This window comes from Onychomys torridus, chromosome 6, assembly GCF_903995425.1.
Source record: "Onychomys torridus chromosome 6, mOncTor1.1, whole genome shotgun sequence".
Classification (NCBI taxonomy): domain Eukaryota; kingdom Metazoa; phylum Chordata; class Mammalia; order Rodentia; family Cricetidae; genus Onychomys; species Onychomys torridus.
The window spans coordinates 34313402-34374349 of record NC_050448.1 but is presented as its reverse complement, the minus strand read 5'-3'; the positions used below and the strand labels follow the sequence as shown (position 1 = coordinate 34374349).

Genomic DNA, 60948 nt, shown 5'->3' with positions numbered 1-60948 from the left:
GAAGCTGAAGACCCAGGATGAGAGGAGAGGTCTCTCTTGGTTCTGGGACCGTGGACGCTGGAGGTAGACTGAGCAGAGTTCTCCATACCTTTCCCAGACCCTGCAACCTATCCCTTCATTTGTAAGTTACCCCACAAAATAAACCTCCCTTTTAACTACGTGGAGTGGCCTTAATAATTTCACCAATAACTTTCATTTAAAGATCTGTAAAGAATTGTGTTGGAATTTGATGGAGATTGCATTGAATCTATAGATTGCTTTTGGTAAGATGGCCATTTTTATTGTGTTCCTACCAATCCAAGAGCATGGGGGAATCTTTCCTTCCTCTGATATCTTCTTTCAATTCTTTCTTCCAAGACTTTTTATCATAGTTTATCCAAGACTTTTTAATCACAGTTTATCCAAATTTTTATCATAGAAGTCTTTCAATTGCTCAGTTAGTTACCCCAAGGTATTTTATATTATTTAAGGCTATAGTGAAAGGTGTTGTTTCCCTAATTTCTTTCTTAGTCCATTTATCATTTGTATATCAGAAGGCTATTGATTTTTGTGAGTTAATTTTGTATCCAACTACTTTGCCAAAAGTGTTTATCAGCTCTAGGAGTTTCTTGGTGGAATTTTTTAGGATCACTTATGTGTACTATCATATCATCTGCAAATAAAGATACTTAAACTTCTTCCATTTGCATCTCCTTGGTCTCCTTCAGTTGTCTTACTGCTCTAGCTAGAACTTCAAGTGCTATATTGCATAGATATGGAGAGAGTGGACAACCTATCTTTTTCTTGATTTTAGTGGAATTAATTTGAGTTTGTCTCCCTTTAAGTTGATGTTAGTCCCGGGCTTGCTGTGAACTGCTCTGATTATGTTGAGGTATGTACCTTTTGTCCATATCTCTCAAGAACTTTTATCATGCAGGACTGCTGGATTTTGTCAAAGGTCTTTTCTTCGTCTAATGAGATGATCATGTGATTTTTTTAACCTTCAGTTTTTTTATATGGTAGATAACATTTATTGTTTTTCATATATGAACTGTCCCTGCATCTCTGGGATGAAGCCTATGTTCTTGGATTTTATTGACTATTTTTGCATCTATGTTCATGAGGGAAATTGGTCTGTAATTCTCTTTCTTTGTTGAATCTTTGTGTGGTTTGGAGATCAGGGTAACTGTGGCAATGAATTGGGCACTGTTCCTTCTGTTTCTATTTTGTAGGACAATTGAGGCGTATTGGCCTTAACTCTTCTTTGAAAGTCTGAATTTTATTCTAAAGCCATCTGGCCCTGGGTTTTTTTTTTTTTTTTTCGGTTTGGAGATTTTAATTGCTGCTTCTATTTCACTGGGAGATATAGGTCTGTTTAAGTCATTTATCTGATCTTGATTTAATTTGGTAAATTGGTCCCTATTGAGAAAATTGTCCATTTCGCTTAGGTTTTCAAATTTAGTGGAATATAGATTTTTAAAGCATGTCCTTATGATTTTTCTGGATTTCCTTTGTGTCTGTTGTTATGTACCCCTTTTCAATTCTGATTTTGTTAATTTGGATATCCTCTGTCTTGTTAATTTGGATAAGTGTTTGTCAATCTTACTGATTTTTAAAAGAACCAACTCTTTGTTTCATTGATTCTTTGTATAGTTCTTTTTGATTCTAAGTTGTTGATTTCAGCTCTAAGTTTGATAGTTTCTTGCCATCTACTCCTTTTGGGTGTGATTTCTTCCTTTTGTTCTAGAGCTTTCAGGTGTGTTGTTAACTGCTAGTATGAGGTCTCTCCAGTTTTTCACACATGCGCTTAGTGCTATGACCTTGCCTCTTAGTATCAGCTTCACTGTGTCCCATAAGTTTGGGAATGTTGTATATTCATTTTCACTGAACTATAGGAAGTCTTTCATTTCTGTCTTGACCCACATTTTATTCAGTAGAGAGTTGCTCAGTTTCCATGAGTTTGTAAGCTTTCTGTTGTTTCTTTTGTTGATATCCAGCTTTAATCCATGGTGGTCTGAAAGGATTCAGAGACATTTCAATTTTCTTGTATCTGTTGAGATTTAATTTGTATCTGAGCATATTGTCATTTTTTTTTTTTACAAAGTTCCTTGAGGTGCAGAGAAGAGGGTATATTCTTTTGTGTTTGGGTGAAATGTTCTGTAAATGTCTCTTAGGCCCACTTAGTTTATAATGTCTGTTAGCTCCAGTATTTCTCTGTTTAGTTTTCATTTACATGACCTGTCCACTGATGAGATTGGGGTATTGAAGTCCCCCACTATCAGTGTGTGAGGGTCAATATGTAGTGTTTCTTTTGTCATCTTGGGTACCTTTGTGTTTGGGGCATAGATGTTAAGAATTGAAATGGCATCTTGTTGGATTTTTCCTTTGATGAGTATGTAATATCCTTCCCTGTCTCTTCTGATTAGTTTTGGTTTGACATCTATTATTTCCAGATATTAAAATGGCTATACTAGCTTGCTTCTTAGTTCCATTTGCTTGGAATATCCTTTTGCACCCTTTTCCCCTGTGGTGATGTCTATTCTCGATGTTAAGGTGCATTTCTTGGATGCAACAGAAGTATGTATCCTGTTTTCCCATCCATTCTGTTAGTCTGTGTCTTTTTATTGGTGAACTAAGACCATCGATGCGGAGAAAAATCAATGACCAGTGATTGCTGATTCATGTAATTTTGTTGTTGTTGTTGTTGTTGTTGTTGCTGTTGTTGTTGTTGGTGGTGGTGGTGTTGGTGGTGGTGGTGGTGTGTGTGTGTGTGTCTGTGTGTCTGTGTGTGTCTGTGTGTCTGTCTGTGTTTCCTTTCTTTTAATTTAGCTAGACTGAGATTATTTAGTCCCCATGTTTTCATCATTGAAGTTGAGCTCTTTAGGCTGGAGTTTTCCTTCTAGCATCTTCTGTAGAGCTAGATTTGTAGACAGATGTTGCTTAAATTTGGTTTTATTATGGAATGTCTTATTTTCTCCGTATGCAGTGATTGAAAGCTTTGTTGGCATGGCATCTGTGGTCTCTTAGAGTCTGCAGCACATCTGTCCACGCCCATCTTGCTTTTAGAGTCTCCATGGAGAAGTCAGGTGTAACTCTGTCTTCATATGTTTCTTACTCTTTTTCCCTTGCAGCTTTTGAAAGTCTTGCTTTCTTCTGTCTGTTTAGTGTTTGGATAATTATGTGTACAGGGGACTTCCCTTTCTGGTCCAATCTATCTGGTATTATGTATGCTTCTTATACCTGGATAGGCATCTCTTTCTTTAGGTTAGGGAAATTTTCTTCTATGATTTTGTTGAAAATATTTTCTAGGCCTTTGATCTGGCTTTCTTCCCTTTCTTCTATTCCTATTATTCTTAGATTTGGTTTTTTCATCATGTTCCAGAATTCCTGAGTGTTTTATGTCAGCAGTTGGTTTTTTTTGTTTGTTTGTTTTTGTTTTTGTTTTTTTAGATTTACTATGTTCCTTGACCAATGTATCCATTGCTCCTATCATATCTTCAACACCCAAGGTTCTCTCTTGCATTTTGTGTTTGCCTTTGTAGTTCCTGTTCAAGTTCCTAAATTTTTCATTTCTAGAATTTCCCCCTGTTTGGGTTTTCTTTATTGATTCTATTTCCACTTTCAGGTCTTCAACAGTTTTATTAATTTCCTTCCACTGTTTGTGTTTTCTTAGATTTAAGGGAACCATTCATTTTCTCTTTAAGGACCTCTCTCCTCTTCATACAAGCTGTTTTACCATCTTCTTCTCGTGCTTCAGCTCTGTTGGAATATTCAGGACTTGCTGTGGCAGGGTTGCTGGGCTCTATTGGAGACATGCTGTCTTGACTGTCACTGTGTTTTTATGCCAGCATCTAAGCATGTGGGACTGGGAAGTTTAGAGTTCTAGGTGCTCATATCTGGTTTTGTCTTTGTCAGGTGTTTATTTCTTGGTTTCTGTTTCATCTCTGGGTTTTAGGAGAATGAGGTGACTGTGTATAGTCTGGTAGGACATTTTCTGTGGACCTGATAGGTGTGGCCATGAAGGTTCCAGGTAAAATGTGCTTCTGCATATTGGAAATACCCGCTTAGGACTAGGGATAGGTTAGGGGTCTTGAAGGTGTTCACAGGCAAAAATATGTGTCTAGGTATTGGGAATACCCACTTCGGAACAAGGATAGGCTAGGGGTTTAAAGGGGTTCACAGGAGGGAGGAGAACAGAAGTTTCTACAAAGATCAGCTTTATGTAGGCTCCTGGGAATGGGGGTAGAGAGTGAAGAGAGGTCACCCCAGCAGGTCTGCTATAGTGCCTGTTAGAGTTGGGGGTTGGGGTAAAGCAACAAGTGGAGGGAGGAGGGTTGGAGAGTGTAGTGGTTTAAATAGGTATGGCCACCTATAGACCCATGTGTTTGAATGCTTGGCCCATAGGGAGTGGCACTATTAGGAGGTGTGACCTTGTTGGAGGAAATGTGTCACTGTTGAGGCAGGCTTTCAGGACATATATGCTCAAGCTAGGCCTTGAGTTAGTTACTTTCTGCTGTATGCAGATCAGGATGTAGAACTCTCAGCTCCTTCTCCAGCACCAAGTCTGCCTGTGCACTATCATGCTTCCCATCATGATGAGAATGGGCTAAACCTCTGGAACTGTAAGTCAGCCCTAATTAAATGTTTTCCTTCCTTTATAAGAGTTGCCATGGCCATGGTGTCTCTTTACAGCAATAAAACCCTAACCAGGACAGGGTGTGGTGGTTTGAAAGAACCCCCAAAGGAAGTGACACTATTAGGAGGTGTGGCTTTGCTGGAGTAGGTGTGGTCTTATTAGAGGAAGTGTGTCATTGTGGAGGCAGGCTTTGAGGTCTCATACATGCTCAAGCCATACCCAGTGAGACAGTTACTTCCTGTAGTCTGCATACTAACTTTTAGCAGCTACTTCTCATACGGTGTCTGCTTGCACACTGCCATGCCCTCATGATGATAATGGGCTGAACCTCTGAACTGTAAGCAAGCCACCACAATTAAATGGTTGTTTATTTGGTTTTGTAAGAGTTTCCTGGCCATGGTGTCTCTTCACCACAGTAGAAACCCTAAGACAGAGGAGAAGATCTGTGGGCTCGATAGCAGATGAGGACAGGGGCAGCAGGGAAGGCTGCAGTGGGTGTTCAGGTGCAGAGCTGGGGATGAGCCTGGGGATTGATCTGGAGGAACAGAGGAAGAGGGGAAGATCTGCAGTCAGCCTACCTGCCTCCCTGCCTGGAGCAGTCTGTGGGTTAGTGAGGAGAGGAGTGCCTGTTGGGAGCTGGGGCCTGGGATAAAACAAGTAGAAGAAGAGAAGATCTGTGATCCACGGGAGATAGGGTGGAGTGGGGATGAGCCTGGGGGATTGGATTTGGAGGAGAGGAGGGAGTAGTGAGGTCTTCGGTTAGCTAACCTATTTCCCTGGCCTGCACAGCTGGTATGTTCTTCTGGAATCCTGGTGGTGTTTTCAATAGCCACCAGTCTTGGCTAGTGCTGTCTTGGGGTTTGTAAATGTGCTTGGAAATTTAAAGCACAAATTTGGTTCATTGCACAAATTTGTTAGTTATATATGGAGGCCAAAGATTATTTTGCATCTGACTTCATAGATCATTTTGTAGATTATTTTCATCTGATGTAGTTTATATGAAAGTAATTGTTGTTCTACTGACTGAACACTATTCTATAATTTTAAAAACAGAATGCAGCTATTTTGTTAGCATTCTGAATCCTAAAATTGAAAAGTAAATACAATTTTAAAAGCCAGACAGTTCTTAGTAATGCTCCTACTTATTATATATACGCAAACATACAATGAATTTTGTTTCTTCAGTTATAAGACCTGCAAAGGTAACAGGAAGTGATGGTCCCTCCCTCAAAAGAACATAATCAAACTACTGAGCAATTTCATTTTTAAACTATTCATAAAAATATAGATCATAAGCCGGGCGGTGGTGGTGCATGCCTTTAATCCCAGCACTTGGGAGTCAGAGGCAGGCAGATCTCTGTGAGTTCGAGGCCAGCCTGGTCTCCAAAGTGAGTTCCAGGAAAGGCGCAAAGCTACACAGAGAAACCCTGTCTCGAAAAAACAAAAACAAAAACAAATTATATATATATATCATAGAGGAAATAATGAAGGATGATATGTGGCTTAAAATATTTCCAATTAATGATCTAAATCAAAATTTAAGTGGGTAAGTTTTAATTCTCTGCTGAGACCTATGAGATAAGACATCACTGCAGATGATGAACTCATTTGCATGAGTTGGAAGCTAATTTTTACTCATCACACAGAAATCAGAGATATTGTTGAACTGGTATGGTTAATCTCAACATATGGCACTTACCCATGTTAGAGAGACTACCTGTGGCCATATCACTCTGAGTGCACTCAGTCTTGCCTGGTGTTGTAGACTAAGCAGGGTTGGGCCTGGTTGGTACTGAAGGGAGAGCTGGGCACTGAGTCACAGGGTGTTTGGGAAGAGAAGCCCTGGAGCTCTCCAAGTGGGACCCCAAAGTGTTTCTTTCTCTTTATGTTCTGTTCTTAGTTTGAAATCAATAGAGATGTGAATGTGGATTTCCTGTTTTTTCCATATTGGCTTTTCCTCCCACTTTATCCACAAATCAAATTTCTATTTTGATTGTGCGTTTGTGTGTGTGTGTGTGTGTGTGTGTGTGTGTGTGTGCGCGCGCGCGCGCGCGTGCACGCACTTTTTCCCCCCTCAGTGAAAAGATCAAAAGTCATCTTCCTGTGAAACAAAGACAAGGAAACATGGTTCAATATCTGCTTCTGGCGGGGTAAGATTTGATGTGTTCAAAGCCAGTGAAGAGGAAGTAATAAAAATATTATTTTAATTATCTCAGATGCAGCTCCAAGTTTCTCTCTGATTTGGAACTCTTATTCATACACACTGTGACCTTGCTTTCACTGACTTGGTAAACAAATCTTCTGCCTATTTTCCCCGAGGACTGGAACAGCAAGAGGCTGGCAAAGTCTTCTCGAGCTCACTAGCCTCCGTTGTGGGTCGCTGCAACAGTAATTGTTTCCCAAAGAAACTACATTGAGCAGGTGGTTTATTTCACACGTTTGTCATAAGTTACAGAAGAATAATTTAGGAGAAAACAAGTCCCCGAACGTTTGCATTCACCTTCATAATAATAGTCTTAATGTGCTTCGACTGTGCTCAGCCAGAAATATCCAACCCTGCCCTAGCATGGTGGCCACTAGCTATATATCCCAAGATACCACATGCAGAGATACATACTACATACTACATATGTAGCTACTAGATAAGTTAAATAAAATAACCAGCTCTTCATTGACACTGGCATTTCATGCTCCGTAGTCCCATATGGCCAGTCATCATTGTATCGGACAATGTAAACTCAAAATGTTTTTATCCTTCCAGAGAGTCCTATTGGATAATGTGATTCATACTACAACTGGCTATGATAACTTACTTTTTTAATTAAAGATGCATGTCTCTCTCTCTCTCTCTCTCTGTGTGTGTGTGTGTGTGTGTGTGTGTGTGTGTGTGTGTGTGCTTTGTGTGGGTTTGTGCACATGTGTGCTGGTGTCCCCAGAGGCCAGAAGAGGGCATCAGATCCACTGGAGCTAGAGTTACAGGTGGTTGTGAGCCTCCTGTCCAGGGTACTGGGAAGTGAAATCAGGCCCACTACAAGAGCATTACAGGCTTTTAGCCACTAGGTTACCTCTTCAGGCCCCACAACTTACTTCTTAAATAATGACTTTTCTTATTAAGCAATTCACATTTTTTTATTAGAGGAGGTTTAGAAATTACAGATAAGCCAAACAAATTTCACTCTTATTAGCTAATACTCAGATGCATATATAACTATTTAATATTTCATGTTCACTTTTATTTCTTCTTATATAAATGCAATACATTTTATCATTTATCCTGCAAAATATTAGGAATATTTCTATGCCATTTTTCTATACATCATTTTATATGGACAAATTATAAAAATTCATGATTAACAAAAAAGACGCCTACAATACTAAACTCTAACAATTTTTGTGAATAATTTGTGTGTGGGCACATATGCATGTGTGTATGTGGGTGCCTGTGGAGGGCAGAGGTTCCTGTTGGGTGTCTTCCTTGATGGCTTCTCCACAGTAGTTTTCTGCTGACTTAAACTCTGTATCTCAAGCTATGAAGCCCCCAAGCAGCTGGGATTAGTAGGATATAATTGATAGATGTCTGAACCCATGTTTTCTCACCTCTATAGGGCATGGTTTAATGAAATGACTTCTGAGTATCCTCCTAGATTTCTGGCTTCAGAATTTTTTTTGATGAGTGACAACATTTGCATGTATTTAAAAAAAAATAACAAAAGGAGAATGTCGGGGGTGGTATACAGGCTTGAGAAAGCGACACAAACAACTGGATTGTTTCTCTTGCAGACACGGGGCATGGCAGTGAGGTCAGCAGACAGAGCTAGGACAATAAGGTGTGACCACTAGGTGGCAGTAGTACACAGTAGGTGGTATCCTGACCAGACTGCATCCTGGGGCAGGAAATCCTTTCAGCTGTGAGACTTTCTGGAGAAAATGGACTGGGGACCCTAGTCCAAAGGAAAAGGGTCATCAAAGAAAGGGGTCTCTGGCTTGGTGATATAGCTTTGGATGTGACTGGGCCAGGGAATTATTGTAGACAGAAGTTTTCCTGTCTTGCAGCCCTCTCAAATAAGCATACAGAGACTTATATTAATTATAAATGTTTGGTCAATAGCTCAGGCTTGTTATTAGCTAACTCTTACATGTAAATTAACCCATATTCTATCTATACTTTGCCATGATTTTTCACATGTCCTGTGCTCAGGGGCTAGCTGGTTTTGCTTGCTCAGGGGCTGGCTAGCTTCTCCTATGATTCTCCTGACTCCACTCTTTCTTCTCCTATCATTCTCTCTGTGTCAGGTTGACTCACCCAATCTCTTCTAGCCATGCTATTGGCCAATCAGTGTTTTTTTTTTTTTTAATTAACAATGAGCAAATCACCTAGGGCAGCAGTATGAGAGGGCTTAATATAGTCCCAGAGTTATGTTTATCTAAGGATAAACAGACATTGGTTGCCATTCTTGGATTAATCAAAGCAGACAGGCTTTGAATTATTTAAAAGTGTACTTAAGAGCTGGCCATGATGGTGCATGACTGTAAATCACAGCATGGGAATGGAGATGGGGGGCTGAGGCAGGAGGATCCAAGTTCAAGGGCAGCCTGAGCCTCACAGTAAGTTCCAGGCCAGCCTCAACTACTTAAGACCTTGAAAAAGAAGAAAGGGGGCAGGGGTGGGTGGGTAAGCAAACAAGAAGAACTTCAAATAAATGATTTATATTGGCAAATAAATAAGCTATTCAGGGACCATTTGGGGCTCATTTTTATACCAAGAATAATTTACATTTTGTTTTTCATTCCTTCAATTAATGAACATTAATGAGTGCCTACTATGTCCTGTATTCTATGCCAGAAAATGAACTTGGGGGTGGAGGAAGATTCTGCCCTTGATTTAAAGAAACATATCTAAGAGAAGACTCTTTGAACAGCAGGATGGACCCCAAAATTTACACAGGAAGCTGTTGATTGCTTTTTTTGTTTGGTTTTCCTAAAATGTCATCTAACAGCTAATAATTACTTTATAGTAGCAGCTCTGGGCAAACATACATTACAATTGATCTGTTTTTACCTCTGTGATGGTTAATGTTGGTTGTCAACTTGGCAGACTCTAGAATCCCCTGGGAGACGGGCCTCTGGGTATGCGATGGGAATACATTTTGGTTGTATTAACCGAGGTGGGAAGACTCCTCCAACTGTGTGCTGTGCCAGGCCCTGGCTGAGATCCTGGACTGTATAATGGAGAAGGGGAGCCTAGAGGCAGCGTGTGTCCATCCCTCCCTGACGCCTCACTGTGGGTGTAATGGGACAGCTGCTCCAAGGCCCTGCTAATTTGATTTCCCACCATGGTGGACATACAGACATCTGGGCAAAACACTCATACATATAAAATGAAAACAAAGAAACTTTAAAAATAGTAAAAGTGAGTCTGGCACTATGGAGAACCATTCCCAAATCCAAGAGATAATTAAGGAGTATTTTGAAAACTTACATTCCAAAAAGCTAGAAACCAAGAAGAAGTGAACAAATGTTCAAATGCATATGACCTATCAAAAGTAAATCCAGGAGATATAAATAATTTGAGCAAATCTGTAACAGGCAATGAGATTGAAGCAGCAATTCAAAGTCTCTCCATAAATAAAAATCCAATAGGCCAGATGGGTTCATTTATAAGTTCTACAAAAATGTAAAGGAAAATGTAACACTGATAATTCTGAAACTGTTTCACAAAAGGGAAAGGGAAGGAACATTACCAAACTCATTCTGTGAAATCGTATTACCCTGATATTGAAAATGGGATAAATGTCACAACAAGAAAACTATAGGCCTGAACACACTAAGAAGGACATATACCATGGCTAAGTTGATTTCAACCCACAGGTACATAGCTGTTTCAACACACACAAATTAGTAAGTATGCCACATGAATAGCCTTAACTAAATAAATCATATAGTTTCTTAATAGATTAAGGAAAAGCATCTGACAAAGTTCAATGTATTTTCATGATAGAAGTTTTGAGGAAATTAAGAATAGATGGAACATACCTCAAAATAATAAAGTCTACTTATAACAAAATGATAGCTAACATTCTACTAAATGGTGGGAAATCAAGAGAAGCTCCTATAAAATCAGGAACAAGACAAGAGTGTCCACTCACCACTCTTATGAACTACAGTGCTCAAAGTCTTAGCTAGAGCAGTGGGACAAGCGAAAGACACAAAAGGAGAAAAATAGTGTAAGGAAGAAGTAAAACCATCTCTGTTTGCACATGGTATGATTGTATAGTTAAGAGACCCATAGACTCCACCAGAAAAGTGTAGATGAGAAAGCACCATTCAGTAAAGTGGCAGGGTGCATCAGCATGCAAAAATCAGCAGCCTTTCTACATGTCAACAGCAAGCTTATTGGGGAAGTAGTCAGGAAAAGTAACTCAGTTGTAATACCTTTGAATATTAAAAAATTACCTAAGAATAAACCTAGGCAAGGAAGTGGGAACTCTGTACAACAAAACTCAAGACACTTAAAATAAATTGAAACGGACAGTAGATTATGGAAATTATTATGGAGAAAGCTCTTCCTTTCTCCTGGATTGGCAGACTATTGTGAAATGGCTTTATGACTAAAGCAATCTGCAGATTCAGTGCAATCTCCATCAAAATTTCAATGACCTTCTTCATAGAACCTGGGGGAAAAAAAATCCTAAAACTTGCAAGAAAATACAAAAGACCATGGAAAGCTGAGGCAACCCTAAGTAGAAATAGGAAATAATAAATAAATAATGAATAAGGTTAAGTTATCAAAACATCTGACCTCAAATTATACCACAGAGCCATAGTGACAAGGGTATTAAGTACAAGTACACACACACACACACACACACACACACACACACACAATGACATATAGACCAATAAAACAGAATACAGGACCTAGAAATAAACATACACAGCAGCTGTGGCCACCAAATATTTGGCAAAGGTGTAAAAAACATACCTGAGATAAAAGATAGGCTATCCAACAGGGCTGGCAAAATTATATATCTACCTGCAAAAGAGTGAATATATATTGATATCTCTCAAACTGCACAAAGGTAAACTGAAAATTGATCAAAGACCTTAACATCAGACAGGGGATTATTATCTAGATTATTTGAAGGACTGTGAAAATTATACACACACAAAACAAAAATATCAATCAATAAATGGGCAAATAAACTGAACAGACAGTTCTCAGAAGAAGAAACAAGAATGCACATTTTAAAAAAGTGTTCAACTTGACACAAACATGTCACTATAAGACTAAACCCTTTCCTTTCTCGATTGTACCAAGGATCTCACATTAATATCATAAAAGAAAACACTGGATGGGCGGTGGTGGCAATGCCTTTAATTCCAGCATTCGGGAGGCAGAGACAGGTGGAACTCTGTGAGTTCGAGGCCATCTGGGGCTACAGAGTGAGTTCCAGGAAAGGCACAAAGCTACACAGAGAAACTCTGTCTCAAAAAAAAAAAAAAAAAAAAAAAAAAGGAAGGAAGAAAGAAAGAAAGAAAAGACTGTACATTTTTTAATTTCCAAATGATTTAAAATTTCAATGACTCATTTGAAATTCAAGTCTCTTAACTATGGGTGTCTCCAAATCAAGCCAAATACTTTCTTACTCTGAGAGAAGAACCAGTACAATCACAACCAGTTCAAAGCAAAATCAAAATCCAACAGTGAAAGTAACTCAGTAATCAGGGACTCACTCATGATCTTCCGGTTCCAAAGGGCTTGGGCATCTCTACTTCCCTGCCTCTGCCATGCACAGTGCACAGCTTGTCCAGTAGGCTAAGGCTAGCTCCCCTCTGCACCTGCCTTGATGGTCATCGCATGGTTCTGGTGTCTCTAATACGTGGGGCCTTCACTGAGGCTACACCTTCACCAATGGCCTCTTTGGACCTCTTTGGGGATTCCAACCCTGGCTCATGGTGACAAGAGTCAACCTCTCTCCTTGACCCCTTCAGTCTTGCAGCCTTCATGATGCTAAAGCCACTACCACATGGGGCACATCATTTTCCAAACTCTGCTGCCAGCTTCAGGTGCAGCCTTGCCTCCGACACTTGACTGGACCACAGCTGACCCTGAGGAAGTGTCTTCCTCTCAACGATGCTGGTCTCTTGGTCATCATAGCTGACTTCTCAACCACAGCTGACTAGTGTCTATTGTCCTGGTAAAACAAAGCCTTCACTTCCAGACTCTTAAATATATTACATGCTTTGCTCTGATGGTGTCTTTGAGGGACACAACCTGGTTGTGTCTTTGAGTCCTTCCAAGCCAGGACTCCATCCTCTTCAGTTCCCTCAGCATTATTTTCCAAACTCCCACAGACTTGGAGAAGCTGAGAGCACCCTATGGCTTTTCAAGACAAAACCTCTGAAAGCTCCCTGCAATCCTCAAAACAATAAGGTCAGACCTGTCATAGAAAGATCCCACTCTCTGGTACCAATTTGTGTCCTGGTTGGCCTTCTGTGACTGTGATCAAACACCCACCAAATCCAGCTTCGGAAGGAAAGGGTTTATTATATCTTATACTTCCATGTCATGGTTCATCACTGAGCAAAGTCAGGGCAGGAACATGGAGGCAGGGAGTGAAGCAGAGGCCATGGAGTAAAGCTACTTGCAGGCTTGCTCCCAGGCTTAGAGTCAGCTACCTTTATTATACTTCCCAGGACCACGTGTCTGGGGTAGTACTGCCCAGTGGGCTGAGCCCGCTACCATCAACTAGCTTCAAGAAAATGCCACACAGATGTGCCCACAGGCCAATTTGATAGAGGAAACACCTCGGTTGAGGTTTCCTCTTTCCAGGTTTCTAGTTTGTATGTAGTTACCAAATGTGACCAGCAGAACATCCTTCACTACCAGAGAAATGCAAATTAAAACTCTTTGAGAGACTGGATCTTACCTCAGGTAAAGTGGCTGTTACCCAGGAAACAAATGACAACACATGCAGTTGTGGGTTTGTGGAGAGGAGACTCTTATTCAGTGCTGGTGGGTTCGTAAGTGGTGCAGCCACCATGGAAATCAGGATGGAGGTGTATGAGAACAAACTGAAAATCCAGTTACCATGTGACTCAGCTATCGTGATCCTGGTTGTATACCCGAAGGGCTCTACAGCCCAGCACGGAGAAGCTCCCAGTTCACTGCGGCTCTGTTCAAGGAGGGAAATGAGTCAGCCTATGTGTCCATCAACCGGTGAATGAATAATGGGAATGTGGCACCACATCTGGATTTGATTTATCTGTTTGAAAAGAGAAATTAGAAAAAAGGGTGGATCTGGAAATCCAAGTGAGGCAACATAGACTCAGAAAAACATTGCAATTCTCCCTTGTATGTGAATGTGTGTGTGTGTGTGTGTGTGTGTGTGTGTGTGTGCGTGCGTGCGTGCGTGCGTGTGTGTGTGTGTACTTGAGGGAGGGGAGGAGAGATGGCTCAGTGGTTAAGAGCATTGGATAGTATTCTAGAGGCCCCAAGTTTTATTCCCAACACCCACGTGATGGCTCACAACTGCCTGTAACCTAGTGGGTTTGATGACCTCTTTTGACCTCTGTGGGCATCAGGCATGCACTGGGTACACAGATACAGATACAATACATGCAGGCAAAACGCTCACACATGAAAAAATAAAATCTCTCCCTTAGAGACAAAAGGGGGATAAAAAGGATGAGAAAAGTTTTTGAGGGAGCAGAGAGAGAATACGTGTGACATGGACAGAGAAAGGAGGCTTCTTCGGTGGAGAAGCAAAAGACGAAATGGGGAACTATGGAGAGAGGAGGGAAGAGGAGGCCAAAAGACCGACAAAAAGAACTTACTGTGAAACTGCCAGGATGAAACCTATTGCTTTGCAAGATAAAGAGGTTATAGTTAGTATTTAAATAGTGCTAAATGCCATAGAAATCAAATAAAGTGGTATTTGTAATTAAATACCTCTTTGTTCTTCCCATATTACTAAATGCACAAAGCATGTAAAGCATGGAGGATTTTCAGAGCTATTTGAGTTCTAGTGCTAATCTTGCTACAGGCATTCCCTACAGAGGAACAGGACAAACAGAATGGATATATATTATAAAAGGAGTTTACTAGAATGGCTTACATAGTAGGGCTGAGACATCCAACAGAGGCTCCCTGCACCCCGAGAGTGGAGAACCCTGCTCTGTCCACGAAGCTGGATGCCTCCACAGTTCCACCCCCACACTGCAGGCCTGGAAGAATCCTGCAAAATCACTGCTTTTCAGTCCACATTAGGTCCAGGGAGCTGGGTCCTGATGTAGGGAGGAAAGCCCAGCAACGGCAGGAGCAGCAATGGGGGAAACACACAGGTCATCATCTGGAAGCCAGTCTGGCAGGCCTGCTTCCTCCTGGGGTTTTTACATTTCTTATGTACTGTGTGTGTGTTCCAGCTTGTGGAGGCCAAAGTGTCCACGTGGTTCCCAGGAATCCAGCTCAGGCTGGTCAAGCTTATGGGTAAGCCCCTTTACCCAATGAACCATCTCTCTAGCCTCTTGGGACTTCTTTGTATCTGGGCTAACTTCTGGAAGGGTCCACCTATGTGTGTGGGGGTCTTCTTCCCTCAGTTAGCACTTCCTGGAAATGCCCTCACTGTTACGGGTACAACTAACTACTCTCTAATTGGACTTAGTTCACCCCACAGACCGGAACATTTACAGAGCTGTGAAGAAGGGATGGATCATCATCGAGGGGACTCCATCTGGGTAGCTGGCAGGATGTCATCTTCCAGGCTGGAGTGACAGTTCAATGATGTGGCTGGTTGGGGATCACTCACGGCCCTGTAAAGCAGATGAATAAACTCACTGTCTCACCCAGCTACACTGGTCTGCCATTGGAGCTCTACCTGGGGTAAGCTGACTTGCTCACGACTCCCTAGAAAAGAGTTCACACAATCAAACTTTAAGTATTGTATAAGCTACCAAGCATTTGGTTTTTCTGTTTGACACACACAATCAGTTCACCTGGTTAGTTTAAAATATGGCCAGAGGATTCTAATTTTGTGGGAAACTGAAACAGCACAGAAAGAAATCAGAAAATACAAAATCATGTCCTTTGTTAAGCATGGCAAAGTGCGTGGAGAGGAAAGGAGTATTAACATAATGCTAAAATTGTGTTTGAATTAAGGCTTGAAGAATTAAGGCTTGATCAGCTACTCAAAAGAGTGATTTTAAAACAAAAGGCATATTTTATCTGAGGACCCATTTCATTCTTTCAATTATTTTCTTTTTCACTCATTCTTTGAGGATTTCAATAAATTTTAGGTCGTGTTCAATCTCCCCCAGTATCTCGGCGATCTCCCCTCCCCAACATCATCTCTCATCTGTCTATGTGAAGACAGCCTAACGACCATAGACTTGTCTGTAGGTTCTGACTAGATTCTCAAGCTCCAGTCCTAGGAATTGAGTGGATTGAAAAGAAGGCTCCCAGAACCAACCTCCCTCAGTGTTTGGCATCAGATCAAAAAGGACACAGAACGTTCAAGCCTCCAGAACAAATCTTGTTCCCTCCCAAGCCACCCTGCCTCTTGTTAGGACTTGCTGCCAGGCTTCAGAGGGAGTTAGCTGCAACCTTCAGCCGCCCCAGGAATTACAACAGTGATTTTGCTTTCTGGAAGATTTCCAGGAAGTCACAGAGGATGTTTGCCTTCACCAAGCAGAGCACCTTGCAAAGCAACTCCTTTGGCCCTGGCTGGCTTTGGAACATCTGTCCCAGCAGTCAAGACGTTTCTGGATCCAGTATGTTGTCTTCATATTCAAAGGCACAGGAACTAGAGGATGCAACAACGTATAGGAATTACTGTCATACTGAACAAAGAATTTTTGCATTTCTGTGAGGATTGCTGGAATCCTTTGCAAAGTCATCTTCACTTGAGTCCACACTTTTCCTGGGATCTACTTTGATTGAGACAGTTCCCATCGGCTAACCCTTTCTCTGGTGAACACATCAATTACTATACTTAGGAAGGCTGATGACCTTTGCTTAAAGTTTGAATGGTCTTTGGGTCTGCTTTGAGAGTTCAGGGGCGGATTTTTGTTTTTAAGGAAAAGCAGGATCAGGATGTATATGTGTACACGCACACATACAGATATCCTGATATATGTTTATATCCTGTACACACGTAGGTGTGTGTATACATTCATTAAAAAGCTAACCAATTATGTAACTCAGTTTGCTGGTTGCCTGACGCCTCTGCAGGTGCCAGAGTTTCCAAGATTCAAGAACTGCCTTAATGCTCAGACCTCTCTTTGTGGTTGTGGCCCCACCCCTACCCCCAGTCCTGGGACTTTCCCTTCACACATGGCCAGGTCACTGGCCCAATGACCCCAGCTCGGAATCTGTCCTTGTGCCCCCTCAATACCCAAGCCCCAGCACCTCTCCGCGTTCCTTCCTCTTCCCGGGGCCACTGGGTGCCCACAGGGAAGATCTCTCCCGGTTACCTGGGGCACCAGGAGTTACCCTATAGCCCCCAAATCTCTCCCAGCTCTCCTTGCCACACTTGGGGCGCCTGGCCATCCTGATGCGTAGAGATGTGGCCCAGTCCATAGCCGCCCAGGGCCTGGAGCCCCCGGGGCAGGCGCCTTGGAGAAGGAGGTGGGGAAGGAGAGCGAGCCGCGCCCTCGGGCCGATCTGGAGGGCGCCGCGGCCGCAGCCCGAGGGCCCCGCGTCGCTCTCCCGAGCCAGGGTTCTCGGGAGCAGGCCGCGCAGGAGACGTTGGCGGGAGGGGTTCGTAGCTGTTGGGGGAACCGGCTCCTGGGGAACAGTCCTTTCCAGGGTGGCCACCGTGGGCAGGCCGCCGTCCGCCCTCCCTGCGGACGCCGGCCAGAGGGGCGCGAGTGGCGACGTGCAGCGCGGTGCTCCCGGCACGCCCAGCTTTGTGGCTCAGGAGCCCGGGGCTGCGCGGTTAACCGCGCCCGGTAGCGCCCCGGGGGCCGAGCATCAGCCGGCGGCGCTGCAGGTGAGCGGTCGCCAGGGCGATAAGGACCTAGGCGCACGCCGGTCGCGGTTGGCATGGAAGCCGCTGGGAGGGGCCCGGGCTGGTCTCTGATTGGCTGATTCAACAGACGCGGCTGGGTCGAAAGTGCTCAGTGGCGAGCGCCGCAGCCTTAGCCGCTGGAGCCGGCGCCCCTGGAATCTCTCCACTCCGGGTCCCCTCCCTCCGCGCCAGGCCCCGCCCGCCCCGCCCCGCCCCGGGTGCGCTTGCTAATCAACTCAGACGGAGAAGAACCTGAGAATCAGGGCCGGCTGGGGTTCCCAAACAGGTTTGGGGGCCTTCCTCTGGTGAGAGAAGCACCTGTTTGTCACTTGGGAAGGAGAATCACTTGTTCGCAGCCAGAGAGATCCTGGATTTAGTCCGAGGTCAGGGAAGGTGGGGAGAAAAATCAGGGATCCTAGACTTAGCTTCTCCCGTGCCAACAACCCCCGCTCCCCGCAAATCAATGTGGGCTGAGAATCCCGACGTGGAGTTTGGGCAGGCTCTCTCTTCTCTCACTGCAACTTTCAGCCTGGGGTCAGATTAAAGCCTTTTCAACCATTGTTTGGTTCTGAGTTGGTTGCTCTGATGCCTGAGGCTGTCACTTGCTAGGGAACACTGACCTTAATGTTTGTTGGGAAACTGAGAAATTGGTGGTGACTCCGGTCGGTATTCTTCCTTCCAGAGTTCCCTGCATTCTTGGATTCCCAGGTTGAGAGGGTTGACTAACTGTGTCTCCTTCTCTTTCCTGGATAGCAGCAGGTTGTGGCTTGCTAGGCGATGCGTCGCCACAGTTCCAAGAGTGGAGTCGCTCTGCCTCCAGTGGGCCAAGGTCCTGAGGCTTGTCAGATGCTCACTCGAGCTCAGCTCGGCCAGGATCCCCCGCAGAGAACCGTGCTAGGGGTGTTGACTGAAAATAAGCAGTACAGGAGGACCTGTGGCCAGGTAATGACCCAGGAGCACAAGGAAAGATGCTGCGGAGAAGGCCTGCCCCTGGCAGTGTGCGTGTGCGTGCGTGCGTGCGTGCGTGCGTGCGTGCGTGCGTGCGTGTGTGTGTGTGTGTGTGTGTGTGTGTGTGTGTGTGTTCTCCCCAATATCAAGGAAATAATCTTAGGGATTCTTTGGGTTAAGCATATGTTAAGTGACTTAAGGGTTATTCAGGAAGGAGATGCGGTTACACCAGACTGTAGTACTGGAGAACATCTGGGCAGGAAAGGTGTGCAGTATGAGCCAGGCCACCAGAAATCAATCAAGGAGGCTGGTGCTGCATGCAATGGAGACAGTGTATGTACCAGGATACACTAGTTTACTTTATAATAGACAGGTTGCATCCAGAGCAGACATCTCTACCACTACAGACAACGGGCACTGAGATGCTACTTATCTGTTGTCAACTGACCGTAGCATCAGCTACTGAAGACTAAACAAATTCAGACACTTAAATGTAGAGGAGAGATTTGAACCTGCCACAGTGAATTTTGAGATAGAAAACAAGCCTGTTATTAGAATAAACCCTCATAAGGATGCCTCAGTTCTGTATTACAAGTCTGTGGAACCCAATGGTCACAAGAGTCTCGTCCAGCAGGTGGGTGGGTTTTAGGGGGGGGGTTAGAGATGCTTCTGCCCCTCCCACAGGTTACTAGAGGCTCATTCAGAGCCCCCTCATCTGCTGCCTCTTCAAGTCCTCTGCTCTTTAGTAGGATTGGATCTGTTGATAGTGGGGATCTCCCAAATGAGCCTCTTAATGCTCTGGGTCAGGCTGAGTGAAAACGGTTTTAACAGAACTTGCTTAGGCATGTCCCTTCTGTAAGCTTACAGTCTGAGACCTGAATTTATAAATTGGAAGTGGTGTCTACGCTTGACATTCACGCTCAGCTCTTGTGCCCCCTGGAGTCACTGCTCGGTGCCTCCTCTACACTCTACTCCCCTACACCGTCCTTAGAAACCCACCTCCTGCCTGTTTCTCCATTCTTTTCTTTGTTTGTTGTTTTTTGTTTGCATTTTATTTTAAAACAATTTAATTCCCTCATTACTATGTATGTACATGTGTTCAAGTATAATGTGTGTCTGTAAGCATGCAAGCCACAGCATTCATCTGGAGGTTGGAGGACAAGTTTGGACACTCCTCTCCTTCAGGGTTTGAACTCGGGTCATGGGGCTTGGTAGCAAGTGTCTTGACCCCTGGTGCCATCTTGTTGCCTAATCTTCCATAGCTTCTGCTCCTTCAGAATAAGGAATAAGATGACTGTACCCTGCTTTCCCAAAAGAATGCCAGGGCCAGAACCTTCACTCTCTCTTCCCACTCCAGGCAGTAGGCAGAGTCTAGCCCAAGCTGGCTTTGACCTGTTATGCAGCTCTAAATGACCTCAAATTCAGGACCCTCCTTCCTCATTCTCCCTGGGACTACAATTACATGTCTGCTCACTTTAGGCCAGTAGCTAGAATGCTTCCTGCTCCCCTGTGCCCTTCTCATCCTGTTCTGTGACTGATGTGTCCAGGTCTTGAACCTGTGTGCAGCATCTCATGCATGGTCTCCTGGCTCTCAAGGTACCTCTCCATACCTCTTCTCTTTCTCCAATTTCTCTTTCCTCTGGATCAAACCCAGACATGGACAGATGTGTGGTGATCACTTCCCATCTGCACACACATTCAGCCGCACAGCTAGCCCTGTGCCGCTACTGTCCTAGTTATAGCAAGATTTCTTGGAAACGATCTCAGCAGTATGAATATTCCACCAAGGTGACAGTGTGGGATGACACCTTCTCGGTGGTATTCCTTGTGTCTTGAAGAGTGATGAGTCTGGCCAGGCAAGCCTAGTGGGTTTATTGACCAGATGCTTCTGTTTCGGGGTCTTCTCTCACTTGGTTTTTTTTCTTCCTTGATATATTGACACCTTTCACATAAGTAGCCATTCCTCCTTCTTTGAAATAATTTTTTCTTGATCAGCTTGGGGGAACAGTGCTCTTTCTAGATGTGTTATGCTACATATTGTCTCTCCTCAGTCTCTTGTTGGTCATACACACACACACACACACACACACACACACACACACACACACACACACAGCAGAACTCAAACCCAGCAGTAACATGAGTCACAGCTGTTGTACCTTGATTTTTGAGATTTTTTTCCCTAACATTTTATTAGAAATTGTTTTCCTTACTAAACAAAATGGAAAGTAAATTTGTGGAGTGACTTATGACCTGGGAAATGCTATCCAACAATAAGTACCAAGATTAAGTACAAGCAAAACATTCGCAGATTAAGTACAAGCAAAATGTTCACAGTTAATGGTGTCGGCATCTACAGAACTAGAAATCTAGTTCCTAGGCCTGCCCTGGCTTCCACGCCCGACTCCCCTTAGGCCACTGGTTACGGGGGTTCACTATGACAGGGCCACCATTGATTGTTCCTGTTGTTCTCACTGTAAGAATTTAAAAAAAGAAATGATTTGAGAAAATACCCAAAGAGTAAAGATGTTGCTATACAAAAATATTTTCATACCATTTTCAAGCATTTAGTAGCACAGAGTTCCAAAGTCACAATGGTTTTCCTGAATAACTGGGCAGCAAATGGAAGCTTATTGGCACCTGTAATACAAAGCTGGGTCTTTAAGCAGAGGGCTAGAGAGACGAAATAACTGAGGACCGAGGGTGATACTGAGTTCCTGTGAAATAGCGTAATGCTCTAAATGTAAAGGGCACTTTGCAATTTTCCTCTCGAATATCATAAAGAATCAGATTTTTAGGTGAGTGGCAGCTCTTCTTGTTTCTATAGTCATGAATTCTCTTTAGCACATATGTAAGGAGATGGTGAATTTTAAACAGAACTCTTCCCATTGGACAAATGTAAACAAAATGAGAAGGGAAGTCATTTTTTCAGAGATTCAGTGTTTGGAATTAGATGGCCAGCTTAGCTATTTCTACTTAGAATTTGCTCTGACTTTCCCAAGCTGCTGGTTTGAGTGACATTGGCTCACATTGTTCACAGTGGATGGTGACCAACAAGAGATGTAACTGTTTTTTTGTTTTGTTTTGTTTTGAAGGAGATCACAACAATCAGATGTTTTTCTGGATCAGAAAATGTCTTCCCTGGGGCTGGAAAGAAAGTGCTCCCTGACCATGGGGTCAATGAGCCAGCCAAGCATGGATTTGATATCTACATGGATGAGCCTGAACAGGGGGACAGCTGCCCAGCGAGAGAGGGGATAGTATTTGAAGATGTGTATGAAGTAGACACAAGCATGCTCAAGTCAGACCTCCACTTCCTGCTGGATTTCAACACAGGTAACCCCACTCCCCTAGGGCTGCCAGTGCCCCATGCTCACAGGCCTCTGCCGACAGCAGCTAGCATGCTCACAGCAGCTGGCGACAGAGAAACGAAGTCATGGCAGTGTTCCCAGCTTCCTGTGTGGGTGAGTGGCTATGATAAGCCTCTAATGAAATTACTTACATGACCATGTCACACTCTGCAGTTTCTCCAATGCTGGTCGACTCCAATGCCCATGCCCAGTCAGAGGAAGCGACAGATTTTGGCTCAGATGTGATTAATGTCACGGAATATGCTGAAGAGATTCATCGTTATCTGCGAGAAGCTGAAGTGAGTTTCCTAAACTTGGGTTCAATCTCTAGACACTAAGCTCTTTCTTCATATTGCCAGCTCTTGGCCATGGCCACTAGCAAACAGAACCAATATGAGATCTTTAAAACATAAGAAATCTATAAAAGAAAAGAAAGGAAGGAAGAAGGAACAGAGTCTGAGCCCAAGTACTTAGGCTAAGGGACATCCAACCTGATGTCATAATGCCGAGTATCAAATACATACATGTTCTCTATATGGTTTAAAGTATTTGTGTTAAGTACACAGGAATCACACACACAATATTTTCCCTCCTGCCTTATATCAGCTTATGCTTTATATCATTATATTATTTCCTCACGCTTTATATCATACATGACAAAACCAGACCTCACATTTCCTTATTGTGTGATAAAGATTTTTTTAATTTTATGTTTATTTATTTATTTATTTTTGCCTGGGAATCAGAGTCCTCCTGGTCTGGTCTCGGTTCCTGAAATTTCTTTACAAAATAGGAATACTAGGGAGTGGTGTCTTTGCTAGTGCACCCATTTGAAGAACCACACTCTTTCCTCCACCAGGTAAGACACAGACCCAAGGCTCACTACATGAGGAAGCAGCCGGACATCACGGAGGGCATGCGCGCCATCCTGGTGGACTGGCTGGTGGAGGTCGGGGAAGAGTATAAACTTCGCACAGAGACCCTGTACTTGGCTGTCAACTTCCTGGACAGGTTTCTTTCCTGCATGTCTGTTCTGAGAGGGAAATTGCAGCTTGTCGGGACAGCAGCTGTTCTCCTGGCTTCGTAAGTATTCTCTCAGCTGGTGAAATGCCACCCGTCGTTGAAATACTTTATCCCCCTCCGTTTATTGAAGGAATGTAATGCTTGCAATGAAAATGATTCATACTCTTTTTGATAAGAGACCATAATCTTTGCAGATTAACTGAGGGAATGAGTCTTGCCCACATGCTCACTCTTCAGTTCAGATGTTAGAAACTTGTAGAAAGGGGTTCACTATCATGATTGGCACAGCCACCAGCTCAAGATCTAACTTGGCTGTTCCGCACTGTAGTCTCTTGGCTGAATTTTGGTGAGAGCGAAAGTCCTCTTTGGGGAGGTTTTGGTTTCATAAGCGCTATGGTACTGATCTGGCAAACAGCACTGAGTAGTAACACAGCTCATTCATTTCGTTCAGTGAGTGAATGGTTTACCTGGTTTCTGTCCCGGTCAGTGACCCCTAACGACACCTCGTTGAGTGGAGAAGGAGAGCTGGGTTGTGGCTAAACAGGCTTAAGTGATCTGCGCTGAATGGTAGTTTCTACTCTTCTGACCTCCCTCGGATTGTTCATGTGCTAAAAACAAAACAAAACACAGGCTCTCATTTCCCTTCAAGAAAGCAGAACAAATGCAGAAGGAAAGAATGAGAATAATGAAATTATATCGTTATTTTTCTCTTGACTCTTCAGCATGATTTGCTTATTAATGAAGCTGAATATGATCTTCAAACAAACAAGCAAACGCAGAGCTATGGGATTATTTTTTTCTGTTGCTGAGTTTAATACTAACATTCTTTATCATAAAGTGACTCGATATCTATTCAATCAACAGAGATCCACCAGCTGAAGTTTCTGTCTTTTAGACTCACTCTGTTTCCCAGGTCCCAACCCGCCAGGACTCCCAGCAGTTAGTGTAACATGTTCTTGTAATACTCTCTTGGGCTGAGAAAAAGCTCCCAGTATGTTTATAGCCCCACACAGCTCTGTGACAGTTCTGTGGCAATGGGAGTGTAAGGCCATCCAAGAGGACGGGAACTAGCACTGTGTGCTCCCAACTTTCTCCCTGGTGATTCTTTACTTTCCCCAGGAAATATGAAGAGATATACCCGCCCGACGTGGACGAGTTTGTCTACATCACTGATGACACATACACAAAGCGACAGCTCCTGAGGATGGAGCATCTGCTACTGAAGGTTCTAGCATTTGACTTGACTGTTCCCACTACCAACCAGTTCCTCCTTCAGTACTTAAGGCGGCAAGGAGTGTGCATCAGAACTGAGAACCTGGCCAAGGTATGCCATGGGACTTCCAGGGACATCTGGTGCTGAGGAGGCTGAACAACCACTTCTCTTGGCCGCCCTCCGCTTCTGCCTCCCAGCTTTCCACCTCCATAGAGATGAAAAGCAATTAACTTTAAGAACATGATAGCTGCTCCCAAGACATTACTGTTGACGTTTGGCAGGCCACATTCACCCAACTCTCCCAAGTACTGAAGATATTCAAGCTTGGTAACTGCTCCCTTGAGTAATACAGACAATAGGCAAGCAGTGTCTTTTAATTTGGGAGCTGAGTGAATGTGGCTGAGTTTTGTTTGAATCTTATTCTAACTATTAAGTACTGAAGCACTGTGGAGTTTGCAGCCTTTTTGACTTAGAGACAGTTAGTTGAAATTATTAACATTCTGGTTTGGCCAAGGAGCTTGCCAGTCACTTGGCATAGGATATCTGTGATATATAGTGCTATGCAAAGAGTAATAAGGATGACCACATGGGCTCCCCAGCATTCTTCTTCTGACATGTCTTCCCCAGTGGCATTGCTGGGGCTTGAGAACTCTATCAGCTCTCCTAATAATTACTAGCTGTAATGTGCCATGTCTTTATCTTCTGACTGACAGCTCTTCCTAATCTAGGTGCAAGGTTAACACTCCCTTATCTGACCACCATAAAGCCTCATCTCCTAGTCTAAGGAGAGAAAACTAACCTATCATCTATACCATGTGGGTGAGCCAGAGGATTGGAACATCACCACTACACAAACGTTAATCTGTGGAAGGGCAGTCAGAGCAAGTACTAAGCTAGAAAATAGGCCTGGCTTGGGTTCTGGGCTCATCACTAGGTTCTGGTGGAATGTAAATAAGGCACCGATTGATGACTCTGGCAATTCCAGGTTTAGTGACAATTTTAGTCAGATTTGTCCTTGCACAAATTCCCGGCTCTACTGACTTTCTCTCTCTTGTGCTTAGTATGTTGCAGAACTGAGCCTTCTCGAAGCCGATCCATTCTTGAAATATCTTCCTTCATTGGTAGCTGCAGCAGCTTACTGCCTGGCAAACTATATTGTGAACAGGCACTTCTGGGTAATGTTCTTTCTTCCTCCCAGGTGGGATAACTTCACGCCTCATACAGAATCTCTTCAAGGTTCAGAATGGGCACACCTCTTACAAAAACAAGTTAGTTTCATGATAGCTGGTTGCCAAGACAACAGGCCTCAGACCACAGCTAGTTTCTGAGTATTCCAGACCAGTTGTCATGGCTCTGACTCCATGGCTTTGCTCTGTGGGAAGCAGAGAAAGCATATCATCAAGGAGATGTCAAGAAAGGCCTGGAAATCTCTGCCCACCAATATGCACAGAGGGCCCTCAAGGGTTTAGCCATTGACCATATCAATCAAAAGTTGATCCTAGGCAGTTGAGGTGGTGAACACTTATAATACCAAGCACCTTTGAGATGGAGGCAGGAGGATTGTGAGTTCAAGGCCAGTCAGGGCCACACAGGGAGAGCATCTCAATAAAATAAACATTATGAGCATTCATCTTCTGTAACAGCAAACTCCAAGTTCTTACTAAGGACAGCCTGTTAGAAGCTCTCAGAGAACATGGCTGTTAGTATTTCTCACCTCAGAAGGTGGCGAGATCAGAAACAGACCCCTACATTTTTGTTCTGAATTCTCTCTGGAGTGCTAAAAGAAGTGAGGTATCTACTTTTATTTCATATGCTACTAAATAAATATTTAAAAAAATAAATTAGTGTGTGTGAGAGAGAGAGGGGGTAGGGAGGGAGGGAGATAAGCTGAAAGAGAGAGAGAGAGAGAGAGAGAGAGAGAGAGAGAGAGAGAGAGAGAGAGAGAGAGAGAGGTCAGGGAGAACTTTCAGGAGGTCAGTCCTCTCCTCCCCACAGGGGTCATCTGTTGACTAGGACTCTCTCATATTCTATGTAAATTACGTAAGGGCCAGTGGAAGTCCCACCCACGAAGGAACAAGAGTGGTCTGCCCCACCCTGAGGGTTGCAGCTATAGACCGGAGCAAACTTGGCTGTTCTGTTACTAGCCTCCGGTTTGTAAAGAGGTTAGAGACGCTTTTAGATGTGTGAGCACACTCAGAGAGGCCTCAACTCCCTTCACTTCCTAATCAGTATGTTCAGGTGTCTAACCTCTCATAAAGTCACGTGGAACCAAATTTTCCCCTTGTTTCAACTAGCCAGAAACCCTTGCCGCATTTACGGGCTACTCCTTAAGTGAGATCGTGCCTTGCCTGAGTGAGCTGCATAAAGCATGCCTCAGTGTACCCCATCGTCCTCAGCAAGCCATCAGGGAGAAGTACAAGACTTCAAAGTAAGTTGTCCCCCCCCCCCTTCCCGGCTTTCTGGGCTGTTGTGGAGTCAGAACTAAGAACAGAGTAAATTCTATCTCCCGTTAGGCTGGAAAAACGAGATTGCTCACTAAATCAAGAAAGGGAATTTAGGAAGGTCCAGGTTCACCGTCTGTCAGCATTTGGCAGTTAGAGTTAGCTGGCTGCCTTCTGACCCTGACGACGAAGACGACTGGAGGCTTTCGACAGCCTGACCGGCATCCTTGGCTCTGGGCTGACCTTGCCACGCTCTCCTTTCAGGTACCTGCACGTGTCCCTCCTGGAACCGCCTGTAGTGCTTCCTCTGCAGTGAGCGGCAGAGCTGAAGCACCGCCAGGACACAAGAGCCACATCAGCAGGCTGGTTCTGAGTTGTCACAGGTTTCTGCGGCTTGGGCCAACTAACGTCAGTTGTAGACGACATCTTGACCGTGTAAATGTTAGGTTCTCTTAGACTTTAGTAGTTTGTAATTTATATAGACATAGACAAGCATTTTAAAAGAATAAACAACTTGCTGTGTAGCCATGTGTTAGGCCTGCTTACTAGCTGGCGCAGCTGACACTCACGCCTGGTCTCTTAGTTGTGAGCTGTACACGTGTATGTCGTGGGCTGTTTCCACATTATTCCACACTTGTTGTATAAGCAGCACATGCTTCCGTGATTACGTGCTTTGAGGCAGCCAAGCCTTTCTTGGCCGATGAGGCTCTGTAGACAGGTGAAAGAAGAGGAAGAGCCAGCTGAGATGGACCGTGATGGGTCCCGAGTTGCTGCTGTACGTCCTAGCTTCCCTCTACCCTTGGGCAGCAGACAGCCAAGAATCTCTTGGGTTCAAGTATCTTTTGGGAGCAGCACAATACACGATCCAATCTCACCCAGGGGTATCACGCCCTTTTGTGAAGGGCTGCCATCATGTCTCCTCATCTTGGACTCCAGTAAGCCCCAGGCATGAATTTCAATCATAGATGATACTTTGGGAGATAGAAAAAGCAAACTGCAGCACCAAATGACACTTTTGGATAATGAATCCAACACCTCTATATTTCCCTTGGGAGAAATCCATCCTAAACTTTGCTGCGGGTGGGGGGTGGGGCAGATGAGGATGAAAATGAATGAATTCTGCCAGCTGGCTCCTTTACTTTCCTGTTTTATTCCCTCTGAGCTCTAGCCTCTTACCGGCTGCTGCCCACATTTGGACACACCCAGAAGTGTGCTTTCCCGACCTCAATCTAACCAGGTTGACAGTCAAGGGTAACTATTGCACTTCGCATTGCTGGGATTGCACAGTTCCCAGAGGCTGCTTCTCAGGACTACACAGATGAGATTCAAGACTAGGGAAGAGAAAGGGAGACACAGGATCAGTCTTTCTCCCTGAGACAAGGAGAAAAAGGAAAATGAATGTGGTCTCAAGGTTGTGTGGAGCTTGCTAGAGACTGAATGAACTTTAAAACTGGTGCTATAGACCAGTGGGTTTGGGGATACACATGAGTCTTCTGGACTGTGTGCCCCTGCTCTGAGGAGAAGCCTGTCTCTGGGCCATCTCCAGGGCTCACTCCAGAAGGTAGTATAGATGAAAATACAGGAATAATATACTTTTAAGATACTATTTATAGAGGAAAGATTAGGGTCAGAAAGGTTTTGGAAAAAATTGGAGTTCATGAAATTCTACAAATTCTACAGATTCTTAAGCACTAGTGAAATTTTATATCCAAAAATATAGCCACAAAATGAACCAAACACATTAGATAGATATATAAAACTGTCAAAGAATAAAGACACCACATCAGGCATTTTGTGAAGGCTTTTGTGGTGTCTACAAGCCACTGAAAGGGGTAGTCACTCCCAAGGGGTCACCCTTTCAAGTTTCGACAAGGAAAACAACATGTCCTAAAGCATTTTGATATTTAGGACATAGTCTCAGAGGCAGGTCCTGCGCCAGAATTAAAGTCTCTGTACAAAGGGCCCATTAATCTCATTGCCTAGTTTTGACATGGCTGTTCTCCCTTCTCTGTGGATAGACGCTGAATTTCCCAGCCACGTGAAATGTGACCAGCACATTGCCCTCCTCTGTGGGGCAGTGGGAGATGGCAATGGCAGCTGATTCTGACTTTTGCTGTGTCTGCCCCTTTCAGGATTGAAAACTCGAGGTACTCCTCCAGGGACTGTTTCTTTCAACTCTACCTGTTTGCACTCCTGGCTGCTTCCTCCCTGTAGTGTGTGTGTGTGTCCTGAGCTGGAGCTGGACACAGTAACATTGAGACACCATGTAGATCCAAGCGCAGCAGATTTTCTTTACTGGCACATTCTTGCTTTAGGATGCTTTGCTTCAAGTAGAAGGGTTCTTTCAGAAATAGGGCCTTCACTTTGAATCATTCTGCAAAGGATATTCTTTTTCTAAATATGGACACAAAATCCATATTTTGACTGTAGGACACAAAGCCACACTGCAGGACACAGAGGTCTGAAGACATACCCTTACTCTTTGCTGTCAGCAGTTTATACACACCACATTTCTATTCCTGCACACACCCACTGACTGCAAAGAACGGGCCCTCGGCTCTAACTTCCCTTTCTTATTTCTCTGTCCTGTACCCGAAATACTTTATTTAAAAATAGCAGGAGAGCTGTCACCTGTGTGCCTCCTACCCAGCTTGTGTGTGAGCAGCAGTTATCTGCAAACCTGCTATACCAGACTTCTTATTTATTGAGTTCTGTGTTGATGAGGTCCTTGCATGGATTGTCTTCATACAAAGGAAACCACGATACATCTTTAAAGTTGAATGCCTACTGATGGTCACTCATCCTGTTCAGTAACTTTGGTGGGAATTATTTTTGAAACAATCGGAGTCAAATAGTAGAATCTTATGATTGTGTGTAATCACATGAGTATAGAGCATAGTTCTATGGTTGACAAATGTGATTTTTCTGTTCTTGTGTGTTTTCTCCATGCTTTCATCTATCCAACACTGTCCACTATTTGCAGCCTAGGAGACTGCTCTGGGCAGGGCTGAGGGTGTGACAATGATGCCTCTGTCTGCCTCTCCAGGCTTTCTGGTCTGTCATTCCAGACAGACACACCCTTACTTAAGGAAGTTGGGCATGACCTCCTGGAAGAACGACGGGAGCCACATTTGTTTGGGCATTTATCATGAGTTAAGTCCAAGATGGGATGGGTTACCCACATGGATTCTTTTCTAGCACACTTCTGCCCTCCATGTGTTTTGCATGAAACTACAGAACTCAAGTGCACACTCTTTGGCTAAAGCATGCCCCAGCCAATGCCACCCACAGGCTTTCTGCTCCATGTGTCCTGACTGTGAGGCAGGGTACCAGGGGTACAGAGGCACTCCTTAGGACCCAGAGCTGTGAGCCTATGTAGCATCTTGGCTCCAGGGAGAGCACTGTGTATGAGATAACAGGTGTCTCAGTTAGGGTTTCTATTGCTGTGAAGAGACACCATGACTTGGGGCTGGCTTACAGTTTCAGAGGTCAGTCCATTATCATCATGGTGAGGAGCATGGCAGCATGCAGGCAGACAGGGTGCTGGAGAGGTAGCTGAGAGTTCTACATCCTGATCTGTAGGGGAAGGGAGGAAGAAATTGGACCTGACTTGGGTTTTCAAAACCCCAAAGCCCACCCCCAGTGACACACTTCCTCCAACAAGGCCACACCTCCTGATCCTTCTAATCCTATCAAAGAGTTCCACTCCCTGGTGACTAAGCATTCAACTCTATGAGCCTATGGAGGCCATTCTTGTTCAAACCACCACAGTAGGTCTCTAAGATAGGCTTTCATTCTGACAGTATTTTTTCTCTATCTTGAAGGGTATAAATGAACTTGGGCAGTGAGGGGTAAGTTTCTACTATGTATTTTGTAACGACTGCTAGGCTTGACAAGTGATTCTGAGAAACAGAATAGTCAATGCCCAGCTAGCCAGATTAGTGACAGAGAGAGGTCAGAGGGAAAAGCATATGTGGAGGCCAGGGTAAGTGACCAAGAGGCCTTTGGAAACTGAGTCAAAACAGAGTCTATGGATAGAATGTCCCTCATGAGTTAAACTTTTCCAAGGCAGGTAACTGAACCAGCTGGACCCATGGTTCCAGGCACTGGCCCAGGTGGGTGTCAGTGCAGGCTCACACTGCACTCATCTCCATAACTGTCTTCCATTGATTCTGCCTGGTCTTCGGCTAAACATGCCCATGGGTTGCTTATACCCATCAAATTGCTGTTTATTATCTGTACCAAATTGTTTGCTAACTAATGAAGAGAAAGCTACTCTATTGCTGTCAGAACAGCAGTTACCGGCTGTTTTGCCTGTGGTTTCATCCGTGTCTAGTACTCACATCAGCTGCAATTTTTCTGAAATATCAAGCACAGCCTGTAGGAACAAGTCATTCACATCCCTCCTTGCATTCAAAGACCAAGCTGATCTTTCCTCCCATGTTAGTAAGAAAATGGAGACAGAGAATACCAAAACCTCCATTCCCAGGAGGGAACCTTCTGTTGGACACACGTGTAACACATTGCCCCTGCCTCTGTGTCATGGAGGACACCTTGTAATTGAAAGGGTATTTGTAAGGTTACAGAGAACCTAAGTCTTAGAGGGCAGTGAGTCTGGGCTTGACCACCAAGCCCAGATCCAGGTACTGGAGACAGTAGGTTGTACATTCACATTCAAATCCCAGTGGAAGGCTTTGTTTTGTAAGGACCAGCAGCAATACTGTCTTCGGGCACACTTTCCCTTCTGCAAGCAACTCAGGCCAGAATTGGACGCAAGAATAAAAGATAAATGCCCCCGTGAGCTCCATGGCTGCCCGGGATCAACCTAAACTGGAGATCACCTGTGAAAACGTCTGGACCAGGTGCTGAGAGGAGGGAGCAGGCACAACCTGAGCTCATCTAAACTCAACCCTACTGGAAAGGATCTTAGGTCCTTGGCTCAGTCTGCAAATGCAAAGAGAATAGCGTTCATTCAGCAGCTTACAGAACTGAGTGTGCATGTCATACTCCCACCGTCTCCCACTCCGCCACAGTAATAGCAATTCTCAGTAGCTGTTCCTTTTTTTAAAATTTTTTTATTATTAAGAAATTTTCTATTCACTTTACATACCAACCACAGATCTCCCTCTCTTCCCTCTTCCCACCCCCAGTCTCTCCCCCTAACCCATTCCCCATCTCCACATTTCCCAAGTCAAGGTCTCCCATGGGGAGTCAGTAGAGCCTGGCACACTCAGCTGAGGCAGGTCCAAGCCCCTCCCCCCTGCACCAAGGCTGTGCAAGGTGTCACACCCTAGGCACTGGTCTCCAACAAGCCTGCCTATGCACCAGAGACAGATCCCCATCCCCTTGCCTGGGGGCCTCCCAAACAGTTCAAGCTAAACAACTGTCTCCCATATTCAGAGGGCCTAGTCCAGTCCTATGGGGGCTCCACAGCTATTAGTCCACAGTTCATGGGTTTCCACTAGTGTGGCTGTTCATCTTTGCATGTTTTCTCATCATGATCTCAATGTTCCCTGCCCACAGAATCCCTCCTCTCTCTCATCGATTGGATTCCTGGAGTTCAGCCTGTTGCCTGGCTGTGGATCTCTGCATCTGCTTCCATCAGTCACTGGATGAAGGCACTATGATGACAGTTAGGGTGTTCACTAGTCTGGTCACCAGAGTAGACAAGTCCAGGCACCCTCTCAACCATTGCCAGTAGTCCAAGGTGGGGTTATCCTTGTGGATTCCTGAGAACTTCCCCAGCACCCTGCCTCTTCCTATTTCCATGATGTCTTCATTTATCATGGTATCTCTTTCCTTGCTCTCCCACTCTGTCCCTGTTCCAGCTCAAACCTCCCATTTCTTTGTTCTCATCTCCCATTCTTTGCCCTCCATTACCCCACCCCCCACCCCACTCCCACTTTGCTCATGTAGATCTCATCTATTTCTCCTTTTCTGGGCTATCTATATGTCCTTCTTGTTAGCTAGCTTCTCTGGAGCTGTGGGTTGTAGTCTGGCTAACCTTTGCCTTACATCTAGTATCTACTTATGAGTGAGTGCATACCATGTTTGTCCTTCTGAGTCTGGGTTACCTCACTCAGGATGATATTTTCTAGATCCATCCATTTGCCTGCAAACCTCATGATGTCATTGTTTTTCTCTGCTGAATAGTACTCCATTGTATATATGTGCCACATTTTCTTTATCCATTCTTCAGCTGAGGGGCATCTAGGTTGCTTCCAGGTTCTTGCTATTATGAATAATGCTGATATGAACATAGTTGAGCATGTGTCCTTGTGGTAAGATTGAGCATTCCTTTGGTATATTGCCCAGGAGTGGTATCTCTGCATCTTGAGGAAGACTTATTCCCAATTTTCTGAGAAACCGCCATATGATTTCCAGAGTGGCTGTACAAGTTTGCATTCCCAACAACAGTGGAGGAGTGTTCCCCTTGCTTCACATCTTCTCCAACATAAGCTGTCTTCAGTATTTTTTTAATCTTAGTCATTCTGACAGGTGTCAGATGGTATCTCAGAGTCCTTTTGATTTGCATTTCCCTGCTAAGGATGTTGAGCAATTCCTTAAATGTCATTCAGCCATTTGAGATTCTTCTTTTGGGAATTCTCTGTTAAGCTCAATAGCCCATTTTTTGATTGGATTGTTCAGTATTTTGATGTCTACCTTTTTTAATTCTTTATATATTTTGGAGGTCAGCCCTCTGTCAGATGTGGGGTTGGTGAAGATCTTTCCCCATTCTGTAGGCTGTCATTTTGTCTTACTGACCACGTCCTTTGCCTACAGAAGCTTCTCAGTTTCAGGAGGCCCCATTGATTGATTGCTGCTCTCAGTGTCTGTGCTTCAGCAGCTGTTCTTAGGCAGATTGAACCTGGGAAGGACATGCAGGAGATCCCAGTCCAGCCTTTCTTTGTACACCCAGGTTTTATTTTTCCTAAAGATCCATGAACATGAAACTAGGAGCTCACTCCATTTTGGCCGCTGGTGTGGGGTACTGACTGTGTTTGGGGAAACTGTTCCATTAGCCATCCCCAGATCTCTGTAATTCACTGCATTAAAGATGTCTCAGGACATTATATCTCCAGCTTATGTTAGGGAGGGAGCTCTTGTCTCCACATGACCAGCTTTCTTTAGGAATCCACACACAGTTCTCATGGGGCAGGAACTGGGAGATGTAAGTCAGCCCTATGCTCCACAGGGGGAAAAGAGGTCTAAAGGTTTATAAGGATTACATCTTTGACGGTGTCTTGTCATGAAGGATAAATTTGATCAGTACCTACAATTCTCAATTACTTGATCCATCTTTGCTGTTTGTGGCATATCTTGATAACACTTTTCAAATGATTTACTTCTCGAGATTAATCTCTTCTGAACTGAACATTACTTTATGAATAAAAGGCATGCTAATGACTTATTTCTTAGAACATATTATAAAACTACAGAATGTGGTATGATGAAAATTCTGAGCTCTGCCAGATATGCAGCTCACTCCATGGAAACCAATGATCTGTGATTTATCCAATTCTGTGGGGGAATTTTTAAAATTTAAAACAAGTGGACAGAAGACTGGGGAGATGGCTCTGTTGGTAAAGGGCTGTGTGCAAGTGTGAAGACCTAAGTCCCTATTCCCGTGGATTCCGTGGAAATATGAACTTGGCAGAGTGGGTAACCCTAGACCTTCTATATGGAGGAGGAAACAGGAGCAAGCTTGAAGGCCAGCTAACCTGGTGCACACCACAGCAAACAAGATACCCTCTCTCAAACAAGATAGACATCTGATGTTGTCTTCTGACCTCCACATGTGTGCTGTGGTTTACACATGCACTCACACACATGCATGTGCATGCATAAACACACAAAAAAATAAACAGCAGCAAGAATCCACTCCATTGGATGTATGATACTCAGGACATTTGAGAAAGAAGCGGGAATGTTGCTCACAAGCTGCAGTTTTCCCTGAGAATGACACTATCTCAGGATGATTAGGGGCAACAGAAAGGGGTCACAGGGACTTGAGCCTTGGAAATAACAAGACAGAATTTCATTTCAGCCTTCGTTCTGTTCCTACTCCTGCCTCAGGCACTGAAGGCAGGAGCTGGGAAGGTGAGAAAAGTGGCATGTCTTTTGGAGATGGAGAATCTGATGTGGTGGTTGTGACATTTAGGGCAAGAACAGTATCAGTGATGGTGCCTAAAACGACTCATCAACCCAGAGTACACAGTGGAGCTCTGCCTTGCTGTCTGGTCCCATGGCCATCCTTACAACATGCTGTCACAATCCTAGCCTTCTGTTGACCACGTCTATGGGACTCACTGCAGCAGCCCCTTCTGGCCATTTAGTTTCCTCTTCCCCATTCCAGCTTTTCTGAAATGAAGCAGCTGACATCACTTTCCTGCATCTAATCCCTCCATCACATTACTGTGTGGATAAAATACAGGGCATTTTATCCACTGGCCAGATCCTGACAAGCCCCAGGCTTAGGTTGCCCACATCTCCATTCTGTTTCCTTACAGACTATCCCGGCCTTTTATAAAATGCTCCCTACTTCCTGGTGCCACGTGGCCACCTCCAAGGTGGATGATTCCTTAAAACTCTTCCTCTCCTGTAAGCCTCTGCTACTTGTCTTCCAAGGATAACTGAAGGTCAACACACCTGTCTCCCCTCCTCGATCACAACAGGACACCTCTCATCCCCTGTGCTCAGCATCTGGATACATGCTAGAAATTCAATGATGTTTTGTTTAACAAATGAAAGGACTGTACTTTTTATAGACAATTGCTGGCCCTTAATTGAACCAGTTATGAAGTGAGGTGCATGGGGAATATAAAGGTTTTCCAAGTACATTTAGATAAAATGAGGTTAAAAGTAAAAACCCACAGTGGGAGGCAAGGCTAGATATGCCCAGCATGCTGCACACAGTGAGACTCTCCACAGTTCTTACGCTTGTACATAAGAAGCTAGAGGACAAAGGAAGATTTGACTGGAGGCCTGAAATAAATGTTTTTTTAAAAGTGAGAATAGAAAGGCAGAATCAAGGGTTTTTTTTAAACTTTTTTTTTTTGCCTTTACATATGTCAAATCTGTTTTAGAGGGAAGATTTTCTTTCAATAAGGCATTGTCCTGAATTGCCGTTTACTATGAGACAGCACACCTGCTTTAATGTACTCAGATTCGCTTGCTTTTGAAATGTATAAACCAAAGCTCCTTTAACGGAGTCATTTTTTCCATCAAACCTGAAAACAATCACTTTGCAATGATCTGAAGGACCAGATATCGGACTTTGCGGCAGAATTGTAGAAAGGACATGGCCACTGGGACCTCGGAACTCGAATGACCTAGAAAAGCTTTTTGTGCTCACGGAGAGCAGTCAAGTCACAAAGGCCAGAGGAGCCAGACCGAGCTCAAGAGAACTGCCGTCCTGCGGGTGTGGAGACAGCAATGTGGCACAGACTTTTAATTGTAGGGACGACTCCTGCAGGGTACAGTAGGGAGGTTTCCAGGAGAGAGCAGAACAGGCCTCCCACCAGAACTACATAGAGCTCAGGTTTGGGTTTTGGTAGCTTTGCAGATTTTCTCTGGAAGCCTTCACTTTATGGATAGTTATTTTAAATTATGGGAATAATAAATGAAGCCCAATGCCCAGTGGCTTAAAACGTCAGACCAGCTTGTTTGTGCACATCTTTTATAGCAGGGATTCATGCACTCCCAATAGCAGTTTCTGGTTTTTCAACTCTGCCAATTTGGACACCTGTTTTTAGACATGTTAGTGACATGGACACCACCCTGGAAATAAACTACTTCAGTTAAGGCCATATTTCTGTTCATCTAGATCCTGGGGAAATTAACCTAAGTTCGAGTCCAGTAAAAGGAAACATCATAGACTGCAACAGCTACCATCTCCAACATCTGGATTCTCAGTTAATCAATTTCAGAGTGAGGGATTAGAATCAGCCAGGTTTCTAATTACTGGAATGTAGTTGAGGGAAAAAGATTATTCTTTTAAGCTCTGAGTTTTGACCAACTGCAAATGGAAAGGTAGGCTAGAAAAGTATGAGAGGGATGAAGAGTCTACCTTGGAGGCGTGTTTTCCAAGCGTGTACTGAGGGACCTTTCTGCTTCCTGAGATACTGAAAGGATGGAAACGTGGGAGTTATTCTGTGGGCAAATGAGCCAAAGTTGGGACAATTTTAAAGCATTTCCATTGCAACTCTCATAGCCTTGGGCAGGCTGACAAGTTGTGGAAAGCACAGTAAGAACCCCTCAGACTCTACTAAACTAAAGACCCCAGTCGCTATGTTTTGAAATGCACCCGTTTTGGTGCTTATCCTATTGATTAGAGAGAGACAGAGACAGAGTTAGAGAGGGGAGGAGAGAGAGAGAGAAAGAGAGAGAGAGAGAGAGAGAGAGAGAGAGAGAGAGAGATCATTCCAATATCGGGGTGATGCTTCTAAGTGAAAGTGTGAGTTTGAGGGCTCCTAACCAGGTTTCTGTGTGCTTTCTTTTTCTGAGTCTCTTTATATACAAATCTTGCTCCCATTTCTCCTCCAGAAGAACCAAATCTGCCTACATCCTGGTCCTAGAGACTCTCCTTATGCTCACTAGCTGGTTCTTTGTTCTAATCCTGTAGTTGGCTCTCCTAAGAAACCTTCACACATCCACTCCCGTCTTCATATATGTCTATATCCACTTCTGTCTTCATATATGTTTATAGGAAGATCCTAAACTAATGCAACAACCCAAGGAAAAGAGTTAGAAAGCTTTGGAGATTTCAATCCATGACCTGTTGGTTCCACTAATTCATTAATTCTGAGACTGTGGTGAGACAGAACCTTACAGCAGCAGGAGCTTGGGGAAGAGATTTCTAGTGTCATGGCAGAGAAAGAGACAAAGACAGAGAACAGGAGGGGGAGGGGAAGGGGCAGAGAAAAAGAGGCAGAGAGACACGGAGAGGGAGGAGAGAAAAAGAGAGAGAGAGAGAGAGAGAGAGAGAGAGAGAGAGAGAGAGAGAAAGAGAGAGAGAGAGAAAGAGAGAGAGAAGGAAGGAAGGAAGGAAGGAAGGAAGGAAGGAAGGAAGGAAGGAAGGAAGGAAGAAAGGAGAGGGTAAGAGGGGAAGATTGAAGACCTACTTCTCCAGCCAGGTGAAAGTTTCTACTTTCTCCATAAATAGTGTAACCAGCAAGACACCAAGCATTCAGCACAAGCCCATGAGACTGGATAGTTCATGTTCAAATGACAGCATTCCACTCCTGACCTCTAGCAGCTCATGGTCATCTCTCAATGCACTCTGCCTTCAAGTTTTTCAGAGTATGAACAGTTCCAGCATTCAGTATTCTAATTCCAACATCTTTTCCCAGGCTTGAGACAAATTCTTAGTTGTGAACCATAATAAAGTAAAACTTCCATACTTTTAACACACAGTGACATAGAATAAATATTATTCTCATTCCGAATGGAAGGGTGTGGGACTAGGATCAAAGTAAGAAACAAACCCAGCAAGCAAAATGTTCAGTTCTGTAGCTCTGTGTCTGCCCATATGGCCTTGCATTTGCCTCCACTCACGGCCTGGTTTTCTTTTGCAGACTTCCATGTTCCTGGCATTTCCAACTTTCTGGCAACTGCAGTGCAGTACCCTCAGTCTCAAAGCCCCATGCTGTAAGAGACTCCTTGAATGTCATGAGGGACATGACTTCTCAGGCCTTAAGAAAAAAATCAGAGTAGAATCATCTATGACCCTATAATTCTTGCATTGTGTACTTCTGGGAAAACAGCACTGTATTGATGATACCATGGTCTGCTACCAACTTGAACAACATCTAGGTGTCTTAGATTTGTAGCTATATCAGCCCCCAACTGTTTGAGAGGCTGAGCCTGGTGGCACAAATCTGAGAAAACATCTTCAAGATGCCTTTAGTGAGCAGGATACATCAGAGGTATTCTTTCCTCAGAGGAAGATTTAAAACAAAACTTTTATTGGTTTGTACCATGGATTGCTTCAGGGGTGAAGCCTGATCAGTTCTTGAGTTACCTTCAAGTCAGTTCCTAATGCCTCTACGCACCACATGAAGCTTTTAAAAATGGCTGGTGGGACACATGTGTTCCTTAGCAGCCAACTTTGCGCTTGCTTTTCTGACCACACTTTAAGATTTTCAAGTCTTCTCTGGTTTTGGCTCTCAACTTTCTCTATAACCTTGACTAAAAGCAACTGGTAATAACCATGCCATATTACAAATACCAGGCTGATTTGAAATGACCTCTGCTGGACTATGTACTCGGTCACCTTTAAACTCAGCCTCCCACAAAGTCTCAGGATACAGAAAAATCTTAGGCAAGTTCTTTGCCAGAACGTATCATGAGTGGTATCTATTTCAGTTCCCAATAGAGTCTTCATATACTCATTATGCAGGACTCTGTTAAAAAAGTCCATCAGAAACCTTGTGAGCAGTGTTCACTGTCCACACTCCTCCTGATATTCTGAGTTCATATCAGAATTGCCCAATAGATAGTACTTACAGCTCAGGAGCTTGCAGACAAGATTCATGTAAAATGAAGATCAGATCAAGACACCCACTACGGTCTTTCTCTTTAAACCAGGCTTAAAAACAACTTGTTTATGATTTATAATCGATGAAATGCCCTCTTGATTTTTCATCAGTTTTGACTTGGATCTTTTCAATTGCAGTTTTTCTCTTTTTTTGTTTGAATTTCTCCAAATTGACCTAGAATTGTGCCTTCTAGGATTCCTCAGTTTTCTAGGAGGTATAAGAGCTGGAACATCTCCCACAGTTGCCCAGGGGAGTGCATCTGTCTTTTTTTTTTTTTTGTCTTGCCTCCTGTAAAGTTACACACTCCAAGACCCTTGAAATCCTCACACAAACTGAATCCAGCCTCTGAGAAAATTCCGAAAGACCAAAGGTGTACCTGTTCCTGTTATAAATCTCTCTAGAAATACAGAGAAAGAAGGACGCACCAAAGTCCGAGGTGCAGATCTTGCAAGGGGATGTTTTCAACATCATTTCCTTTTATATTTATTAGAGTTGACTTGTTTGAGTCACTTAAAAAAATGAAAAAGCGAACAAATGAAAATCATCATTAGCTTTTCCTTCTAGCACAACTGACCACAGGAGAAATCAGATGCAAGCATAAATATGCACAGAATGCATCAAAGCTTGGGATTAGGACAGTTCCTCACAGACCATGTTATCCTGTTATTGTAGCTCCCAGAGGAAGAGAAATGTGTCCTCATTTAAAACCCTCTTGATTCACCCAAATGTGCTGCAGACACTGCATCAATACTTTTATGCAATCATTTTTAAATTGGAGAACCAATTTAAACTGCAGACATAATTAAAATTAATAGCATAGCAGTTTTTGAAACATTAGGTGTTTGAGAAAATGATCACTCTAGGTTGCTGTGACTGGTTATAGATTGACTTCAAAACGGCTCTGAGGATCTCATGGTTAGCTTGGGTCCTGACCTTGACTGATCCTGTCACTGAGGATCTCATGGTTAGCTCAGGTCCTGACCTTGACTTACAGGTCACGGAGGATCTCATGGTCAGCTTAAGTCCTGTTCTTGACTGACATGTCACTGAGGATCTCATGGTTAGCTTGGGTCCTGGCCCTGACTTACAGGTCACATCTGCCTTTCAGTAGCTGACTACACTTTCATGGAAGCCATGAAAAGTCTAATCTGCTTCTGCTTTTTCAAATTAAGGCAAAAAGGGGTTTAGCATTTCAAATTAAACAAGGCTGTCACTCTTATAGGGAGAGCAGGTCTTAAAAAAACAGTTTTCACAATTCAGAAAGTCCCACTTAACATTTACTAACTTCATCTAGATTTAGTGTTATTTTGGATCCTTTGGAAAAGTTCAAATCAATAATATCTCTCTGTTTCTCCTTTCATGGATGACTTGTACAATATCAAAAATATGTCTAAATAGCTTTCCAACATCTTGTCCAAAGCAACAAGATTCTTCATCAATGTTCTTGAGAATGGGTTATGTTAATGACAACTGTGGTGTTATGAGAATTTAGAATTATTTGTTTTTGTTGACAACACTCTTTAAATACTAGGATGGGAGGGAAATTCAGAATCAGACAAGCCTATGCATATGTACACCATTCTCTGTATGTGTGGCTCTGTCTTTGTCAGATACACATTGCTATTAGAATAATATGCAGTTGGTTCCCTTCCTCAAATACAGTTTTCGTTTTCTGAGTTAGATAGATTAAGCCCTGAACACAAGGCCACTGGAGCATCATCCAAACATCTGCAGTCCAGCTTCATCCTCCCTCCCAAGCACCTGTTGCTCCAGCTTGTTCTGTCCACTCCATCTTTAGTACTGTCCTCCTATTTTGGCCAAACCCAAAATAATAACAGCTTATCACATTTTCACAAAATCTGATTATATGCTTTTCAGCTGATAGCAGGAGCTATCTACCAGGCTGCAGAAATCTACAGAGCTGCCGTGTCTGTGTGCAAATGGAGAGTTATAGGTCTAGATAATAAATGGACCAACCTCCAGGAGAAGAGATGATGGATGGAAAGGGGGTCAAACAGAATTAGGAAGCACAGAGAGTGGGATATTGGGTAGTCACAGCCCAAAGTTTGAGAGAAGAGTGTTTCCTGAAAAATTCACATGAACGAGCCATCCTGGAGTACAGGTTAATATCTACTATGCTTTCAGACTATTGGGAATGATCCAGCCCTGGGAACACCAGGACAAATTAAGCTAGCTTCTGCACCTCACCACCACCACCACCACCACCACCAAGGAACTTGGGGGCCTGTGTACTTACATCAGTAAACCTCCATTTTCTTAGCTTTCAAATAAAGGTAAGTGTGTTCCTTAAGGGTTGTTGTGAGCATGTGCTAATATACACTACATTATCTGGCACACAGCTGGTCCTTGACATGTGCTGTCATCTTTGGCTTCCTGAGATCCACAATTCTACCTGTCATTTAGAGAGCATTAACAGCTCCATCCTGATCAGTACTGACCATTTATCAAAATTAGCTCTATATTATTATTACTGCTACTGTTGCACTAATGTTTATAAACCTAGCCAGAATTCATGCAAAAAAGGTGTTCACCTGATAAAAGGGAGATTCATAGACCCTATCTTATATACAGGTTCCAGATCTGGTTCCCAAGCCCAAGGTAAGCATTGTGAATTCATGTAATTTCTCTGGGAAAAATAAAGGCATCCACTTCTTCCATCCTTCCAAAATGGAAGGGATACCATTCACCCTGCTCTGTATCTATCTCTCGGGGGATGGGTGAGCTGGAGCTGTTCAGAATTAAGTTATATGTTGTCCCCATTTAGGCAAGACCAGGAAACTACATTTTGTTGTCTTAAAGGACCACAGTGTACTTATCAAAACACTAAAACAATCATTGTGTCTGTGGTTAACTGCCAACATTATTTCAAGACAGATATCATTATTGTCATATCATAATACTAACCAAAGACTCCCATGCAATGTGTCACAAAGATAAAACTTTAACTACTGACTGTTCTGTGGTTAAGAGCACTCTACATCTACTTATAAAAAGCCTTACATATCTAGAAAAGGACAGACCAGGGGACTATGAGCCTTGACTAAACAAGGTTAGATCCTAGGATAATGTACAAAGGTAACAATGGTGTTAATTATTTTCTGCTGTCAGCATGTGGAGATTACTAATGACAAGCTTAATTTTGACATCTTGGGGCTGCAGTAGAGTTTCTGATCTCACGTTTTTAAACATTTACTTTACAGCTTTAAGTCCTCTTAAATAAGGATGGATATTTTATAGAAACACCAGTGGCTGAGATAATTAGTATTCATCCTCTGCCACACAGAGACAGAATTAATGCTTGTTCTTCATCACAGAAGCATCCTTTTCAGATGAATCTTCTATAATGGAAGCATTGCTGATGTTCACTTTTATCAGGGAGGTTTCAGCTCTAAGAACTGGATCTGCATTGTATCCAGCCATCTTGCCTGGGACCTTTGATCTTTGGGGGAAGGAACTTTCTGCTGTTTTAGAGCCAGATGGTATAGATGCAAAGGTAGCCAAGCCTGTAGACTTTGAGGTTTCTAGAGTGCTCTTGGCAGATGATTGGACTGGAGGTGGCACTTTTTCCTACATAGCCTTGAAATGTCTTTGGTAAATCAATCATATAATCAACAAGTTTTATTGAAGGTATCATCATCATTGTTATCAAGATCCAAGCATTTGTTCTGCATATGAAGAGCACACATTATCTTTGTCACAGGCAACATAATTTTAAGATATGAATTAGGTGATGTGAAACCAGATATGAATCAAGGAAAATAAGACAAACCAGATAAAGCTTTATATGTCAACACATACACAGATTGGCACTCTAACCTTCTTCTGGATTCTATGATACACTTAATAAGAAGCATAAGGATCGGTCTTTGTGCTTAGGGAAAGCTCAGTTTAACCAATGGATAGGCTAAACATATCCAAGCACAATAACCACAGGCTATCATAAAGAAGTGAGTTACAAGATGTATGGAAGGAAAGAAAGGGGAAGCACTGTGGCCTCAGCAGTCTAGTCAATGTAGCACCTTCACAGATCCAGGAAAGGAGGCTTCAGCATGTGATATTATGAGTCTTAACTGCTCACTGCAGAAAATAAACTTTGATCCCAGAATAATGGGATGATATATATATATCGTAAAAGTAGAAGGACACTTTACCAAACACTGGAAGTCAGGAACCTCTTGGGTAGACAGTGGGAAGAAAGATAAGTTTCTGGTTCCAGGTGCAAAAATTCTGCCATCTTGGGAAACTTTGAGAGCTGACTTCTGTGGTGATATATTGTGTACCCTAATAAACTTTTTCTGAAGATCAAAGTACAGAGCCAACCACTAGATAAAACACGGGGCAGACAGTGGTGGCACACACCTTTAATCCTAGCACTCAGGAAGCAGAGATCTGTCTGGATCTCTATGAGTTCAAAGCCACCCTGACTACATGAGATTGACCCAGTCTAGGAGAGAAACAGAGCCAGGCAGTGGTGACACACACCTTTAATGCTAGCACTTGAGATTTCACACCTTTAATTTCAGTATGTGGGAAGTCACACACCTTCAATCCCAGCCATAGGAAGTAAGCAATATGGTGGACAGAGAAAGGAGTATAAAGTGCAAGGAGACAGGAACTAAAGCTTTTTGGCTGAGGAACACCTTTTGGCTAGAGGCCTATGGACTAAGGCTTTTTCAGGCTGAGGAGTCCTAAAGGTAAGAGATGGCCTCAATATCAGGTTCTGGGTTTTTAATAAAAAAAACCATTTAGCAATTTGTGTTACAGACTTCCAAAATAATTACCCAATGTCAGTGACACAGTGGAAAGATATGTCCTTTGGATGGGAAGTGCAAAGGACACTGTGTCTGTTACTAAGTTCTACAGGTGGACATACTCTCTATTTGTTATTGTTTTTCTTGTCCATAAGCAGTGACCACGTATCAGTTTCATGCTCATAAAACCATGAGTAAGTCACTCAAGAACAAGTGGACTCTGAGACACTGTCAAACAAGATCAGCACTGTTTTAATACTGTGGCAACCTGGCTACACATATCACCTGGCAGTACACTATTACAGGGACTGCCATTGTCTGTGAGGTCCACTGTTGATTATGGATGACTGTCACAGAAGCATGACTGTATTGTGCTAAACAAGTCTACAGAGAGGACAAATGACTCACCAAGGCTATGGGAAAGTTAATAAAGAGAGTTTGAGTACAGGTGATCAACACTGGAACAGAACTAAGTACTGGAGTTTAGGTGAGCACAGAGGAGAGGCTAAAACTCAGCTTGGGAAGTCTGGAAAAAAAAAAGTCACATCTTAGCTGAGACAGGGAATGTCTTACTTACGGTTCTATTGCTGTGAAGAAACACCATGACCAAGGCAACTTATAAAAGGAAGCATTCAATTGGAAGCTTGTTTATGTTATACCCAGATTGCAGATGCCCCTCAAAGACCACCACAGAGACTGAATCCATACCCAAAAGCAAAGAGCCTTTATTTAAGCTCAAGCTTGGGCTTTCTGTCTGTCCCATGCCCCAGTGAGAGCAAAGAGCTCTGAATCCAGTTGGGGTAGGGATTTTATCATGGCAGATGTTGGGGTGAGTGGATTTCCAGGGTTCAGGAACCCTCATTGGCTGACATTTGGCTAGGGTTGTCTTGGCAAAAGGGGATAGGTGTGTGCTGGGCTGAGAGACATCTGGTGATCTTATCTATAACAGTTGGAAATGTTTGGAATGTCAGCTACTTCCTCTTAGGTTGAAATGGTAGTTATTTTCCCCCTGGATGCTGATTGGCTCATCCCTGGATGGTGGTGGCTTGTGTTTTTTCCTGGAACCGGTGTTTGTGTTACAGTAAACCGAAACTTAGGCCTCCTCTCTGACTGGTTTCTATTGAGCCTGAATTGACAGCGGTGTAGCCAAGCTGCCCTGGGCCCCATAGTATCCAGTTTTAGAGGACCACCAAGGAGCCGGTTTCCAATGCAAGCACATGAGTCCTTTTATTGTCAGGTTCAACCTGGGCCACCACCAGATGGATGGAGGGGAATGCAGTGGTGGCAGCGAGACCAGGTGTAGAGAGTTTTTACAGGGAAAAACCGCAAACTGGGAATTACATACTTTGGCAACTTGGGATTGGGTAGAAGGGATATGGAGCAAGGTGATTTTTTTTTTGAAACTTTTGGTCTAGATTTTGGGTGAGAAACTACATTTGAAACCATTGAGTCAGACTTTTTGTCGGGAACCACAACCCACTGAACAGAGTTATCTGGACTGCTCAGTAGGATTATCTAGATATCTCCAAGGGCCATAAACCACAGATAGCATGTCTACAGAAGCATACTGCTCTGTATCTGTTTGAGTTGTCATGACACATTCCTGAGGTCCTTCCTGGAACTAAGTACATCAGGTGGTCTAAGATGGTGGCCCTACCCTAAGATGGGGTCTGTATTGCCTTCACAAAAACCATGGTGGTTTAGCATGGCCACAGGGGATAGGCATGGTATTAGAACAGTAGCTGAAACCTCACAATTGATCAGTAAGTTGTAGGAAGAGAGAGAAAGATTGGGCCTGGTATGGGCTTTTGAAACTTAAGCCCGCCCCAGTGACACATCTTCTCCAATAATGCTACATCCTCTAATACTTCCATCAATTCCATCAACTGCCAACCAAGCCTTCAAATATATGAGCCTATGGGGGCCCATTGTCATTCAAACCACCACAGCAAAGCTGAGTAAGATTTACTTAGGTTAGGGGTATGAGGGTATGGGGAGCAGATGAGGCATGACTACTTGGGGTCTAGAATACAATCAAGTCTTGTATGCTAGGATTAGGACCCCAAAGTTGTTCTGCTCAAGTCAAGAAGCATAGGTTGAAGCTAGTAACTTAGGTGGATGCCGCGTCAGAAACTATGTTGAAGTAGTGTTGAAATTTTAGACTTTATTCCGAGATGAGTTGGTGAATAATTTAAAATCTGAGGTTGACATGAATACATTTTCTTAAAAACTACCTGTCAGCTGTAGTATGGAGAGGGTGCAGAGTTAAAGCCCTGCTCACTGACGGCATTTTTTTGTATCCACAGAGAATCAGAAAGAGAAAATAGAAAGCATGTCTGTCTCCATTGTGTTATTTTTTAAGCAGCACAATATTATTCATAAAGCAGTGCTGGTTACCATTTGAGAAAATAGATCATGCAGCATGCAAATTACATGATCACTCAGCGCACGGATTACATAGGAAGGAAGTCCCTAAGATGACTAAGCATCTTGCCAGCACATGCACAGTCATGGGGGAGTGGCTAAGAATTCTAACACATTGTCCACTGCCGCCATCTGCCTTCTGGCCCAAGATCACAAACTTTGTCCTTAGGGGCAAGGGAGTCTGAGTCTCACCATCTTCCAGAAGAGTTTTTCCATTCTGCCTAGGTGCATGGGTAAATGGTTGCTCACATTTCTGTCTGCTCAGACTGTACTCAGGAATTAAAGGAAAGCTATTTCCTATCACAGAAAGCAATCATATAATTCAGCACCAGGAACTGCGGAGGAAAAAAAACCACACACACACTTCAGAGAATTATTGATTTGACTTAAAATCTGCTGAGAGATCTGGGAAAAGCCTGTGTTCTGTGAAAATGCAGGAGATAAAACCATCACCTTGACCTCAGTGTTGGTTAAAGCAGTGTTGCTCATGGCTAGCCGCCCGCAGCGGCCATGCGGACACCCGCCAGAGGCGGCCATGACGACGGAGGGGCTGCAGGAGGAAAGTCAGGAGACATAGTTACCTTTTAGAGCTTTATTGGGAGAGAGAGGGAGAGAGGGAGCAAGAGAGAGAGAGAGAGAGAGAGAGAGAGAGAGAGAGAGAGAGAACCAGATAGACAGAGAGATCTTGTGGAGGGAAGAGAGCTGAAAGAGAAAAGGAATGCACAGAGGGCCTGCAGGCTTTTTAGGCTGGGCCACATCCTAGGCTGATGACGTAATTAAGGACAGAACCCTTACACTCAGGACAGTTGGGATTTTGACAAAATTAAAATGCTCTCCCAGGAGAGGCTCTGCTTAAAGTCTTACTTAAGGAAATACAAGAAGTAGACAGTGTGGTGAGGTGTTGCTCCCATGTTTCATATGGCAACTTGCCTGTTCGAGGGGAGCTTCAAATTTCATGCTTCCTTTTTAGTCTCCGGCAGGATTAAACCTGATCTAATCTCTCAGGCAATTCATCTTGTTATCCTGATAATGAGACAGTAGAATGAGACACCTGGTCATTCATGTTATCCCAGGATTTTGGAGCAGTAGGAATCCTAGAAGTATCTCATGTAACAGAATCTGCATTGATTACAGCTGTTTAATATGCATAATTAATTAAATGAATATATTTAATATGCATAATAAATTAAATTCCATCGTGCTGATGGAATTCCAAATCAGCATCCTAAAGGCTGATTCCATACCAGATATAAAGACCATCTAAGGAAGGTTTTCTCATAAGATGAACACAGCAAATATTGGGAAAGCATTCAGAGGAGGAAGGAAGCCATTCTGGAGTTTGCTAAAAATAACATGATTGTACTGAAACAGGAAATGAGAAACCAAAGTTCTCCATCCTTTCATTACAAAGAGAGGGCCTCCCTTCTGAAGCACTTCCTTTAAGATGAAAGAAGCTGTACTCGAGAAAGAACACTAAATGGACAATTCTTCATTATTCAGACCAAGGTTTCTTTGTTCTGTTCCTTCACAACTGTAATTGAATAAACAAAGGGCTAGCAGGATAAACACTAAGAAACTTCTGCAGCAGGACAGATGTTGCATGTTCTTGCTCACATGTAGAAGCTAGGAATACTGACTTCATAGAAGTGGTTAATAGAGTCTAGAAAGGGCAGGATGGAAAGAGAATGAAGGGAAGTTAGTAATGGGTACAAAAAGCCAACCACAAAACAGATACAGACTGGGGATGTGGCTCAGTGGATAGGGTATTTGCCACAAGAGTGAGGCTTGAAGAGGTGGGTGTGGCAGCCTGCCTTGATTGGGAGGTGGTGACTGGGCATGCCCAGGGAAAGTTGGCTAGCCTAGACAAGCTGTCAATCACATTCAGGTTCAGCAAGAGAACTTGCCTCAGGTAAGACAGTGCAGAGCAATTGAGGAAGACACCTGTCATCGACTTTTGGCTTTCATACACAGATGTACAAGTGCACAGTCACACACATGAGCACCCACACACATGCAATTGTGCATATACATATGCACACTGTACACTCACACTGACACATGCAAAAAAAATAACAGGTAAGAAAGGAAAGAGTCATAATGTTCTACAGCACAGTAAGATAAACAGTTCACAATAATTTATGATATATTTTACAAATAGCAAATGAAGAGGCTATAGTTTGTTTCTTGAAGGCAGGAGGATTGTGAATTTATGGCCATCCAAGATTACATAGCAAGATCCTGAATTAATTTTTAAGGAGGGTTGTGGAAATGGCTCAGTGGTAAAGACTACATACTACTCTTGCAGAAGATCCGAGTTCAATTCCCAGCACCCAACTCAAAACAACTTGTAATTCCAGCTCAAGGGGATGTAACGTAGGCTGTGCATGAAGCTTGAGGGATTGGTCAGCCTTATCCGACTTATCCTGTCTCCCATCCCATTTCTGTTGGGAAATGTTAACTTTCTTTGGGGAAATTTTCATGCTACTATGGGCATACAATATTCTCTTCACTCTATTGTTCCTTAAGTTGTCTCCAGATTCAAAGCAAATGAAAAGCTCAGTCTCCACAGATCATGTCAGTGGGAAGTGCATAAATGTTTCTATTCAGGATGGTGGCAGAGTCAGCGGAGGTAGGTGAAGGCTGCCACAGCCCACTGAAGCTTCCAGAAGACCCTGACAGTGTAAATTGAACTGAACTAACTGGCTTATCTCTTGGGGTTAGTGTGAAGAATGGGCTTCATGGTAAGAGCCAGATCCCAGAGAGGAGAAATGCCCGGCGATTCTAATGCAGGCATCTCATATAGAAAGCCAGAGGAATCTCATGTTCTAGAAAGAGACAGTTTTAGTGGCACAAGACTGTTGGTTGATGCTACTGTTTTGTTTTTTAAGACAGGGCTGTGGCTGTGTGTCAAGCCTGCTTTGATTGGCATGGAGCAGGAAATGCCCTCTACAGGGGAAGCAAAACTGGGAGCAGCCTGGGGCAGTCAGTCACCCCTTCCCAGAGTGCTGTGTTCCCAACCCCCCAACCCCACCTTCCAACAACTGCCAGAATGCCAAACTGGGGAAGAGGTAAGAAATGTAGGATGTGCCAGAAGACAGTCTACTTTCCCGAAGAGGTCAGTGCCAGGGCAATAGCTTCCATAAATCCTGCTTCCTATGCATAGTCTGCAAGAAGAATCTGGACAGCACCACTGTGGCCATGCATGGAGGAGAGATCTAGTATAAGTCATGTTATGGTGAGAAGTACGGGCCAAAAGGCTATGGTTACAGGCAGGGCTCAGGCACACTGAGCACAGACAAGGCGGAGTCTCTGGGAACATGCATGAGGAAGTGCTAGGACACAGGCCCACCACCAACCTCAACACATCCAAATTTGCCCAGAAGATTGGCAGCTCAGAGCGGTGACCCGGATGTAGCCAGGCAAGTCTAGGCTATGGTTGGTGCTGGGTAGCATAAGTTCTGCTTCCGATGTGTCAAAGGTGGCAAAGGCCTTGAGTTGACCACCCCAGCGGACAAAGACGATGATATCTACAGCAAAGGATGCTTTGCTAAAAGCTTTGGGCCCAAAGGTTTTGGTTTTGGACAAGGAGCTGGTGCCTTGGTTCACTCAAAGAGAAGACCACTGCTGCCTGCCCACCCTGCCTACGTAGGTGTGTGTGTGTGTGTGTGTGTGTGTGTGTGTGTGTGTGTGTGTGGTTAATCCCTTCCCAGAATCCTTGGATACCTCCAAGATTCTCTCTCGCTTAGCCCTGGCACACATCACTAATGACTTCAACTTGGGTATCTGGTTTCTCTTTGTTTAGGGGTCTGCCTGAGCTCCTACCCCACTAAGGGCTTCCTCCTGCCTGGCATTTGATACCACTACCTTTAGGAGGCATCTGTCTAGTCACCCCTTTAGAAAGACCTTGTCTCTCCCCCCAACACTTCACCCCCACAGACCTCTGTTCCTAAGCCAAATGTACACCCTCTATTGGCCAGGACACCTGCGTCCAGAGGGGAAAAGTAACAGACCTGGAGGGAGGCAGGACGAGGACTGGGCCAGTGAAGGCTGTGGTTTATTGGATACCAGAGAATCCCCTCTGGAAAGGAGACTGAGCTTCTTGGTGCCCTTCAGAATAAAACCAAGGTATCTCAGTCTGTGGGGTCCCCATGGGAGGCAGAGGTGCTGGACAGGGTTGTGGGCCACAGGAAGGAGCACTTTCTCTCCAGCTTCTTGACTTTGAATGTGGAACTGATACTGTCCCACCTGGAATGGAGATCAGTCCAGGTCAGAGGACCCCAAAGTCTGGAGGTTCCCTGTTTGATGAGGAAGGGAGATCCTAATGAAATCCTTTGAACACGCATTCACATTTACCAGTGGTCCAGATCTTGGAGTGGTTAATTCTGGTCCTACCCCTGCGTCTGGTGGCTGGGATGGAGAGTTTCTGTCTGTGTCAGCATAGCCCAGGGTAGTGCTGTGTTCTAGCCACTCCTGACAGTTCCTCTAACGGAGGGAGGCAGAGGCAGCCTGTGTCCGTGGAACCCCCCTCTCTCCAACTCCAGCCTTCACTCCTCCCCAACCCAGACGCAGACCCTGCCTCTTTCACCCCACCCCTCCCTAGGGACCTTCACTAGCGACCTTGCCCAGGCCCCAAGGTCAGGAGCTGAGGGAGGAAGGGCTGGACCTTGATGCTCACAGGGACTGAAGGGACAATGCTGTGTATAGCTGTTCACTGCAAGGGCTGTAGGCATGGGCTGTGGTGAAGCTGATTTCTCATCTGGTCAATCAAACATTTTAGAACAGGAAAAAAAAAAGGGGGGGTGTTGTAGGCCAGACTGGCCTGGAACTCACTTCGTGGCCCAGTCTGGCCTCAAATATACATCCTTCCTCTTTCCTCGGCCTCCTAAATTACTGGGATTATAGGCAGGAACTCACATGCCTGGTGAGGATGAGCTTTTTCTTTTTCTTTTTCTTTCTTTCTTTTCTTTTTCTGGAAGGTTTACACCTGCATTTCTTTAAACACACATTTAAGTAAAGGACACTATAAAATTTTTATTTTAAAGAAATTGTGATTATAATTACAATGAAGCAATTATTTAATTAAAAGTGAATCAATTTGAATAAAATACTGTGTAAATAACAGTGTGTGTAATCTATGAATCTGGCACAGATTGTGACAGCTGACAAACGTGAAAGATATCAATTTTGTTTGTCAGATTAATTAGCTATTTGCTAATTAATGAAGGAGATGCTGTGTCAGGAAGATACATTAGTAGTGAGTAGGATTAGGGAGGCTCTTCCATCAGCGGGGTGCTGTTGGGTCTCTGAGGGTTTGGAGAACTTGATGTCAAAGAGGTCAGAGTCAGTGGTCACAGGGGTTGAGGGAGGCTGCACAATGTGACTTACAAGAGATGCTTGTCTTCTACGTAGGACTGAACTGGCTCATGTAAGATGCGGTTACAAAAGACAGGCTTATCAGTGGCAAGAGCTGGTCTTTGTGGATGTCTTTGCAGTGGAGACAGACATATTGGGCTGTCTCCAAACATGCTAGAACGCTACCATGTGAGAATTCAACAGCAACAGCGTGGGTGGCTAGGAACCTTCCGTTTCTGCAATGAAATCTTGGGGATGTGATACACAATAGTCTTTCCTCAGGTACCATATTGTAAACATATAGCATCTTTGGAAATAATGGGTCATTTATAGAGGAAGGTAGCCCGCAGCAGAGGCCTCTTATGATGCAGGGTTTGGTGCAAACAGAAGCTTCTAGAAAGCCCCCACCCCAAGCTGCACTCGTCACTGTGTGCTGAACAGAAATCCCAGCTGGACAACCAATCTTCTCCTCACTCCTGAGGTTCGGCAGGCAGAAGAGTGAATTGTCTTAGCTGGGAGCTAAGCTCAGCTCCAGGCAGAGAGGAGGGATTTCCAACTGCCGGATGCAATGTTCTGAAGTGTAGACTGAACGCCGGGAGCTGACATGTGTGACTTGACTGCTTCAGGCCAGGTGGTTACATGATCTGAAAATCAAAGTAGCTTGTTTGCGAGTTAATCACTCACATTTGACTAATGTATCTAATGCACTTTGCACCTCAAGCTGAGCCAAACTGTGTAACTGAAGTTTGAGTCTTATAATTAGGCTATACCAAGAATGCCAAGCTAGGACAGGCATTGTCTCTGTGGGGCCTGGGTGTGTACTACACTCCCCACTCCTCCATTCCATTCTCTTATGCTGACCGACAACTCTCCTCCCACTGTAACGAACTCCACTCCAGCATCTTCCATCACCACTAAAAGAGCACTGTGATATGGAAGAAAAGGAAGGTTTCACCCAGCAATCAAAGATTGGAAACCAACTCTCTTCTGATTTATATTCTCCTTTGTTTCAACTAGCACCTGATTAAAGAAAAACATTTAGGTTGAATAAATAAAATTTCTAAAAATGTAAAATGTCTTTTAAGGACTTGAATATATTAAACTTTTAAAAATGTGTTTTTCTAACTAGAGACACTAGAAGACTCTTGATAGTCTAATCATATATATATATGCATACATTTACTATATATGTGTCTATCTCTAGACTTTTGATATGCATAATAATAACCTTTTTCTTTATGTTGAAACCTCTTTCCTTATGTAATAGTTTTATTGTCTTAATGAGTGCTTTATTGCTGTGGAGACACTATGACCATAGCAGCTCTTATAAAGGAAAGCATTTTATTGGAGCTGGCTTACACTTCAGAGATTTAGTCTGTTATCATCATGGCAAGAAGTGTGGCAGCGTGCAGGCAGACATGGTGCTGGAGACGTAGCTGAGAGTTCTATATCCAGATTGGCAGGCAGCAGGAAGAGAGAAAGAGACACTGGGCCTGGTTTGAACTTCTGAAACCTTAAAGCCCACTCCCAGTGGACACACTTCCTCCAATAAAGTCACACCTCCTAATAGCACCTCTCCCTGGTGACCAAGTCTTCAAATCTATAAGCCTATTGAGATCACTGTTATTCAATCCACCACATTTATCATCTTCAAACTTAGTTTTTAAATTAAAACAGCTGAAGAGAAATCTCTGTTGCACTGCACATCTCAAGTATTTTGAGAAAAGGTTGGCTTGTTAAAGTTAGAAATTCTTGGTAAATAAGTAGTGTTCTCAGTGGAGTAGAATAAAACATACCTAAAGCTTAGTTGCAAGGTTGAATTCTTAGGAGAGCCTAAGTAGCACAGCACAGTCCACTAATTAGTCTATAACCAAAGTGCACATGTTAAATTTGCCCCATTAATCTCTGCTGACAGCATCATTTGTACTGCTCAATGTCACCATGATTTACACAAGCCATTCTGAAATAGGGATGACAGTGACCATCAAATACTATTAATAATGGGAGTTGTGTGATGATTAACATGAATTAACCTTTAAAAAGTGCTTAAGCTAATACCTTAACCTATATTATGTTTTATTAACCTATATTAATATTTATTTACAGTTATGCTTAAATAGTTTTACCTTAGACACATCAGAAATTACTGTGGATTTTCTGTTATTGCAGACAGTAGAAAAGTCACAGAAAAAGTTGAATCTACTTTTCTTGGGTAGTAAGATTCAGAAAAAGTACTAACATTTTCCATAATTATTCATGAAATACAGGTTTTTCTGAATGGCATTGTAGTGGGTAGCAATTCCAGCCTTGTCCTGGGAGTTCCAACCCCCATTGAGGCTTTGGTAATGGTCACGCCTACAAGGCCTGGCTGAGAGAGGAAGCTGAAGACCCAGGATCAAGAGGAGAGGCCTCTCTTGGTTCCAGGACCCTGAACACTGGAGGTAGACCGAGCAGAGTTCTCCAGAGAACACCGTCGGACTGCGCCATACCTTTGCCAGACCCTGCAACCTATCCCTTCATTTGTAAGTTACCCCACAAAATAAACCTCCCTTTTAACTACATGGAGTGGCCTTAATAATTTAACCAATATGGCATGCCATTGAGAAATGTGGTTTTGCCTCAGCAGACAGGATCAAAACAGGTTCTCCTCTAAGCTCTGATGTGTAGAACACACCCACATTTTCTCACATGTGCACTCCCAGGAAACTAAAAGGCAGGAAAACCTATAGGCTTCTTCTCTACACTTAGGAGGAATCCACCTTGAATCCAGTTTTTTCTCTAATGATTAAGATCTCCAGGGACATCTGAGAACTTGTGCTGTGGGATGTCTTTCTGTATGCTGTGAGTATGTGTTGCTCTGATTGGTTGATAAATAAAGCTGTTTGGTCAATGGTGAGGCAGAATAAGGTTACCCAGGACATTCCAACTGGAGGGAGAGGAGAAGCAGAGTGGAACAAATGCCAGCCCATTGCTCAAGGAGCAACAAGATGCCAGCGGACTGGTAATGCCATGACCATGTGGCAACATACAGATTAATAGAAATGAGTTGGGTTAAATTATAAGAGCTAGCTAGCAAGAAGCCTGACCCATAGACCAGACAGTTTGTAAGTAATGTAAGCCTCTGTATGTTTACTTAGGACCAAGCAGCTGCGGGACACAGGTGGGAGAGATTCATCCCAACCACTGTGCCAGTAGGACTGGAGAAACTTCTGGCTACAAACTTGATTTAAAATTTATCATTTATTTTTAAACAAAATCATGATGATCTAGTTGTTATTTGTTAGCTATTGACCAATCTTACCTATATCACTTCTTTCTGCTAAACATGTTCATTCTTGATCAACAAGAATGATGATCTTTAAAAAAATGATCTTATGTGAATGTGTGTGCCTGAATGTATGTTTGCACCACATGTGTGCAGTGCCAATCAAGGCCAGAAGATGGTGTCAGATCTCCTGGAACTGGAGTTACAGATGGTTGTGAGCCACCATGTTGGTGCAGGGAACTGCAAACCAAACTCAGGTCCTCTGCATGAGCAACCAGTGCTAGTAACCTCTGAGAGATCCCTCCAGCACCAAGGTGAGAAAATTGTTAATAAGATGCATTAGGGCTAGAGGTTCAGTATATTTTCCTTCATTCTCCAGGGATTTGTAAATTAGTTTTTGGTCTGGTGATGCAGCTTGAAAGTGGAAGGCATAGTATGCTGGAAAAGAAGAGTGATTTGTTTTGCATTGTAAAGAACTAGTGTTCAGATAAAAATTTGTCCTCTGAGGGGCATGATGAACAAAGCCAGTAAGTTTGCAGTGCTCAGCACTAACGATAAAATATGTATTTCTTATGACAGGTGATGTTTTGGCGTTAGAGTGTAATTCTAAGAATACTGATGAGCAGAGTGAGCACGCACGTACCAAGGACTGTGAGAGAAAGCGAATGATGCATCAAGTGAGTCTACAGCCCAGAAACTCAGATTCATTAAAATAGCACCAACACTGGAAAGCTGAGAAAGTTCCTGTTGTTCAGTGTGTTGGTCTGTTGCTAAGTGCCACCTGGCACATGGACAAGAGGACTTGGGAATTTCATCCTGAAGAAAACCCTGTCTGTTTTTCTGCAACTGTGTAGCTCTACTGATAGTATCAATGTTGAGTTCTCCCCTCTTGTTAAACTATATCATTTAAAAAGTGTGTGTATGCATGTATCTCTGCATGCAGATGTATGGACATGTACATATGAGTGCAGATAACTGCTGAGGCCAGAAGTACTGGATCCCCCAGGGCTGCAGTTACAAGCAGGTTTGAGCCACCATGTGAGTTCTTGGAACTGAACCCAGGTCTTCTGTAAGAATAGTATGTGCTTTTAACTGCTGAGACATCTCTGTAGCACTAGGTTCTACCTTCTATAACTGCCAATTGTGCATCACAATTCCCTCCTAAAAACTTTGGACCCTATATCTCTCCAGTATCAGGTTTTACCATCTCTGAAGTAATTTTGTGTCTAATAATTTTTTCTTCCTTTTTGTGGCTGTCCTTTCAGTTACTGAGAAACAAGGAGCCTCTGTTGTCACAGTTCATTTGTAGCTTCCAAGAAATGACTGAAGAAACCAGAAGTCCCAAATCCACCTCCCTGGAACTCATGCCACTCACTTCTATTACAGAATCAAAACCTTAAGGCCATTATCTGGCATCAGTTTTCTGTCTGTTTCACAAACTTAGCACATTTCTCTCTTTCCGTTTCTAATAGTGTGGGCATGCTACGAATTTATTTGACTTTTGTAAATTTGAAAAATGCTTGGTTTCACAATGTTTCTCGGAAAATATTTTGTGCATATAGCACTTTAGAACAGAATTTTTTCTCCTACTGGTTGTCCCTCTCCTCACCAACATGAGAACTCTCCCCAACTGGTCTTTGCTCCTCTATAAGCATTATGTCTTTGGTCTGTTGTTTTAGCATTTTTCTCTTTATCAGTGGTTTTGGGAAATTTGTGATTTGTCTGACTCAGTGTTCTTGTGTATTTTGCCCATGACTCAACAAGCTCTTGCATGTGCTGTGGATTTATGCTTCATATCAAATTTAGAAGCCATCCAGCTATCTCTTCTTCCGTCTCCCTCACTTCTCCCTGCCCACCAGTGACTTGAATTACATGTATCTTAGGCCGACTAAGCAGGCCCATGGTCTCTCCTTGATGGTGTGTTCATTTCAGTCAATTCTCTTTGTTTCCTTTAGTTTTATTTTCAGATAGTCCCATTGTGTCTTTGCATTCATTGTCTTTTCCTCTAGAGGGTTTATTTTTTTCTTTAATCTCCTCTAATATGTTTTCCATGTCTCACAGTAGTGTGCTCTTCTCTAGCATTCAATTTGGGCCTTTTGGGAAATTTCCTCAACATTTTTATCTTATTGATAAAATAAGATAAATGATCTGTAGTTACAAGTGTTGTTTTGTTTTTTTTTTTTTTAACTTATTGCCACTGTTAATTCTAACACCTGTTAATTCTGGGTCTGCTTTAATTGATTTTTCTTTTCATTGCAAGTCTTATTGCTTCTTTCCATGTATGATACTAGATTATTTTTGTATCCCTAAGAGTATTTATGAGTATTGTTCTGGAAGGCATCATTGTCGTCATTACTTAAAAGCAGTTTTAGCCTTTCAACTTCTGCTTTTTAAGAATTTTTTCTCTGTAGAGGCCATTGCCATTTGCAGTTGTTTCAATGAGAACGGGTCCTATAGGTTCATATATTTGAATGCTTGATCCCCAGTTGGTGGAACTGTTTGGGAAGGATTAGGAGGTGTGGCCTTGTTGGAGGAGGTGTGTCATTGGGGGTGGGGCTTGAGGTTTCAAAAGCTTATCTCTGTCTCTGCCTCATGCTTTGTGGATCAGATGTGAGCTCTCAGCCACTGGTTCAGCACCATGCCCACCTGCCTGTCGCCACAACCTCAACCATGATGGTCAAAGGCTCTATCCCTCTAGAACCGTGAGGCCATGATTAAATGTTTGTTTTTATGAGTGGCCTTGGTCATGGTGTTTTGTCACAGCTATGGGAGTAACTAAGACATCATTGTTCTTGGTTGCCCACTAGAATGAGATGGTTAAAACCCCCATGGTTACAGCACATGGAGAAACTGAGCTGGAAACTTCTTCTCTCTGGCTAGCATTCACGTGTGCTATAACACCAATCTGCCAGATATGCCCATTGGTGCAATGGCTGTTTGGGGAATAATCACTTTGTTATTGGATTGGAAGTCCTTTCCAAAGGAGGGAACACTCATCTGGTACTATAAATGTGGGGAGAGAAAAGCATGGAGGGCATAGGCTCAAGGAGAGAACATACTACTGTTATTTCCCTCAATGACACAGTCAAACTGCTTTCCAAATACTTATATATAGCTATAGACTTATGATTCTTCGGCTTGGGTTAGAGAAGGGGCTCTCTGCAGAAGGCAACAGTTCAGAGTCTCCTGTGTGGTGAAAGTCATTGAGAAAAGTGACTGTTGATCACTTAGCCCTAAATGGCATATCTACAACACATCATACCAAAAGGCCCAAGTGACATCTCAGAAGTGGGGGTACAACAAACTGAAGAGCAAGAAGATGGAGAGGAGTCTGCTGGCATCCAGACATGACATGACATGACCATTGCATTCATGAGCACAGAGCAGCTATGGACACTGCACAAGACTGGGCTCTTTAACATTCCATCATGGACAGGGGAGGTGCCCACAAGGCCCAACCTTCCTGAGGAGCCGTTGATGGGACTCACTTTCTTTGATGGTACAGCCACTAAAGGACTAGTTTGGAAGAAGAGGTTCAGAGGAAAAGGGGGAGGTGGTAGCAGAGGTAACAAGATATGGATATATACACAACATATTGCATGTATGTAGGAAACAAAAACCAACATTTTTAAAACGATGTTTTTATTCTCAGCCTAGAGCCCCTGATTGCCAATATTGAAACTAGATCAATAAAACTTACTTTTTATTTTGTTAAGTGCCCTGTCAACCTATAGGTGGTACAGACTGGCTAGTGGGAACCCTCTCCCAAGCTTACATAGGTGCTGTGTGCTATAGATGAACAGTCTTATTAAATAAGAAACAGTGGTATGAATTCATGAAAAAGCCTGCTTACCTGTAGCCTTGTGGGCCCTAACTCAGGCCCAAGCCACCCTCAGCCGGTTGTGGTGGAGCTTGCTGGTTGGATTTACTGAAGAAGACAGAGGCAGGAGGATCCTGAGTTTGAGGCCAACCTAGGAGAAGCTTCAGCCGGATGTCTGGGGAAGAACAACACAGATAGCAAACACTCCAGGAAGGGGTGTGCTAGGCATGTTTGAGCCTGGGGAGGAGTCATGGACCACACCAGTGCAGCCTAAGCTCTCCACTTGTTACCTCGCCCTCACTGTTCTTGCTGCAGAGGACCTAATACAGCTACATATGAAGTGTTTGTTTTTTATAGCCTGGCCTTTGATCTCTTTTCTCTGGAATAGAGTTAGCAGAGTGATATTTATGAAAAATAGTTATTTGTGCTTGCTTCCTTAGGACAATAAAACTGCTTCTTTGGTAAGTTAAAAAATGTCTGGGAAGTGATCTAGGTGAGTGTTTCTGTCCCTGGTGTGATATCACATGACACACTGGCCTTCTGCCTATTGCCACCCACACAGAAGGCCCTCCTGGCTCTCTTGCCTCAAGATCCCCCACTTTCAAATCACAATACATATCTACCTCATTTTTCTGTTTGACATGTTTATTACCTTCTAAGTCCTATATACTGAAGAGTATGCTCACTGTACGGTTAGCATCGGCCCTGACACACGGATGCTTTCTTATCTTGGATTCTTATAGTAGCCTAAGCAACAGAAAATTTTCTTTCATTGCATTACCCTAAATTTCTACTGTTGATGTGTCTTTTCTCTATTAACAGTTTGTAAATTCCTTAGAAAAGAAGTGCACGCTCTCTCCCTCTGTCTGTCTGTCTCTCTTCATTTTCACAGTACCTGGTATAGTAGAAAGGTATTAAATATTTGCTAATAGGTTTATTTAACTCTAAAGGGGTTTATAGTAACCTTCATAGCAACACTCCCACAATCTCCCATTTGAGTTGTGTTTAATTCCTCTCCCATCTCATGAAGCAAAAACAGCAGCTAAGGTACCTGTGTGAAAGAAGAGTATTTCAGGAACCAGAAGGACCACCCGAGTCTGAAAGATGTGGATGAAAGATACATTGTCTACTTTCTCCTTGCAGGTGGTGGCATGCTGATTTGTGCAAAAGCCTGTGCCGATTTAGCAGTGACCAATGTGGAGCCAAGGAGACAATGTCTGGTGCTGCATTCAGGATGGGAACATTCATCATGCTGCCGACTCTGGAAGGGACCAAATCACAGATCCCATTGTTCATGACTGACAAGACACATCTCCCTCTTCCCAAGTGCTGGGAGACATCTCTTTAAAATTTCATGGCATCTGTGAATTACCTCCAGATATTTCCCGGCAAAACATTGGTAGTCTGCAGTGTGGATCTGGCCATATTGGACTCCTTTCTGTTCAAGCATGGTGAGCCCTTGTGTAACTTCAGAGCTTCTGGATTTTCTGTTTTCACTGTCTGAAATGTTCTTTGTTCGGCTCTGAAAATGCTCATTTTCATCACTCTGCTCTAAACTGGAAACCCTGCCTCTGCATGTGGCCTTTTTCAACCACTGTTATTTAAAGGTGCCCCTACCCTGCAACAACTTGTTAAATTACCGCCCTTCAGGGTCTTTTTTTTTTTTAAATAATATTTATGCCAATCTAGCTTAGCAGAAATCTGGGACTGGATAAAAACATGTTTAGGGAATGAGCAAATATCTCATTGTAAAAGCAGCCACATATGCTGTTCCCCAGTGCTCAGTGTTTGCCTCCCTTCCCCACACTACACCCACACCATGAAGAACACACATGAATCACTTGCATGTTCCTTGCCTTTCCACCACTTCTAGATAAATTATTATTGCTTATATTTGAAAACTAGTAGCAAAATAGTTTAAAATGAAAATGTCCTCTTCATCCAAGATCCTTTCTTGTTCTGGTTATTCTCTTTGTGAACCTGAATTTCCTATAATGACCTTGCAGTTACCTGTGCAGTGAACCCTGACCAATGCCATTTTATCTTTCCATCATGGTGAAGTCCTCCAGGGGATCAGGGTTCATCATCTCTGCTGGGACTTACAAAGAACATGTGGGCATCTTCATTCGGCTCCACTATGCTGAACACTGATGCCCTAACTAAGGCCATGTGACCAGGA

General features: G+C 43.5%; 1 protein-coding gene and 1 pseudogene across 1 annotated transcript; both read left to right on the top strand.

Moving 5' to 3' along the window:
• Positions 1–17555: 17555 nt before the first annotated feature.
• Positions 17556–26754, top strand: Ccna1 (cyclin A1). The gene is made up of 9 exons (XM_036191315.1): positions 17556–17604; positions 18379–18564; positions 21666–21906; positions 22095–22219; positions 22780–23003; positions 24063–24267; positions 25218–25331; positions 26451–26584; positions 26670–26754. The coding sequence occupies exons 2-9, from the start codon at positions 18400–18402 to the stop codon at positions 26752–26754; spliced, it is 1293 nt and encodes a 430-aa protein (XP_036047208.1). The 5' UTR covers positions 17556–17604; positions 18379–18399.
• A 22627-nt stretch (positions 26755–49381) lies between these two features.
• Positions 49382–60948, top strand: part of LOC118586143 — a 21257-nt pseudogene continuing 9690 nt past the window's right edge.

Coding starts and splice junctions, on each gene's coding strand:
- Ccna1 (XM_036191315.1), top strand. CDS start 18,400: ATGCGTCGCCACAGTTCCAAGAGTGGAGTCGCTCTGCCTCCAGTGGGC. Junction 21,907..22,094: donor CCTGCTGGATTTCAACACAG/GTAACCCCACTC, acceptor CACACTCTGCAG/TTTCTCCAATGCTGGTCGAC. Junction 23,004..24,062: donor GCAGCTGTTCTCCTGGCTTC/GTAAGTATTCTC, acceptor TACTTTCCCCAG/GAAATATGAAGAGATATACC.